The sequence below is a fragment of the Temnothorax nylanderi genome, unplaced genomic scaffold (assembly GCF_030848795.1).
Source record: "Temnothorax nylanderi isolate EJ_2023f unplaced genomic scaffold, tnyl_v1.0 TNYL_tig0005_pilon, whole genome shotgun sequence".
NCBI classification, from domain to species: Eukaryota; Metazoa; Arthropoda; class Insecta; order Hymenoptera; family Formicidae; genus Temnothorax; species Temnothorax nylanderi.
In genome coordinates, this window is record NW_027249067.1 from 115,624 (window position 1) to 177,279 (window position 61,656).

The following is a 61,656-nucleotide window of genomic DNA, read 5'->3' on the forward strand; positions in this document are numbered from 1 at the left end:
ACTATGACAATTATTATAATATTTACTATAGTTTCCTGTACTTTTCTCTACTACAGTATAGTCTTTCTGTAATATTTTTCCGTAAGGGTTGGATCGTCGTGAACGAACGAAATAAAACATTTTGGACATTCTTTGAAGATAGAATTTTTGCGGCAGCAACTGCGCAGCAGAAATAACAATAATATTCGAAGACACGGGATCTTAGTCGATCGCCTCGTAGAATCGCGTCCATTAATTCGCGAACGCGCATCGAGGCGCCCCGGGCAATTTTAATAATTCACCACGGCCATCGTATAACGCGGTCGGCCGTTTTACGCCGGTCGTAAAGCACTTTACAACTCGGTTCAATAAAAAAAAAAAACAATTCAACAATTCCACCGTCGGGATCAATAACGGATAGAAGCCGATTGGATCGGGCTTCGCCAATCGGGATTAGCCGCGGTAACCGGGGGATGGATTTCGCGGATTCTGCGCCATCGCCACGGCGATCCCATTGGTCCCGTTGCGACCGAGGGGGTTGTAACGTTTTATCGGGATGAAACTTTACAGATATGGACGCTCTCCGAGTAGCGGGGACGACATTGCGCCAAACGAAGAAAAAAGAAAGACGCGGACTTCGTGTCGCGTTCTTTTTGCCAATGTATATTGCCGTGACGTACACACAATGGAGCTTTCCCGAACATCGAGAAAATTCTGGTCACGTACTTTTTTAAAAAATTGATATATAGGTTACGAAAAAGTCACTCCAAGTCGACAGCAGAAGCGATACCGTGAACATTTATTCAATGGCGCGTTTCGAATGCGTCTCTATTCGTCGAGTAATGCAAGAAGCAGAAAATGGGAACATTTGCGTAAGCGGTAAGAGTATAAAGCGCGAATTAGGGTCAAGTGGAAAAGCGAAATAAAAGAGAGATAAACGTGTCGTTTTTCTTTTGTTAAGTAAAACCTAGAATTATTTGCTAGAGAAATATTATCTTAATTGCATATCATCTTTATTAATAACGTATCACTTAATTTTAATTTAATTTTTTTTTATTTAATCTAATTCGATTAAATGCTTGTGTACTCATCGCTTTTAGGCATGCGTAATTTTGGTCGATAAATTAATGATACGCAAAAAAGCTAAAAATTATTTTATAAATCATAATTTAGCATAATTATTATTTAATATATATATAATTTGTGTAATAAGATAACACAATATTTATTAGCCGATAATTATATAATCACTAGCGGACACCGCTAATGAAGAGGGTTTTGGAAAAATTATTTGGTTTGATATTTCTTTTACGATTAATATCAAGCTTAGCTTTCACCAGAATCAGCGACGAGGACGTGGTGAAACATCTGATTAATGTTCTATGTATTTTTTTTTTAGATTTGAAACAGATCTAGCAAAGTTGATTATTTTTTATTTGAAGGGAAGTTGATTCCAAAAGGATTCGCTAGTGCATACAATTATTTTTAATAGGCAAACATATATCTATGAATTTATCTATCACTATACATTTTGTATACTAATGTGTGACGCGTTTTGTAATTTACAAAAATATAATAAAACACACACATACTTCGATGAAACAAAATATTTTTCTTTTATATATATATAAATATTCTTTCACATTTATCCCTACATTTATTGAACAAAAATTCCAGGAATTGCAATTTCTAGAATTTCAAACTTTATTTGAAAATGTCGAGAAGAAATCTAAATTTTCGAAAATTGATAAAATATTAGGAAAATATAATCGATAAGGAAGTTATACTATCTAAAATTCTAAGAATTTTCTTAAATTTCCAAGAATTTTTTGCATTTCCGAGAATTGTTCTCGAAAATCGATAAAGTATCAGAAGAATATAATATGCAAGAAGGTTGCACTATCTAAAATTACAAGAATTTTTCAAATTTCTAAAAATTGCAAGAGTTCAGGACTTAAAATCACGAAAATCGATAAAGTATTAGAATATAATCAAAGAGGTACTATCTAAAATTCTAAGAATTTTTCAAATTTCCGAGAACTACGATTCTGAGAATTCGGGACTTAAAATCGCGAAGAAATCTCGAAAATTAACAAGATACTCACTCGCAAATCTTTATTTATTAATTCCTCATTAGTTACTGCAAATATTGTAAAACAGTACTTTTCTATCCAATTTAAGGTGCTCTACCTTCAAGAAGTGCGATATTTAATACCAGACACCCCATAGACATATATTTAATTGTAAAACAAGAAATAGAGGATAATAAATAAAGGTAGATTTATAGTTTTATATTTATTTCTTTGAAAATTTCGAATCATAAGCACGACAAAGAATTAAAATTTCATTCTGTGTGGATACTGACTGCTTCGTAGTCCAAACATTGCCGACAGATACGTGAACAGCAGCTTTTTATCTTTATGCTTCTTAATAGCGTCGATCACCATTTTATCAATTAATTTCTGATCAGTCTTCCTCTGATCGCTCGGTTTATATTCTTCCTTCTTTTTGCTGAAGATATCACCTTCCTCCTTCTTGGCACGCTTATCGCGTTTTCTCTTGAAGTAGTCATCATTGATGTGTGCAGGCAATTTGATACCCGAGACACTCAATTTCGTGGAGGTGGCAATTATGTAATTTTGACTGACTCTCCGCAAAGGACATCCATTGATCAGGAATGGCCCTACAATAATTCGTTAACAATTATAAATTATAATCAAGTCTGGTGTTAATACGTTAATGGAGTATCTATTACAAGACGTAAAGTTCAGCAAGAAACATACCAGTAATCAAAAGCAAACCGCTCTTCAGTTGTTTCAGAAGGACTACTCTCTTTCCCTTGTGAGGACCAGCTAACAGGATGCAGATTGTTCCCGGTCTTAGAGAAGGTCTCAGGTAACGACGATGTTCGTGGAAACACTTCTTAGAATGATGCACAGTTACGCGATCAGCAGTAGGATAGTTGGCGCGTCTCTTCTTCAAAAGAACGATACGTTTCTCTCCGTTCTTGTCACCGCCGATCTGCTTCTCGATGGTCAATGGCTTCTTCGGTTTAACCTACAATCACACATCTATCAATCCAAGTCCAATTTATATTTGACTACTTGTGATAGAATATCCTTGATCAATTTTTCATGATTACTTCATAATTAATTGACTACAGTGCTCTATATTAAACAATTTTGAAAAAATTATCTAACATACTTTATGTATACCTTTAAATTGATAAGTGCTTACTTTTTTAGGGGTTTTCTTCTCAAGAAATTTATAGATGGCCTTTTTGTGGTACATGCGAGTACGACTGAACCTGTAGACACCATTGCCTAAGTCGTAATTCCTTGGCTTGCCCCTGGCAGGCTTTCCCTTGGCCTTTGCACCTTCCTTGCCTGCAGCTGGTGCAGCTACAGCTGGTGCAGCTGCAGCTGGTGCAGCTGCAGCCTTTTTCTCTGGAGTCTGAGCCTTTGTGTCCACCATCTACGAAGACAAAGATCTCCTTAGGTTTTATTACTGAAGAAACAAACTCTACATACAATTTATTAAAATATGTGCGGAAACTAAATACAATCATTTCACACTTGTACACACACTTGTAGTGACGCTTGTGACTTAGAGGTTATATCAGGTTATGATTTTCACGTTTCACGTGCAGAACGAAAATGTGCATAAAAAAAAAACAACGGGCAAAATTTATCAAGTAGTAGAAATTACGATTGATCTCTACAAATCCAAGAAAAGTAACATTGCTATTTATTTATAATCTAAAAATATCACACACGAACGGTGCGTACGTACACTCGGCGGAAAAGTAAAATTAACTCTCGATACCGTGAAAATATAGCGTCGCCCGAACAGATCAGCCACAAATCATATAATATTCGTCCGTAAAATTCGATATATCTTTGTTATAATAGTCGGATTTCTCCGATTACATTAAATTATTTGTCATACCGCAATCTTACCGTAAAGCGAACGGCCGAAAGAACACGCGTCGCCACTCGCCACTACATCTATCGGAAAAGACGTGAGTTATGGTCGACATAAATATCGATGTATTTCGAGACATATCAATAGTAAAATCGCATTTCAAATCGACGACAGAACCACGTGTCGCCTAGTTTCCCGCAAAATATGATCTCCGTAGTTATTTAATTATTACGCACCGTAATATTACAATAAATTAAATAAATGAATTAATTAGATTATGACCAGTTCGAAATTCCTAAATGCTAATACAATGTAACATTTAATTGATGAATTATTAATTATGGCAAAAGGTGTCAGGTTGAGAACGTATATAGGAGAATAAAAATTCACATAACATTAACATTAATTAATCCGTTTCTCTTTCCCTCTTTAATTTTTTTTGTCAGATATATATGTCTTCGTACGGTTACAATACCGAATAAATTTTTACAAATGCGATGATGCGGGAATCAACGAACTTCGAAATCTTTCCATCTCGCTCCCGTACGCTATCGCAACTCTACTCATGCACCTTACACACGTACATACATTTTAACTCGGAGGTGTTTTATCGTGGCTTCAAAGAACGCAATCTCACTGCACACAATCATGTTTACACAAGATAGACTGTAATGCACACAAACGTACGTTATTCGATTATACAATAGTCTCTGATGGAATGCAGGGTGACATTCAAAATCGTCATTATTACATAACGGTTATAAGACGCATCATGTGATAATTATCTCTTCCCGAGAAATAGATCAGTTCACAGTGGAACGCCGACCTCGACGAAAGAGTGACATTTCTTACGAATAAAGTAATTGTATATTCATGTACTAAATGCGTGATACAAAATATCGTACAAAGATTTACATGGAAAGCCGCGTTACCGTTGCAACGAGATATTTGATAATACAGCGATTGTAAATGAAAAAAATTCACAAAAACGATATGTGCGTAACGATAAATATGCTTGCGACGATTGACAAGTAAAAAAACTATATATTATATATGTAACGGTACAAGAAAATAATCGTGAGACATCTTTAATAACTCTCAATAGGTCAACTAATCTGTAAGTAAACTTCAACTTAAATCATTCCTCCAAACTTCACGCGTGCGTCTTGTCGGTATACGACAATTGTAATATAGGATTGCACAGCGTAACATACAATGCACCGTGATGGAGATGGCTGCCGATTTGGATATTTAAAAGGAGATTATTTAAAATGGGATCGAGTCACAACGCCGAGAGATGTCCTTGTGTCCTCGTGGGGACGATATCCGGATGCTGTACAATTTCACATCTAGCGGACGAAGGATTTATTATACAAATGACGAGAGACACGCATACCTCGCGGATACGAATAACGAGTAATAAAAATATCGAATCGTAATGCAGACGAGAATGCATTGTATAAATTTCGCCGATGTGGACGATGCGTACATTAGTAGAGCTTCTTCATCTGTGCCTCCTTATTGTCTCTGTAGAATATAAAAAGAAGTGGCATTACGTATCTTTCTTTTTGTACGCGAACGATTGCTCTATTACGTATAATTACCGATAAAGACTGTACACCAATAGTATTATCATCTGTACCGCGACGAACAGTAAGAATATGCTAGTTGTTAAACAATTAGGACAATCTACGTTTCCCATGGTTTTAACATCCTTCTTTAACGTGTTAAGTCCGTCCCGCATCTCCGTCATAAATGACTGATAATCGTATCCCATTGGCTGCACCTGCGAAATTTTATTTATCGATGTCAGAAAAGTTTTGTGGAAACTGACTATCGCTTTTAGATTACACACGAAATAATACAGACCTGTGCTGTCGGAGCGCGCGCTTGATTGCTAAGAATAGATTCAGTCTTGGAATGAACCTCTCCCACGAAGGTTTTAATTTCCCTAGCTGTGTTCAATATGACATTTTGATTATTCAACACAGCGTCGACTTCCTGCCGACGTATAGTGTCGATCAGTACAGGTTGTTGTCCTGGTTGACCCGCAACTTGTACACCTGATTATGCATTCAGATCAAATTAATCGATATACAATATTGCTTCGATATAAATTACAATTCAAACGTAACGAGCGATTTACCTCCTTGCCCGACTTGGGATATTAAACTCAACGTTCTCTCTTGTCTTCCAACGATCTCGTCTAATTTCCTGTGAAGTTCGCGCAAAGCGTCAAACATTTGGCTCTGCCCGTTGAATATCTGTCGTAATTCCCTTTGACTCTCTGTTTCATAGAATGTTTCATCGAATTCGTTCTTCTGAATTTCTGGATGCTCCCTGTCAGAATAACATATCGATATTGAGGCTCGTATGTTGAAAAAGTACTGCGATATCGCATTGTATTTTCCTACCTGCGATATTCCTCTTTTTGTTCATCGAGCTTCTTTTGGTAGTCTAAGTATTCCTGTTGGAGTTTGGCCTGTTCCTCTACAGAAACTTTATTCCCATCTATCGGTAGCTGTCCGGGAGGGTACAGAGAGGTAGTGAGGAAATATAAGACGTCATGGTCATCAGCCAGGCCACCTGGGAATCAGAAATACATAAAAACGCATGAATTATACAAATTGTATAATTAAATTATTATGTCGAATTACACGTTGGAAAAAAGCAAGGTTATATACATAGTAGAACTTGACTTATTCATGAGATTTTAGTTTGTATACCGCATCAATATTTTTTATATGCATACCAGTAGCAGCAGATATCCCAAAGTATCCGTTTTTCGGTAACACAACATTGTCAACTCGGAAGCAGATATCATAATCTTGCTCATTGTTCGTCATGCCATTGTGAAATAACAGCTTGAATGAAAAAGGTCAATCAAACGAGATGTCGAGATAAAAACTATTAGATAATTCTCTGGTATACTCACAGTTAACGAATTCATGTAATACTCTATCCGCGCTCGTGTGGCAAAAGGTTTATTGCGGAAATCTCGCAAACAGCCCGCCAATTGCTGCGAAGAGCCGTCACTATTTCAGAATGGGATAAAACAACGAATTACATACTGGTTCGAATGTGCAAGTCACAGACAAGTTGTTAAATAATGTAAATTACCTTGTATGATCGAATTCCTTTGTGCCGTCATTGACAATGGCCATGATGTACGGATTATTGTGCTTATTGTCGTTATCAAACGAATCGAAGAAGACTCCCAGACCCGTCCAAAGATCTGAACTACCGAAAACGGAGCCGTTGTAGGATCCCTTGCTGCTGGTGTACCAGAATGCCAAACCATCCGCCCCTATTCTTCCACGTCCGCTTATCCGGAATACTAATTCTACCTCCCACCAGTCGAAAGACGTCGGCTGTTTCACCCATATTGCACCTAAACGATATTGTAAAATCGTTATAAATCATTAACTTAATAATAATGCACATGACTCTTCTTGTAAAAATTACTTTCAAATTTCTTTCTAAGCATTTTTATACATTCTAAGTATTTTTATACATACACATGTGATATCTATGTACAAACCTTTTTGACTTCTAAGTGATGGCGCTAGCCTGACATTTTCTGCACTAGCAATGGCATCTGCAATTTAAAACACAAGTGTACGTTTTTAAAAGAAAATGAATAGATTACATTTATGTCATATGTATAATATTCATATCAGATATATTGTATTTTTGAAACCATATGGGAAATAATATTAAGACTGCGACAGGAGATAAGGGGTTTGTTTTCTATTGCTATACTAGTTTGAGAAGTGTATGTATACGCTAGGCCTGTTTGTTTTAGCTGAACTTCTTGCACATTCTCTTCAACATGAAAAGGAAAAGAGGAAAAATGAACCGTGCAAGAAGTTCAGCTAAAACAAGCAGGCCTTAAGACTTTGACAGGAGACAAGTAAAACATATGTTTAATTAAAGTCAATGTAATGCAGCAATGTTAAGCATCGCTATTAAGTATTTCTTTAGGACATTATCATCCGATATTTCTTCATACAAGAGAATCTTTTTTCGTGCTTTAATAATACTTTTTTACCATTTTCGTTAAGTATAGCTTACTCTCCAATTCTCATTATCAAGTCCAACTGAACTGTTATCAAGAAAATAATCACTGTCGCATTAATGGCGATTCTCGGAAGTCTAATTATAACGTATCGGTCGCAGGATCGTCGCAATTCCACGTCTGGGAAATCGACATTTGTTACTTCGTCTCCGCGGCGTGCGGCGAGAAACGTGTACACACGTCATCAGTGTTTTGATCGCTCTCGAGATAGCGCGGTGCAGCGGGAAATTATGTAGCCGCGTCGGCGGGGTGAAGAACGAGACGGGGCACGCCGGGGGACGCGTAAGAACCGCGGGCCCTCTCCAGATTAGCGTCGCCGGGGTAACATACGGAAGGCGGCCGCGGAGGAGCGACGTCGTCGGCGCGACAGGTGTCGCGGTTTAGGTTATACGGCCCCCCACCCCCCCTCTGCACCCGTATATACTCACTTCCGCCGTATTCCCAGAACGGTACGCTGCCGTCCTTCTGCGCGAGGTACGGTGGCTTGAACGAGTACTTGTACTCGAATTTCCGATGCGGCGCCTCGCCGTGGCACGACGACACGCCGCACGACACGAGAAATACGAGCAGCCACCTCACCTCGGCGGCCATCTTCATTTCGACTGACTGAACTGAAGTGACTGACGGAGACCGTCGGCCGCGGTCAGGCCGGTCAGCAGTGTCAGCACGCCGCGAAGTTGCCCGCGCGTCATAGGCGACCGGCCATTGGCCGGTGGCGCGTAATTTCGGCCGCGCAATTGGCCCGCGGTCAGTGACGTGTCGCCTTCGTGGCCAGGATTTCGGAATTCTCGGAGCGACCTCGAACTTCAAAGTGGCATTTAATTCCCTTGTGCGTTCCCAAGGTCTTGATTTTTTAATTCAATCCGTACATTTCCGTAAATTTTTTAACGAAAAATCTAGTTGATTGACTAATGTCCATTTCTACTAATGTAGATTAACTTTAATCTCGGTTTAACTTACTTTCTATCTTTTTTTCTAAAGGTGCGATTTCACGATGACGCTCGACGCTGGATTCGAGCGTCAAATCTGGTCACGTGATAGATTCAGAGGGACGCGAAATATAACCTAACCACTGGATTGGCTGAAATCTATCACGTGACCAGATTTGACGCTCGAATCCAGCGTCGAGCGTCATCGTGAAATCGCACCTAAGTCCCCGTCTACAATAGATGTTTTAAGCCCTAAGCCCTAAGAAATTGACCAATCACAATCAATTATTCTCCTCAAATTCAACTGTGATTGAACAATTTCTTAAGGCTTAGGGCTTAAAACACCTATTGTAGACGGGCACTAACTCTTAAAATTAGAGAAAAATGAAGGGTAAATTAAACCGTGATTAAAGTTAACCTGCGTTGCTAGAAATGGACATAAAAGCTATGCGATAGCCAATCAATTTACAACTTTTTTGCAAGAATAGAATTTGCACACACGTTTATCTTACGAATGAATTCAAGAATTCAAGCACCTGAAAATCTATCACGCATACGCTGTAGATTTTCAGCGCATTTCAGGATGCACCTTAAAAGCCCTAGCTGGGTCTGTTCCTTTTAACGTCGCTCCGCGAATCGCGCACAATCGCGCATCTCTGAAAAAGCTATGATGAACTAAAACTATAAGATTAATATATGCGAAGAAACTTTTGAAGAAACAAATATCCGCGTCGCGCGCGCTTGACTTGCAAATTATTTTCTGGGAGGAGGCGGAGGAATTAATACTAGCTGCCGGCTATGCACCTATAAATAACTAACTATGACTTCCGGCCGATTCATTTTTTGTTAGTTTTCAGAGCAATTTGCACGAGCGACCTGCTTGCGCAATCTCTGAAAAAAAGGAGCATATCGGAGCAAGTTAATGAGTTCCATGACGATCTCGCGCAGAAAAACGATCGAGTGGGGGAGGGAGAGAGCGTTTAATAATTTGTTTTCCCTCTCGGTTGCGATACCGCCTTGTCTTCTCCGGTCTCCTCGCGGATTTCAGTCGGGATCGCCATCTGGCTCGCGGCGGTGGTCGATGGCACACGCGAGGTGCCCAAGATGGCGTCGCTCGTTGACAGCTACGAGCAGCAGTACGCCGTTCTGACAGCTGACATCACCGCGAAAATCGCCCGGATAAGGCTCCAAAGCGGCGGTAAGAAAACGTCGACGGGATGGCAAAATCATAGAGGCGTCGCGCGGCCCGCGTGCGACAACCGGCGTCGCGACGCGCCACGTAAAGTCGGCGTCGAGACGCGATAATCGATATAAAGTGACGTAATTTGCAGGTGAGAAAAGGGCCTTCGTCCAGGATGTCGACCGGCAGATCGAGGAGGCGCAGGAGCTGGTAATTGAATTCGCTTCCTTCTCAGTCCGCGGCGGGTTGAAGGTCAATAAGATCTCGATACGCCGAACCCGGTCGAATGGTCGATCGTGCGACGCACGGTCAAGAAAAATTACTCCGCATTTTGCGAACTGCGCGACAGTTCTCTTCTCGTGAAGAAAATCGAGATGCGACACGTTGCGGAATGTGAAGCGTTGCTCGATATCTGATGTAACTGCATCCAATTGATTGCCAAGAGACCGGTTTGCTTATCAGGAGTGTAAAGTTGTTGTGAATAATTAAGCCTGAGATCAAATGCTTGGCATACGCAGCATAGAATATTTAAACAGATTTTTTTAATAGTTTGTAAAAACTTAGTATTCTAGGCTCTTCGCATTTAGTCTTATTACGTGAATCTGATCAATTTGTAGTGTATTTTCCAATTTCAAAAAAATATATGGACATTTAATTTTTTATTTAATTTTAAATGAATCTCTGGGAGATTTTAATTTATTTAAATTTTACCAAACATTCACAGTTAAGTGCTAAAAAGTTATGAAAAAATCAAATTGATTTCAATTAAAGCAATGAAATTAAGATAACATTTGAAGTTTATAAATTTTGAAGCAAGAGATTGATAGAACCGGGAGCAATCGTGCCTGAAAATATGTTTTCATCTGTGTCTTCATTCGGGCTGTTCCTTTATAAAATATTTTAATCGGAGGTTGTCTGTAACTTGCAGTTGGAGCAAATGGAGCTGGAGGTTCGTGGGATGAACGGGGCGGCACGCGATCGCCTACGCGGTCGCGTAGAGAGTCACAGAGCGGAATTGAAGCGCTTGACCCAGGAATTTCAAGCTGCGAAGAAACCGAAGGAGGATTTTACGGAGATTATGGTGGAGGAGCCTTGGGAGAATAACGTGACGGAAGATCAGAGGAAAAGACTGTTGGACTCCTCGGAAAAAATAGAACGATCAGGGCGAACTTTACAGAATGGTTATCGTATGGCTTTGGAGACAGAGGAGATCGGTTCTCAGGTGCTGAAAGATCTCCACGAGCAGCGAGAAACGATACAACGAGGCAGAGGGAGAGTAAGTTATACGATCGTACAGATTTACGCGAATTACGTTCGAGATCAAGAGAGAAAGACGGAAATCAATGTCATCCTTTGTTTCAGTTACGTGAAACGGATACGGAATTAGGACGAGGGTCTCGGTTATTATCGGGAATGATCTTTCGGAGCCTCCAACAGAGAATTATTTTGGCAGGAGTAGCGTTAATACTGATAATCGTCGCGTGCTTTGTGATATACTATAGTTTTAAGAGTTAAAGAACAGACATTGTTTTTTTTTTTCTTCGGCCAGATCCACCAGATGTGGTTTGGAAGTCGTATTTATTATCAGAGACTTCAAAATGTTATTTCTATCAAATTGCGAGGTAATTCTGTATTATATCGTCTATCCAATCTTTCGAGCTTGTTTGTCACATTTTGCCTCGGGACACGTTCTTCGATCTATGCTATACGTTTATTCTCCCATCAACTTGATCGGCCATTGGACTGAACCATGATCTCTTATACAAAGCCCATGTCTCAAGCGAGCAAGTAAAACTGGCAGAATGTCATCAAACAAGAACAAAAGGATCCTGTTTAATGTTATTATTATGTAAAGTCTTGTGTAAAAAAATATTGACCCATTCCTCGTAAGGTAAATTTTAAAACGGTTTTACGATCCTTTTCCATTTGCGCATTAGAATTAATCAACTAAAACTGTATTGAAGCAGTGAACGATTATCAGATGCATTATTTTCAAGTACATCGGGTAGGATCGTAAAACCGTTTGAATATTGTTATCCGAGCGGCATCCCGGAATCTTGACCAGCGGTTAACACATTGCCCTGCGTTCAAGCTTCTAAAGATGTTTCGAACCACAAAATATATTCAACAAGAAATGTATTTATTAAGTAATATTCAAGGTTTTTGACGTTGCGCGCGCCGATAATCGGCGCGCATCGAAATATATTACCTCCTCAGGGTAATATTCGAGGAAATATTACCTGCTCGAGTTAACAACTACTTGCAATTATAGTTTTAATTTTGACCTGAGCCATAATCGGGTGAGTTCACTGCGCTGGACTTTACCGGTTAAAAATGCATTCTATAATTCGTCTCTTACATGAGAACAACAACAGTCACTGTGTACATTATTGAAGTATGCGTGGGTAAGGATCGAACTGTAAATACATCCGTCACCGAAAAAATATCAAAGGATGCATGTAATTGAGAGAAAGAGAGAAACTAGACGCGCCTAATAATAACTCCTTTTATTACTTGTTATGTTATCATTTACCTTTAATTAGCCTAAAACGGTGCTTTTTTTCCGTCTGTGACCCTAATGTACCTGTGAAAATGATAATATAATAAAAGTATCGAGAATTAACGAATATTCGATGGCAATAGTGACTTCGGTGAGAGAACGGCGGCGAGGAAAGGCGCTTTGCTTCCATCTCTACCATCGAACCATTTTCTTTACGTTCAGTGCTGGTGCGGACGAGCGATAGCACAGTCGCTCAGTCTGGTCAGTCCAGTTGTTGATAGAGATCCTCTATCTGTGGTTTGAAGTACGCTTTCAGTTGAGGCCGTTTCGATTTCAGCGTTGGTGTTAAGAGCCCATTTTGTACGGAGAACGGGTCTGGATGGAGATATATATCTTTCGCCTGCGAGGAAAATAATCAAGTTTAAATTCTTAAGTTATCAGACTCTTCCATATTTAAGATTTTTTTGTTTTACTTCTCCCAAGAAGTAGACGAGTTCTTGGGAACGGCAAACCTGAATTTTTCAGGTAAAAGGAAAGAGGATATAGAAAAAAGAAAATAAGGAACGATAATGTACCTGTTCAAAGGATTTCAGACCGGCTTCTTTTCCCCACGCTAACATATCGTCCAAGATCAGTTTTTTGACTTCTGGATTGTTGCACAGAACGCTCAGTGTACCGGGTATGCCATTCTCCACCGCCCAGCACTTGATTACGTCTACGTCTGGTACTACTATTGCTATGATACAAGACTTCAATGATTCTCCATGGACGAATACTTGTTGCACGTATTGGCTGCGTATGTAAATGTTTTCGATCTTCTCCGGCACGATGTACTCTCCTTGTGACAACTTGAAGATATGCTTCTTCCGATCGATTATCTTTAACGTTCCATTCTAAAAAAGTAATTCAGTACATAAATATTTATATTCAAACTTAATTATCTAATTTAATTTAAAAAAATTAAAAAAAAAGTTTAGTTTAGTTTTATCCGATTTCATATTTACCGTAAATGTAAAATGTAAATATATCATTTACAAAGATCTAAAGATATTACATTCCCAATAATATATGATTGTCATAGATATAATCGCGATGAAAATGTAATTTTGAAAATGTACTTACAGGCTGCCACATGCCGATATCTCCTGTGTGATGCCATCCCCGTTCGTCAATGACCTCAGCAGTTTTTTCCGGATCCTTGTAGTATCCCATAAAAACGTTAGTGCCCTTGACGCACACCTCACCCTGGTTGTTCGCCGCGTAGTACTCCATCTCCGGAACGTCGACGAGCTTGACGCAACAGCAAGCTACCGGTGGTCCCACATGGTCCGGCACGTGATCGCCCTGCATTCAGGCCAGAAATTAGAAATCCGAAGAACAAATTAACACGAGAGACATAGTTCCTATAGTTCCTATTTTCAACAGGGACTATATAGATCAGCTAAACACGAATCTATTAATTGCCTTATACATATATTTAAAAAACGCGTTACGCATGAAATATTTAGATTTAATTATAATGGACTGATGGAATACAATTATTTTATATAATATAGTAATTAACGGTCTTGTGAGTCGGCACACCACGTGCCCCTGGCACATGGCTCCAAAGCTTTGATTCGATGAGCTGACAGAAATATCTACGACTGCGGCGGCTTTTGCCGTCTATATATTTATGTCGATACTCGCGCCAAGAATAGAGAGAGCACGCGCATCACTTGATTATTAGTCAGCATTCAATAAAAACATTTTAATTCAATTTATCAGCGGTAAACACCTTCGTCGTTTTGGGACTAAGTATTTTTTTTTTTATTTCATCTATTGATGAGCGAGAGGCAATATTTCTATTAGGTCTAATTAACATAGGCATGTCGAGGCAAAATAATAAATTGTTTAATTTTAGAAAGAGTATTGATTTGTGGAGCATATCGAAATTATATTGTGTAGGAAGTACGGAATACCTTACTATGTAATTCCTTACAGGCTGTTAAGAACTTGCGCGTTTGGTTCACGAGCATAATGAAGGGCAGAGCGATATTAATTACTTGGAGATTTACGCTTGGGTAATTAGGGTGGCTACAGAGCAGCGTTTCTCAAACCGCGCGATGCCTCCAACGCCTTCCAAGCCTCCACGAGTTCGCAATAAAAATAAAATTTTAAAAAAGCCGTGTCGTAAATTTATCTATCGGGTGAAGACAAGCTTCTCACAGCTAACGTCGATTGGCGAAAGCGCGATAAATACAAGATCCCGCGAAATGCGCTCTGAAATCAAAACGTTTGGAAATCGTCAGAATTATTTGATTTCAAACTACCGCAATCGGATTATACATTTAACGCGGTGATATAACGGCCGATTTATGCGATTTACGCGAGAATTACGATTTGTGTATGTTGACGAAAAATCCGATAACGGCGTAAATCGGTTAACGGATAAACGTTCCCGGGGGGCGAGAACGCGTGAGGCATTTGCGAAATTTTAACGGTGATCTATGTACATTATGTTTGCGCCCGACGCTTCTGCATAATGCTGATTTTGTCGCAGTGCCAAACGCCGTTCGATAAAGTATACGGCTCTCGTTTCTCGCGCGATACTCGAACCGTTCCCGGGTTTGTAATTCGTAAAATCAATAAGATTCTCCACAGTAAAGCGTTAAACTTTCCATGTGGCGTTATGTAGCGTTATCCTGTTGTGCAACCGGCGTTATTTTAGCGGCGATAGCGGTACTTTGCAATATATAAATGAGAAAAGCAAATAATGCCTCTACAGTGGCCGCTGCATTATATATAACGGAGAAATCTTCTAGTTATATCGAAGTTTGGACGCGATTTGTATGAGCCGTAGCGCTTTTAGCGCTCGTGCACGGCGGTTTCATAAAAAATGTATTCGTCAGAGGCACCTATTGACCGCGGTTTGTATAACCATCGGTATCTTATGTACGATCGAAAGGTCTTTACAACATATCTACATTTCACGTATCTACATTTACGTATCGTCCTTAAACATCGCTGCGTAGGCTGTTAACGGTCTTATAGACATACATCAATCAAACGCTACTTTTTCTTTTTTCTCTTTGAAGAATATAAAGGAGAAGACTCACAATTGTATCTCTGTTAAAAGGTTTCCTTTCAAATTCAGAGAGGGGAAGATCAGATAAAAAGAACATAGAAGGACATAAAAAGAAACAGTATAAATAAAAATAGATTGGAAAATGTGGAACTGAAATAACGTACATAATTTATATGATAAAAATGAAACACGGAGAGGAGAGCGCGAGGAGTGTAGGATGAAAGGGCAATGCGGTATATATAGAGGTCCAAAGTACACAAAGATTCGATATCGCGACTCCATACTGTCTAATTAATCGACTCGAAAGCTTCGTAGAAACGACCATGGGATATTTACGACCCGGCCGTAAAATCGCGAGCGCACTTCCGGCGATTGAATATATACGAACCTGGATGGTAAGCGTTATCGGCGCGGTGCACTCCGTCTGGCCGTAGCCCTCGACCACGACGCAGCCAAGGGCGCACCTGGTGAACGTGAGGACGTTTCCCGCCAGCGGCGCGGAACCCACGAGCATCAGCCTCAGCTTGCCGCCCATCGACTCCTGGATCTTCTTGAATACGATCTTATCCCACATGCTGTTCATCCTCACGATGCTCTTCTTGATCTCCGTCTCCTTCGCCCGCATGCCCATGTTGAAGAGCATCCTCTTCAGGAACGAGCTCTGCAGCTCGGCCTGTACCTGCGAACGCCGAACGGGTATAAAAATCACCATCGGATAATCCGCGCGACGCTCCGCACTATCCGCCAGATGATAACAAGAGTAAAACGCAACGCAACGTGATATATACTCAAATATGTTCCAAAACATATTAATATAACTTCGAATATGTTAAAGATCATGTTCTGTTGGATATTTAACAGCTTCTATCTTGGGAGCTACTATCATACTGTTACCTTCATTGAAATATGAATTTTTTATCTATGTTAATCAGTCATATTAATATTTCCTGTTGATTATAATATTTCCTCCAGATATTGTTATATTTTATTTCCCGTATATTTTTCCACTTTTGCAAACATATTGCTCTCTTCCGTACTACCATGCAAGTCATGCACCGTTGCATTTCGATATATTTAAACGCGCTATTTATAGAACATTTTTGTTATCATAAGCGGATTATCGTCAAACTGAAGAAAAGTCTGTTTGGACAGTTGCGGCCGAGTTCGATGTCACCTGTCAACAGGCGGCCGGCGAACGACGATAAGTGGATTTACGCCGCGAATTCCCCGGATTCGAAGTCGCGGTGGGAAGAGGAAACAGAGTCAAGTGGCAAATTATCCGCTCTTCCATTGTCTCCTGTCGAAGCGAAGCGACCGCGCTACGTGACGTTGTCTATCAAAACTTTATGCGAACTCAGCATGAGCGACAAGATGCTTCACGCTCCTCCGCCACACCTGTTACGCGCGTCATCGTGCACGTGCGCGCCGAGAACGCGTGACCGCTCCCGTTTGGCTTCGCCAACCGAAATCTCTCGGATGCTTTTTAAAGCTTAGGATATAACGGGGGCGCGTCTCGGCGAGAGATGCGCGAAAATGTAACTCGGCGACACGCGCGCGCGCGTCTACTCGCGATCTCGTGATCGAGCGCGTGTCCCATTCAGATGAACCTCGGGTTCAGGTAGCAGGATGACGTCTAAAGATGTCTTAATAATATATTAAGACGTCTTTAGACGTTATTAAGACAACATTTGACGTCACTCTGCTACTTGGGGAGTTACGTCGTTAGGAGTTACCTACTTATCCCTCCGCTTTCAGTCTCACGGCAAGGATCTCGAATATTTGAGATCTTGAGGGAAAAAAGAAGAATACAAAATCCCCTTATTTTTTTTTACAAAAATTAATATTGCAAATTGAAAATGAGACTAAATGCAGAGGGCAAGGAGGAAATTTCTGCGTTACGTTTGCTCAAGGCTATATGACTACGTTTACACGGTCCGATTTACGCCGAAGTTATAACATCGATGTTATAACTACTGTTGTTAAATGCCGTGGTAAACGCTCTTTTACGACGAAGTTACTACATCGATGTAATCAGTAGTTATAATATCGATGTTATAACTTCGGCGTAAATCGAGCCGTGTAAACGTAGTCTATTTCTCACAGAAAGATCAAGATGAATCAATGAATACGAGAGACGACATCTCGAATAATATTTTTAATTTTCAGTGTACGAAGAAATGCACCAGCATATCGTTTAATTTTATCCTGCGTCGGGATTATAAACAGCTGACGCTGTTGAGTGTTTCGCATGCGGATGTTGTGAAAGGAGCGTTTAGATTTGATGTCGAAGCTGCGAATGCTATCGTCGCGTCGTAAAAATATTGAACGGTGTCCAAGTGCAACTTCCGCTTAATGATGAATCGCGTACAGATAATTCAACAATTACGAGAGCGGAAGAAGCGTATAAGGATTGCAACTCTTGAACTCGTTTAACTCCACAATGTTAACTCCAAAGAGAAACGCTGAAAGAAGAAAACGCCCACGACCTCACTTGTGAAAAGCGCCACTGTTTTCTGCCTACAACGCTATTGACATTTCGCCGGCCGTGTAATACATATAGCAGAACGATTGTAACCGTTTTAGGTCGAGGAAAAAAAAAGAGTGTTGACGTAGTGACACCCTACGCCAACAACTCCCAGGTTTTAAAAATAGGCAGAGTATACGCAGTCATCGGTCGTGAGCGCAATTACCTAATCGGGAAAATCGATATTTTGGATTTAGAATCGTGTGACGACGTTTACTCACGGCATTTACAACCAACGTGAGATTAATTGTAATATTACCGCGCGAATAACAATATGATGGACCCTATTACGCGGTCTAAACAACGACGATTCATTGACCACACTCTTCGGGTATTATTACGGCGGCGAGACAAGCTGTACATGACACATTTATCACGCGATCCAGCAGCCGACCCAAGTGCGAACTAAAAATAAAATATTACAGATCAACGCAAAACGCGCGCGAACAACAGCAATAAACCACTCGAAATAAACCGCGGTGATCAACAGAACGCAATCACACGATTCAAACGTGCGAACGATTTCAAGATTTAATCGTCGGACGGAAGATATTCCGCAGCGTTTCTTCCGTAAAAGGTCATAAAGCATCATTTATATTTCATTCTCTTATCTTTCCCTGATCTTTGCGAAAAAAAAATCGTTTCCCTCGCGCCTTCTTTGCAACTGGACCTCTCGTCTTTTTTTGTTCGAGAGCAATATGCGTTAAAAAAAATTACCACGTGCAAATTAATGAACTTGATTCACGACTCTTCAGAATCCCTTCTTGGATGTCTGAGAATCGCCAAGGAGAATAGATGTTCGATTTGTGGCTCACCTTATCATATATGCGATTTAGCAGCCTAGGCACGGCCGGCATGACGGTAGGCCGGAGAGCTCTCATGTCCTCGGGCAGCTTCTTGATGTCACCGCTGTAGAAGCCGACCGAGCCGCCCACCATGTACATGGTGTTCTCGCAGCAACGTTCCAACATGTGCGCCAACGGGAGGAAGCTGATCATCGTGTCCTTGGACGTGAGCCCGTGATCGCCCAGTTGCATTATCACCGCGCAATTGGACGCTATGACGTTCTGATGCGTCAGCATCACGCCCTTCGGGTTGCCGGTTGTGCCGGAGGTGTAGCATATCGTGCAGAGATCGGACGGCTTCGGCGGCAGCTCCGGATGGTTCCTCTGCGCGCCGAGCCGCTCGATGTCGTCGAACTTGTACAGCTCGATGCCGCGGTTCTTCGCCCGCTGATTCGTCGCCGGCCGCGTCTCCTTCACCACCACCAGCTTCCGTAAACATCTGTCGGGATTGAGAATTCGTTGAGATCGTTGAGGGGATCGCCGTCGTAGTTTCTCAGCCAGGAACGCGACGTTTTGTATCGTCTAGGCTCTTGGCAACGTTACAGATTGACGCTTTCAACATCGCCCGCGCTTTTAAAGCTGTTTTCGGGGGCGGCCTTGAGAGCGTTCTCTTTGAGGAAACCGGCGCATGAAATGTGCGGGCTACATTTGATTTCCGGTCGGCGTGCGCGTCAAAATTTGTTAAAAATAATGTAACGACAGATTCTACATTCGTTCAAAGAACGTTTAAAGTATCATTATCAATCTGGTAACGATGGAGATACCTTGAGATACACACGTGGCTCTTTATAGACATAAGATAAATAGACATTGCGATATGTTTTCTTTTAGCTGAGCATTATTAAACACGAATATTAGATGGTAATGGTTCTTTGTTAACCACTTAAAGAGAGAAGTTACCCCATTAATTTAAGAATACGTTTACACATTAATTATTCGATATCGTGCAATCAATATTCCGACATATTAAATTACGGACTGAATTACAAGCCCTTTCCATCGGTATGCTAAATTAAATGGCGTTTAATTCTTAAACACGTGACTCCGTCAATAATCGATAACGTCGATGTAGGTAGACTCCCGAGTGATATAGTTGTGCAACATAAATTTTCCTAGGCAATGTCAATTATGGTCGGCTAATTTATTATGTTTGCGTGCTGCTCGAGCCTTCAACCGATAACAAAGCCAAACAATCAAAAGCGATGTGTAGAAAATCGTTCATTTAAAGATAAAGCAAATGCCGAGATTATGATCATTATCTCATAGAGATAAGCGCATACCCGAAAATTAACGATTATTAATGATATCGCTACTTGAAAAGCCGTGAATTTGTTACTGAAATTGAGACTAAGACATTTTCCTCGCGCGCGTTTCAAAGGTAATTAATGTCACTACATACCTCGGCGCTTTGTCGAGGAGCAAATTACACTTTTCGTCGTCTTCGCACACCACCAGATTAATGTCAGCCTGATTTATAATGTACGCGCAGGCGTCCGGGCCCAAGGTGTCGTACAATGGCACCACCACGAGCGAGTACGAGTAGCATGCCTGCTCGGTGAGAATCCATTCGGGACAGTTCTGACTGTACAGACCTACTAAGGTTTGTTGACCAGGGGCTAGCCCCAGGGACACTAGGCCGGAACCAAAATTCTTCGCCCTTAGCAGCGTCTCGTTGTAATGAAGCCATTGGTATGGTTTGTTGGGCCCGTCTCTCCACCCGAGGCAGGGGCCATTATCTGCGGATTAAAAGAACGCTCATGTTAATCAAGAACAGCAATTATTTCAGCACATAGCTAAATATATTCGTACAATCTATTTTCTTGTTAGTACAGTGATCAATTAAAATATCTGCGTGTTTGTTAGAATAGAGTATACGCAAAAAAAAGTGTCAAATCAAAACTTATATACTCATATGTACACAACCTATAATCTTCTTATAAGAATTTCAACTCTTTACTTCAACTTTTTTTTTCTTGGTTGAACTATATAAATGACTTCATTCAAGCAAGTTTTCTTCGTTTAACACAATATATATCTTATTTCAAGATTATAAATTGTTGCATATACACGAGTATATAAGTCTTAATTTATTGACCCTTCTTTTTTTCTGTGTAGGTTTTTCATTTATCAATTTATTATGCAAAAATGCAGCAGGAAATCTTAAGAGGTAGAAGTATAAGAATCTATTTTAATACAATTTTTGTGAATTTTGTACATTCTGCTTTTATGCTATTTACATCACATAAAATTCATAAAAATTATTATTAAATGTCAACATTTATTAATCACGAGGATCTATTCCGTAACTTAGATAGCTGTAATTTGGTACCCTTAGTGAATTAATTACGTCTGTACAATGCATAGGGGCTTTAAACTTTTAAAACAAATAACTCTACTCTGCTCACACGTGCTCTTTCCTGGAACGTTCAGCGGTCTAACTTGACCTAGAACGATAAAGGATTGACAATAGCGCGTGCCGGACAGCCGTTCGTGAGATTTTCTCATATGATCGCCGGACGAGCGGACCATCCCCAGCATCTATTATCGATCTTCGAACACGTCTGTCGTCATTGTCGCCATCGCCGTCATCGTTATAGGTCGCGTATAGAGCAGCGACAGGTGTCGGTCGCGCGGGCGTGTTACGCAGCGCGCGGCAAAAATAAGAGATATACACGCGACCGAAATAACTGTCAACCTTCGTTGGAAAGGTCGTCGAATCGACGACGCGGATCGAGGAGGCGAATCGCCCGTCGCCGTTGTAATTCGCGGTCGTTAAGCACCGCCGTTGACTCTCGCGCTCGTTAGGAAGCTAGAAGCTACTCGCGCGCGCTTGTTTATTCGCTTTATAGCGCGACCGTGTGGCGTTGCCTGCCAAACGAGCCGCTAAATCGACACACACGCAATTGCGTACGGACGCGGGTGTACGGACGCGTGAAACGCCAAGGTCGCTTCCGCCGGGACCTGACTGGCAGATTCGCCGATCCCGCGAGATACTTCCTTGAGCCCTGTCCAATATTAACTTTGTTTTTTATCGACGCTGAACGCATTGCGTTAACACATCGGTTAATCGAGGCGATTGAATTCCAATTTGAATTAATGTTGGTGAACGGTTCTACTTCCACCCTCCCCCGAGGATCAGGGGGAGCCTCGCCGCCGAAGATGAAGGACTTACTGGACTCCTTGGCGCCGCGGCGAAAGCCCTCGTACAGGGTGCGCGTGTCCTCGTAAAGGAAGGTGACGAACTTGCCATCCTTGCCCTCCTTGTAGAACTTGGACACCCGGATGTGCTCGTTGCCCTGCAAAGAAGAGGCGAAAAACTGAGGTGAAAAGATTTTTTCACTGAAAAAACACATCCGGCACAACGCTACGTTATTACGTAATCCCGAATGTGCGGCAAGTGCGACACTAAATTTAGCCGGGGCGCGCACCCACACGAGGATTTACGCGTGTATCGACGTGTTTCGGGGAAGCAGCTGATTGCGCGGGACGAAAGGGTGCAAGGTGAAGGGACGGCCTGCGTATATCGCGCGCGGCGAATAGGTATACACACATCCGCGGCGTTTTCCTATATATCGATCTCCCACCGACGCGGACGTGGGCCTCACTCGGGCTTCATCGACGTGCTTGTGCAACGACGACGTCGAAACCACCCACATTCCCGACGCACATACCGTCGGCGAAACGTGTGCGAGAGGTGTCATTGAAATAGCGCACGTATCCTTGCGGCAATTCGCCGCTACTTCGGGTCGACATATCCATCTCCTCGATCACGACGAAAGGCAATTCGCTTCCTTGAAACCGAGCTCGAGGAATGCGAATGTTTGCAAGAGAACAACCTGTCGTCGAGAAAATATTTCTGACGAATCGATATATTTAAAGAATTACATTTACACAAGTGAAAGATAAAAAAAAATAACATCTCAGTTTCGATTTAACGAATAACGATAATATCTTGCTTGTTATTCAAGTGCAGGATTTAAAATTTAAATTAAGATTTTTCGATAAAAACGGGTTGTGTTTGTGGTATAAATATTTAACGTCGAAAAAATGAGCGAAATAAATTATATGTATATGAATGTTATGTGCAGTGTGATGAGATATGTCTGTACGCTGGGACCTACTGTCGTAATTACATCATGCACTTTCATTACGAGGTGCTTTAAATGACTTGCATTTTTGCGTCAACGTCCAGTAATCATAGGATAACTAGGAGAAGACTTAATGCCGTTAGCGTCATGTAAATTCATCATTGTAAATGAAGGATAAGCCGCAGCCATTTGTTACTTAAATAGCAGTTAGTATTAAGTACGGCATAAAGTATAATGTAACGTTTTTTATTGTGTTTTATAGTGTGTAATTTAATATTGTAACTTGTCTCTTTTAAAGGGTATACGTCAAAATATTTAAATTAAAGTAAAATACGCATAATTTACATTTATTTAATTGTATCTAATTTTTATGTTTAATGTTGTATACACGATCAATCGCGTTTAATTACGTCTAATTAATTATATTTAACTGTGAATAACTTTCTCCGAGTGCAAAAATTATTTTTCACGAGGATATATATCGGAGTTTAAGCCAATAACGTCGAAATGCCGGCCGATCATAGCTTATTCCTAATGTCGCGTCGTTTTCACGATTCTTGTCACGCAACGCATTTTGGCGACCCACTTAAGAGTTTCACGAAGAGGAACGCTGTTACCGAATATCAAAGTACAATGTCCGCGAACTTCGCGGAGAGCTTCGGATCAACGAAAACTCGTGGAGGATCTATTTTACGATGAACCTCGCGATCCTTGAAAAACACGGGGGTATACGATCGCCGGCTCGCGCCAGATAAGGGGACGAACGCGCTGCGCGCGCGCGCGCGCGCCCGAATCGCGACCCCGAGAAAGACCCTCTTCCCGAAGAGGCCACTCCACCTTGAACGTGTCGGACTGATCGCCGAGATCTATCGGCGGGTGGATCGGTTCGTGAAAGAAGCAGCTCGACGTCATCCTGCACGTGCAGCACGTAACACGCACTCTTAACGGGCGGCGCACATACGCCGCCGGGTCTCTCGCGAGCACCTCTCGAAGATCGACCCCTCTTCTTACGCGGGATGCAAGAGATAGATCGGACCAGCCGGACCAACGCGCCCGCGGCCACTGAATTCAAGTCGAGCTTGCGGCCAAGCTTTTCGGCCCGAGCTTTTGGCTCGCGGCGCGGATGTCATGCGGATGATGATGCTGGCTCGTCGCGCGGAAGAGGTGCGTGCTGTAACACTGTCAATATCGATCATCTTGAGCACACTAGCCGCGGATAATTTGGATAAACAGATACATCTTGACGGAGGCAATAATTAAACCGGAAATTACTGAGAACGTGGGTGTAAATGAGTAATTACTGGGAATTTCTGACGCTCAAGTTCGAATCCAAATAGTCCAACTAAAGTAAGAAGTTTCCTTCATTTCTGGATAGGTTGAGTGAATATTTTTCTCTAACACTGCTTTTATAATAGAAACTAGGAAATTGCTTAGATGGACGTTACACATTTTTTACAAGGAGACCTGAAATATCAACGTTTTGCATGTACTAAGATTCTTAATCTACTGTTTCGTTTTATTATATTCTTGTAATAAAATAGTAATAAAATTCAAGAAACTCTTTTCGTACGGAGTACTTGATTATTGTCTTTAATTATTGGCTTTAACGGGACGTGTCTTTTCTTCCGCAGAAAGATTAGGAATATTAACTTATTTTGAAAAGCAGGACTGATTAGCGTAATCCGGAAAATCCTCTATCCTAAACGTTTTGACCCAAAAGATTCGCTATTAAAGTAGAACTGTTCAATCACGGGTGTCTAGTTTGTGATATTGACAGCATTAGCAGGGGATCGGCGGCCAACCGGCCTTCGCAAGGCCCATCCTCTCCGCGCGAAGATCCTCGACTTAAATATAGTGCGCCGGCCGAGCGTGCGTCGTCCTCGGCTCTCTCGTTTCCGAAAAGTTTTGGACGGTCGCCAGCGCGAGTATGGCCGGTCGACGCCACGGATCAACACTCGGTCGCGTAGTGTTGTAGCGCTTCCTTCTCTCTTCACATTACCGTTTTTCATCGTGTACGGATCGGGATATCCCCTAGAAAGTCCGGGATCGTCTACCATTACGGCGTGATTTAGGAAACAACGAAAATGTGGGCCAAATCGAACCCCGAAAACCCGAGATTCTCATCAGCCGTTTTATGGGTCACTGCAATTGGTGTCGACGTGACGTGAAACAAAATTCTGGCTGGAGGAGTATAAGGGTAACACGCAGAATATTACGTTGCTTTGAAAAGCGTAAATTACTTTACATGGCATACTTTCTGTTAAAAAGTAATTCCAGGTATATTTGAAAACAACTTGGTTGTCGATTAAATTGCTGATTCGATATCATAGACTGTGGAAATAATGTGTTTATTAAGAAGCGAGAAGCATTTTTAAAATAACAACAAGTCGGTCAGATTTCAGCTCGATTGTCGATAAATTTAGATGAGGAATAATTATTGAAATCATGTTATATGTTCTTATTAGAATGTTTTTGAAAAACGATGATTATCGGTAGTTATGCATTTTCAAAATCAGCAAGCGTGGTATACAGGTTGCTTTAAGACTTAACGAATCATTTCCGATCTTTTTTTCTTTGAATTCTCTGATCACATATCGTTCCTTTAATTTCTTTAATCAATTCTAAATTGAGTTTTTTCATTAATGTTTTATTCTTCATTGAGGAATCTGTAAAAACATTTCGCTAGATAATAATTTCGAGAGTTCATAGAAAATAAAGTCAAATGTCGACCATTTGGGAACCGATCGTTTAGAAAGAGGATTAATTTTATATTCTAAAAAGATAACAGAGCCATCATTAAATAGATAATAGAGCCATCATTAAAATGAAATTACTACGATTACCGTAACGTTAAACTTTACAACTTCACGTATTTCGTAATACTAATGAAAAAGAGTCCGTTGTATTGTTTAAAAGGCTCATAAGTATTAACATGATTGGGAAAAAAAGTCGTATTGAGTTCACCGGAATCGATATCCCTCAGCGAATATCTAGAGGGAAGCTTATGTAAACTGATAGTCGAGAGGGTTGCGAGCCGATTGGTAACGTTAATCTGAAAAGCTCATTACATCCGTAGTCAGGCTTCGAAAATAATTTCGGCAAAGGCACTTTTGACGTCCGATATTTTTTCGAGAGGTCTCATTATGCCGTATGGTGCTGGTGTAGCACGCTCGTGTACCCATTCTTTCGATGTGTTCCGATGAATGAATCACGGACGCAACACATGAACGGCATACGTCGTGGGCTGATTCAATGAGCAACGCGAAAGGAAAACACGGGAAACGTCTGACAGCTATCGCTTTACCTGGCAAATTGTACGGCTTCGGGATACGTGTGCATTTTTACATCTTGTCCGTGCGCGTGTGACTCTGCCAATCGAACAGTTTGGTGCAAAAGGTCTTTGTCGCTTTCAAATAAAAATCCGGAGGGGCTTTTTTTAAACGGGCATCCGAAAATTTCTGTCAAAAAGAGAAAGTGGGTCAACAATGGATATTCCCCGATTAAAAATAACTTCAAAGCTATATGGTATTTCGTTTTCAATTTCACAAATACGATAAATTTCTGGTCTCAACTTAATTATTGCACAAAATATTCCAGAAATAGATAAAATAATTACTGCATGTAATCTTTGGATAACTAGAAAATATATTGCGTAATAAATAAGAAAATTAAAAGTGGCAGTTTCTAAACGGTAATAAGTGATATCGTATGTAAAATATTTTAGAAATATGTAATGCATGCTAGTGAATTAATCTTTGCATAAACAGAAAAACATCGACGGAACAGATAAGAAATTAATAGAAAATATGCTGCTGAGATGAATAAAGCGGATTTCAATACCGATCCTTTTTTCGATATGTACTGAAAAATCACATGTTTTTATTTTTAAGATCTTAATTAGTCTACGATGGGTCTTATCTAATCTCATTATCTCCGTCATGTACGTCGCGTCGAATGCGTGTAGCACAGTGTCAACCGCTGTAAATATTTAATCGATAGGAATTGTTCAGAGGGTATCGAGTTAAGTGCCCTCAACTAGCGGCAGCGCGTATAACGCAAGTATCAGTTACTCGTCGCTTGTTTTCTTACAATATTTGTGATAATATTCTTTTATTGTGTGATAATGACAGAAACCTTTGTACCATCGCATACAACGCACAATAATAAATTTGTATTAATGTTTAACGATGACGGTAAAAGATAAGAACGCCTAATGTATGGCTAAACAGATAACGAAAAGTAAAAATATTTTCTTACTATTAGTCACAGTCGTACGTCTACGCTCTACGAGACATGAAGTGATTTATAATTATTATGTTATCGTCGGTAATAATACAATAGAATCTTTACCCAAAGCAGTCGATAGAGAAGCTAATCGGTTAATCGGTATTTCCAGATGATCAAATGATAACGCTTTAAGGAAAAGCAAGTTCGTTCGTTGCGTAATCTTTTATCAATTTGAAGCAAGAGAATCTATGCTAGTAACTTAATGGCATTTCCCACCCTCTATTTTGTATTACTAATTTTTTTGAACTATTAATTTATATATTTCTGAAAAACCAGAACGAAAAGATGGTCAATGTATTAAAAAGTCGGATGAGAGTTCGAGTGTATATGCCATAAGCAAACGCAAAAATATAATATAAAAATATATGTCGAGCGCGTTACATATGCATACAATAATTAGACGTTTAATGTCCGTATCGTTAAATTATCTACTTGTTGTTCGATTTAAAGACACTATCAATGTAATGTCGGGTCTGTTTTCTATTGCTGGACTGACTGGCTGCACTAATCCAGAGTTTATCTTTTTCCTTCCAATATGGAGTAAAAAAGATAAACTCTGAATTAGTGCAGCTAGTTCAGCAATAGCAAAACAAACCCAATGTGTCTCGTAATTTTCCATCGGCTAGCGGTCAATATAAAACAATAACGCACAGTGATATAAAATCGAAGAATAAAATTCATCAAGTTGTTTTTCAACATTTTTCCATTACGTAAGTTGCATACATAGTAGTGCCGTTTTTCATATGTGTAAGGTTTTGTAATTGCACTTTGTAACCACGTCAAAGTTCACTTCATATTCAGACAGTCTATAATTCACGTTAGAATTTATCACAGACTTCTATTTATAATCTTATGCGCCGCGTAATATGAAAAACATGTTAAGAATCTGAATTTACACGTATGAAAGTATACATATATAAAGAAAACAATATAGTCATGTAAAATTTTAAATAAAATTCTGTCTCGGAAAATCTAATGTGACTCACAGATCGTCTAAAGCAGATTTGATAGCAAACCGATGCGTATCTATCACGTGATGTCGTTACTGTTCTGTTGTTGTTTTGATTGTGAATGATATACCTCGCTAAATACATAGCATAGAAATCGATGACGGTGCGTTAAATGAAGGCCATCGCTCGAATTAATATATTCTTATTCTTTCAGCATAAATTTATCTCTAGATAGCGAACTTTCCAAAAATCCAGCTGGTGCTCCCATCGAAAGTAAACATTCAACGCGGTTTTAAATTACGAAAGGGAAAACGAAACTAAATCTATTCTTTCCAGCTTCGTCGCATCAAGATTTAGGGCCATGGCACATAGAAAAGCAGTCGGCAAAGTGACCAATAGCTATTCTTGAGTTTTCGAGAATACCTGACTGTTAATTTGATTGATTGGTCAATTTGCTTACTGCTCAAGTTTTCTACGTGTCATGGTCCTTATGAGCTGAAAACAATAGGTCTGTTCTTTTTAACTATAAGGAGTTCACTTTTTCTCTTTTTCTCTCGTGAGCGTGAAAAGAAAAAGAGAAAATATGAACCGTGCGAGAAGTTGAGCTAAAAAGAACAGGCATATTGTCCGTCGTGGGTGGAAAATGCGTAGAAAGAAAAATCGGGAAAAGCAAGAAGGATACCTGAAGGGGGGGGGGGATCTGGTCCTCTCTCGTTCGTGGGGCACCGATGTTTTCTAATCGTCGATTTCACAATCAGGGGAATTCAGTGGTGCGGCAAAATCGCAACTGCGGGACGGAACACGTGACGGATGCTTGTCTGTTTCCTTACCGGTAGCAGCGATGCCTGAGCGTCGAGCGGAAAGAGCGGTTTCTCGGCCGTCGGTCTGGAAGCCCAGTAAGCCACCCCGGTGACGAAGAGCGCGCCGGCCGCGCCACCCAGATACGGCAGGTAGTCCTCGAGATGAGACTGTAACACTTGATGTTGAAAATCGTTTGAACCGCTCGGGAGAGACTGCCAAGGGCTTACGTAATATCGGGGCAGAAATGCGAAACGGATACTACCTGCATCACGACTGTGGTCTCTCTCTACGCAGGTACGAGATGCGCTACTGCCGCGAACCGCCAGACGACTTTGTCCCCGAGCGTTCGGCGAGATCGCCCACCACGAGCGCGAGCGGCTCGCGCGCGATCCCCTAACGAATTGACTCGACTGTATCCGTACCGGAGTTCGAATCCCATCGTCCTGATTATCCGCGGGCCTCTCTTCTCTCGTGCGTGTGCCGCTATCTACGGGGAGGGGGCGCGTTATCGCGCGAGGCTGCGCTGCGACGAAGCCGCGGAATTCGCTCCCGGGTGGAATTTGCTCCGCGCGGCGCACGGCGGACTCGCGACGGAGTTGCTTCCAGTATCTTTCGCAGTAACGACGAAATATAATAATCTCCAACGATAGTGCGTAAGAAAGAGCGAGAGAGAGAGAGAGAGAGAGAGAGAGAGAACGAGTGAGAAAGAAAAGGAGAGGCAGAGCGAGAGGCAGAGACTACTGGCAGAGCGCAGAGCGATAAATAAAAGAGCGGACGAGAGACGAGAGATACCGGCGCGCGTGGCCGCGTGCTCTCTCTCCGCTCGCTCGAGGTTTAAAGTCGATAAGCGATATAGCGTGGCGTACTCACTGGCGTGGGGGGAGAAGCAGAACCAGGCCCGCGGCGACTTTCTCCGCGCGAGCGAGGGTGGATGCGCGGGAACCTCGCGGAACGAGCGTGCGTCCACTGCGTCCCGTTCGGGATTCGTGCGGATTCGAGGAAAACGAGAGCGAGGGACGGCGCACCAGGATGGTCGGCTTGGATCGCCGGAAGTGAGGCTTAGGTCAGGGCCACGGCATGACTGATGACACACTGCCTTTTTCTTCGCCAACGACCGCGCAGATCGCTCGCTCGCTCGCTCGCTCGCTCGCTCGCTCGGTCGCTCGTTCGCCACGCACGGACACACACACACGGACGCGATGCGGACCGTCCCTCAGGGCTCGGTCTCAGTCACTGCCGTAACACCGCGGCGCCATGACGTCACCCCCGCGCACCGCGGCGCGCGGCGCGGCGGCCACGAATCGATGCCGGGGCGCTGCGACGACCACCCTTTCCTCGTCACCGATCGCGACGGCAGCCACCCCGAACGGAAGGCCGAAGGCCGAAGGCGATTATAATCCACCTGACTGTATGCGCGGCGCGGCGCATGCGCGACCCGCTGGCCGCGCGCCACGCCGGCCGGTGAAATTTTATGAGATTCCCTTTCTGTATTACCATACATATTGTCCGATTATCGCGCGTTAGCTTTGTTCGTTTTACCTTGAAAATTGAGGGCAGCTTGCCAATAGAATGTATGACGTGTGTGTTTAGATTGGAATGTATGTGATGTTTCTCTGACAGGTATACCGTGTCAATCGATGCGACTTTAAAATAAGATTGCCGTTTGTTGGACATGCTGAATATTATCAGGCGTGATAACTTGCGACGATTAAAATGTAACAGGAGATGAAAATAAAGGGAAGAATAATGCGAGTAGAAACATGACAGTAATGGTCGATGCTTTTTAGATAATTTTAAATAATTCAACTATAATATTATAATTGTACTATTGTTAACATATAACGGTCACGTGACTCATTTAACATTAAATTGGACAATTTTAGTAATATAATCTGCATGTCTTGAATATTTCACTAATTACATTTTTAATATAATCTAGTTATTTATTATCTAGTTATATTTTTAGTAATGTAATTAGATAACTTTAATAATATAATCTGCTTTGAAAATTTCACCAATTAAATTTTCAGACGTATTGAAGCGTTTTTGAATTATTATACTATATCAAGCCTTAATAAAGTAATAATTTTATTAGCAATCTGTGATACTTATACGAAAAATAATAAAAGAATGTAACTGTGAAAAATTATTTACATTATCCTTAGTGAAAAAATTTCTCATATTCTCAATTGGATGAGGATTTTCGAAATATTTCAGTATTATGTTCGTAAGAAAATTCCTGATAAATTGCATAGATTTTCTCATATTTATTCAGATTTTTACAAAGATGTGTTGGCGGAAGAAATTTTATTAACTGAAATACTTCATTATTAATTTGTCCGAGTTTTTCTGAAAAATATTCCAATTCGTGTAAAAAAAATCTGAAAAATTCTGAGACATTTCTCCACTGGGGATATCACGATCTTCTTTTCAACAATTGTGACGCATGCAAAGCGGCGCAAAGCCCTGGGAAAATCTTTAGAAAAAATGCTATCGATTTTCATTGTCTAAAGTCGCATTCTTCGGCTAAAGATACCGACGAGCCCGGAGCGACTGGCGGGGTAAGTGTACGTAGGGTCGCTCGGTCGAGTGGTGGTCTGCGGTTGATAAGGGCATTCCAGGCGGTAACTTCGAACGCCTCGATTGGCGGCTATTTTGGAGAAAACGGATCCTCTTCAACCGGAGCTCTCGTCTTCGAGGGATACGACGTCCGCAGTCCGAGATAGAACAGCATCGACTTCGTTCCTCCTTCAGGAGTTTTAAAAAAAATTTACCGAAGTGAAAAACTTGTACGCCTCTTATTTTACCTAAAGGAAAGAAATGAGAGGTCAAAATTTGTGGGAGGTGAACGTTTTGAACAAGCATATCGAAATAGACTCTCATCTTTATGAGAGCCGCGAGTTTTAGAGATTTTTTTATTCAAGTCTGATGAAGAAGATACCGAGATCGACTATTCAAGGTGCAATACTGGAAATATTTTAATATTGTACTACAGTTTCCCTAATAAAATCCAAGGCTTTTCCTGTTTTCGTCTAAAACACATAAAGGCTCTGCAATGCGACCCCCAGAATACTGCTCCAAGGTGCTGTTGTTAGTCGCGGGTGCTTTCTTCGCCTGCTGTTTGTGGAAGACCGGGTCGATCAGTCAGTGGAGCTCCAACATGAGCGCGAAGGCGTTGATCCGATTCGACCTGTTGATCCCGTCGTCGTCGTCATCACCGTCGACGTCGCGCCGATCTCCCTTCAACAGGACCAACATGAGAATTTCGCGCGACGTCGCGCATCGCCGGAAGAATAAGAGCACCCTGTTCATGTACATGCTGCAGCTGTACCACCGGCGCCCGAACGCCGTCGTCCGCGCGATCAAGCCGGTCCACACTTCCGGCCCGATCAGCGACGGCGGCAGGATCCTGGAGTTCGCGATCCCGTCTGTCGGCGTCGACGAGACGCTAGAGACCGCGGAATTGCTCGGGATAGCCGGTGCGATAATCAGAGTGCGATTTGTCGACGGTCCGTCGACGACGAAGAACAGAAACGAGGAGATCCGGAGGGCCAGGAAGGACGGCGCCTGGCGGGCTTTCGACGTCACGTCCGCCGTCGCCGGCAGGAACGATACCGTCCAGCTCTGGGTACACGGCACGTTGACGTATCGTCCTAACGACGACGGTCCAATCCTCCTGCTGAATTACAGCAAGGTCCGGCGTTATCGACGATCCGCGAAGGAGCCGGAGGATCCGGATCGTTGGGAGGACGGGCGACGACGACGTCGAAACAACTGTCACCGGCGTTTCATGTACGTGAACTTCTCCATGATCTCGTACGACAAGTGGGTGCTCGCACCGGACGGTTACGAGGCCTATCAGTGCTCCGGCAGGTGTTCCTTCCCGATGGGCGATCACCTCAGTCCGACCAATCACGCGATCGTGCAGGCGTTGATGCACGGCGCTCTCCAGATCAGCGAGAGTGGCAACAAGCTGGGTAAACCCTGCTGCGCGCCCACCAAACTGGAATCGATGAGTCTGCTCTACGTGAACGACAAACGTACCGTGACCTACGAGTACGACTACGAAGACATGGTCGTCGTCGAGTGCGGTTGCCGCTGATCAGTGTAATTGGACCACACGTGGACAGTGGACGAACAATATGTGTCTTTCGCTTTTTTATTAACAGAATTAACGTAGAAACGACCGTACAAAAATGCAGAAAAGAAATACAGTTGAACCCAGATAAGTTAAACGATCTTTTCAAAGAAGAGAAGAAGAATACATTGTATCTTTGTCGTGTGTAATGTTAAAATTGAAGTACAATGACAAATCAAAGATAAATTATGTTTTAGAGTATGCAGAAAAAAGGAGTGTTATGTACAAAATAATCTCATTAAAAATGCGATTAATTTTTGGGATTAATTAAATGAGAATAAAGAGAAAATTTTCTAGATTTTAAACCTCATTTTCATTGTCGAAAATTTAAAACAATATTAATCCCGATATGGTAACTAAAATAAAATTGAATAATTAATGTATTATTCATAGGAGACTTCAGTTAACTTCGAACGTCATATCGAACGTTCACTGTCCATCGATTTGAACACAGACGCTGCCGTACTCTGATTCCACCTCACAATAATGATAATAATAATAATAATAAAAACAGTTTCGTGGTACTTTACCGATTATGCATCATCAAAAAAGTCACTGAGCAGTCTTCGGTATGCGTTAACTTAAATTCGAAAACTTCGCGCACATCTCGTTGTTCTTTTGATTGAGTCTGTAGGATCTGCCGGACGAGTGGATCTTCGAACGGCGCGTTTTCCTCAGCTTGTGCCGGCTACCGGGTATTCTCTCGATTTTGTAGACCTGATGCCTCACCGTGGTGGCCGGCTGGCTCAATCTCATGCACAACGCCACAGGCCCGCTAAAGTCCACGTTCGTGGACAGCTGGAGCTTCGGCTCCATCGCCATCGTGAATTCCGCCTTGCTCTGTACGAAACTCGTGTGCACCCTGGTGCCGCCGTGGACCATCACGCCGGCATCCATCTCAACGAGAGAGCGCGCGTTTCTCGACCACAGGCTCAGCTGGATTTCACCGGCCAGCTCGAAGCTCACGGCGCCCTGAATATCGATCTCGGCGACAAAACCGGATCCCAATGGCACGTATTCGTTATGACTGTACAAGGAAGCGAGGGCTTGGAAGGCAGGGGTCCTCTGGTCCGCCGTGCCGGACCAGACGTGGCCCATCAGCTCGCCCTGTCCGGAGAAGAAGACGAACGGTCGTATCCCGACGTCGAGGAAGTCGATCTCCATTCCAGCGGTGGCCACCTCGTCGTCGGCTTGCGCTTCATCCTGGCTCGAGACGAAGCTGCCGAGACCGCCGGCGAACAATCCCAGCGAGAACATCGCTTGCCGTTCTTTGTTACTCTCCAGCACGACGTCCACGATGCCACGCTTCAGGAGGCCGGAATTCACTTCCTGAACGGTAACCAGAGAACCGTTGCTGTCGGGCGATCGCAGGAAGCTCCTGTCGAAGGCAGTGCTGAGGCCTCGCTGCGCTTTCACATGATAATTGTTGAGCGTCACGTTGCCGCTTGCGTATATACTCCTCAGGTACTCGGCAAATCGCGCGTCTCTCTCGGCAATTTGCGTCAAACGTTGACTTAGGTACTTACGGACTTCGTAGGCCGAGTCGTTGCTACTCAAATATCTCACGAAGTCGTGTAGGGTCTCTTTGGAAGGCTCGCTCTCGAGGATAATGTCCAGCGCGATCGTCCGCGCGCTGCTGTCCCTTCGCGGCCTTCCGATCTGATAGAAGACCCTAATGGCCGCGCTCTTCACTTCATCAGTCACAGCTTCGCGCGGCAGAGCCTTTAAAGCGCGCCAGGCGGCGATGCTGATGGCTTTGCTGTCGCTTAACGCGTGCACCAGCAACGTGGGTATCGCCGCCGCGCTCCTCAAGTTTCGCAGAGCTCGCAGGAACTTGAGCTTGCACTCCTCCCCGGTGCAGGTCTCCAGGCCCAGTTCTAGGCTAACTCGGGCTTTCTCTATTACCTCGGCGGACCCGTAATGCCGCGCCATCGCGCCCGCCGCGAGCGCGTAGGTCTCGGACACCTTGTCACTCTGCATCGTCTCTTCGGAGCGTCTGAGGATATCCTTGGCAACGTCGACGTGCGGCGTCGGCGAGAGGGACAGTGCCCACAGATACCTCTCAGTCTCGTCGCCGGTCTCGTCCTGTCGAAGTATTTTCATGGCAGTTTGATGAGCGGGCAGTGTAGACGCGGCACCAAACACGTCCAGCAGCTGCATCTTTATCTGTTGATTACGCGGAGTCTTCAGGACCTTGTGCAACTCCTCGGGCGAGGCGTTCCTGACTAGAGGTAGAAGTTTGAGAAAGGCCGACGCGGATTTCGCCGTGCCCAGCGCGGAAGCGGTGAGCGTTTTGTGATATTCTTCGATCGCCCGGTCGATCTGTAATGAGATGTATATTTAAGCCTTAATAAGTCAATGCAAAATATAGATATTATTAAGGTACTTATTAAAAAGATTGAATGTACTTATTAAAAAGATTGAATTGCGATTTTTATCGCATTAAATTTTTGTCAATAGTCATTAATGTAATATTCGATGTCTCATAAGAATCATTGTAAACTAATGTATTAAATGCGAATGTTATATAGCTTGTAAGTTACTTTGTATTTATGTTAAAACTTTAGATGTCAACAAAAGAATGTTGATAAAAAAGAACGTTTAATTTTTTAAATAATTTTTTTTAAAAGCGCATTTATATATGTGTAATTTTTTTTCCTCAACAGCGATAATACTCGATGCCCTTGGAGGCGTACGACATAATGCATGCATTTTTTTTTACTATTTATCTATTTTTTCTAACTATATGCGTCAGAACGTTTTTTATCAATGCATCAGAGTTATCTGTTTCTATCGTCCGGGAACAATAGAACAGACCTTGGACCAGGCGAAGGGATTTACCGTGGGACATCCGGCGTCAGGACATGTGGCGGGCATCGGTTGGAGCTCGATGCCGGTCTTTTTGTATTCAGGCTTGAGGAGCATCACCGCGTGCTTCGCGGAATTCGCCTGAACCGCAGTTGCGCTCGGGATCGCAGCTGCCTGTTTCAGCGTTCTCTCCGACACGACGCTCGTCCCGACGTCGGACTTGGCCACCAAGGTCATCCTGTGCGTCTCGTAATCGAAGACGTGCTCCGGCAGCAACGACTGTGTCAGCACGTACGTGGAATTGCGATAGCTCTCGAGTCTGACGGCGAACACCGGGTTCGGATGTTTCCTCGGCGGCGGCAATGTGCCGTGCGCGCAGGCAGTCTTTCGTTTCTCGATAACGTTATCTCCGGACGTCACGTAGGCCACGTTGCAGAGGCCGGAGGCGTCCCGTTGGCGCACCTCGTCGTCGAGCGTTCGGTACTGGAAGAGACTAGCTAGACCGCGCTTCAGGTTCGCGGACGACGCGCTCTCGGCCGGGTCCATGTACACGGCCTCGACGTCGCCGTGCCGCCAGAGAATGAAGAAGGGCTTCTCGGCGACCTGTTCTACCTTGGACGAGTGCTCCACGAAGCCCTCCGGTTCCGGGGCTCGTCGAGACTTGATCCATAACTGCGGTAAAAGTAACTGAAAGAGAATATCAGAATATTTATTAAAAGAAAAAAATATCGAGATTTGTTATATATTCGAGAATCGTGACTCAAATCCAAAATTTCCTGGAATATGTACTTACAAATTGTATATATTAAAATCTATTTCATTAAAAAAGTTTTTAAGTCGCTCTATGAATTAAACTAATATCATGTATAAAATATCTTACTTATTTTATTGATAATAATTACCTTGCATATTATTTCAACTGTAATATATTTTGCTAATAAGTATGTTTTGCATCAATCAATAATACATTTAAAATTTTTTTCGATAAATCGATAAATAGACTTTAATAGTTTAATCTTTCGACGTATAGAAATATTATAACGTCAAAAGTTTGCTAATAACTGACTTATCAATAAATTATTTTCAAGGCTTTTTTCTTTATGATTTTGTAACTCGAGAAACATTTTATCGCTCTCGGATAGAGGGTTATCAATATCCGGCACGTCCTCTCTCAATATCAACGAGCGTGTTTTTCATCGCATTGAAATCTTCTCGGAAGTTAGATGATAGGTGTTTTTTATCTTTTGCATGAAATTTCTTTAAAGGTGGCTCACACAGACATGAGAGAATGAATATGCATATATGTCAAAACAACTTATCTGGTTTTGAATTCCATTATTAACTGATTGTGACATTTCGCGATTACAGCACGTGCGGAACAAAAATATGTTCATGGAATGTAATAATTAATTTTATTTTAATAATTCTTCTTTTCTGTGCTAAGATACAAGTAATTTTTCGAAAGAAATAAATATAATAATTTATTACGTAAAAATGTCTTATTTATTTAATACATTAGCTGCAATGAAATAAGCGTGATATAAAATATATTTTGATATATCAAGAGTCTGAATAGATTTTTACAATTAATATAAATGTTGAAAGCGAATTTGTATATGCGATTAAATAATTAAATTTGCATTTTAATACAAAATATATAACTAGTTTCTTCTTCATTTTACATTTACATTTTTTTTTATTTCATAAGTTTTGAAGTGGACGTGCACGTGTGTGAATAATGTTAAGCAAAATTTGCATAACGCAAACTCACTAGACTTAGAGTATGTATCTTCTTAACAACAAACACTTGACGCATTAATATAATTAAGACACTTTCACGATTTAATTATTACATTTATTTCTTTTAGAAATTTAATACTTGTTTTTCGAAAGTTATTTATATAATTAATATAGATGTTGCATAGAAAACAGAAACTAATTCTCTCTCTCTTTATCTGTCTCTAAAATAAAAACTAAAATAAAACAGAGGATGACTTAAACCATTAAAATTATTCGATATTTTCGATATCGTGACAAAGAACCTTATCGAAGACGTTTCAGCTCGCGATGCTTGGTTTGAAAATAACGGACAGAGTGCCATACCTCGAATTTCAGTAAAAAGATATTGGGATCGTTGGAATCCTGCCATAGGGCGGTGATGTCCAGCTCGCCGGTGAGTCGGTAGCCGACGTCACCCCCGGATTTCGGCGGTTCGGCCTCTCTGAAGATAAGCGTGTTCGTCAGCGTGTATTTGTGGCCGCTTCCTAACTCCCAGCCCCTGGTGCCACCAGCTACGGCTGCAAGTATTACGCATAATTTCCAGTAGTTACTCGTTATCGCGCGACAAATCATCGTGGGTCTTTGAGGTAGATGTGTTGTGTGTGTGTGTGTGTGCGTGCACGTGTGTGGATGTATGCGTATGGACCGTACGCTCGACAACGTCACCGATCGCGAGTCGCGCGTCGACTGACAATGACGACGCCAGGCACTCCAGGCAGGCGACGAGGATCGCTCCTCTCTCTCGAGACAGTTTGAGAAGAGACGCACGATACGCACTACGTGTGTGTGTGTGTGTGTGTGTGTGTGTGTGTGTGTGTGTGTGTGCACGTCTGTGTACGTGAGCGAGTGCCTCTGTGCGTGCATGCGTGTATGTAAACGGAATACCGTTAATTCGCGCGGAGTCCCTGTTACACGACGGGCGAGAATGGGCGTCGCGTGTGATCTTTTTTTATTTTTTTCCCCTTTCTTTCTTTAACGCCTTGAAAGATTGTTGCGTGAAACGATTCGACGAATTTTTTTAAAAAATCGCTTGAAACGTTTCCTTTTTTAATTACGTTTCGACGATGAGAATAATTACCTGGTGCCATTCGACAGTACGAACCTGTAAAAAAAAAGAATTCTTTTGTACTTTTCATCGAGAAATAAAGATTATTGTACGGGGTGTGCAATAAAACATGATATTAGATATTATTCATTTGCCTATCAAGACACGTGTCAGTCTTAGCATTTTTCTACGTACGTTTATGCAGTGCAATGATTACTGAGGTTGTTATCAGTTTCACTTATCGTGTCTCTATAGATGCGGTAGCATAGTTCATCATTAATATATCTTTTTATGTTACAAGGTCCGTTTAATTTTTTAAAAATTCTGTCCAACAGATTCAACGTACAGAACAAATAGAGATTTTTTTTAAATTATACAAGCGATAAAAAATTATTCTATATTTCTTGCGTGTCTCTTCGCGAGGGAAGGTGCCGGTTAGCCGGTTGTACTAGAATTTATACTGAAGCAGCAGCATCGTACTTCAATGGACCGCCATGTTCCGGCCGGCTCGTACGGCGCATTTTTCAATGAACGACTTTGGGGAGACGGGGGGAGACCAGGGGAGACGAGGGGCCACCGTGGGGAATGACCAGGCCCGGGAATGCGGTGCGAGGGGGGTAGGCTCGCGCGGACAGGGTGGGAGTGGAAGCAGAAAAGGCAGGGGGAACGACGGTAGGAACCGCCGGTAACTCACCGAGGAGCGTCAAAAGGTAGACCAGGCAGACGGCGAGCATCCTGGCCGTGCCCCGAAGACAACCGGCCATCCTATCCTCGCTCCCGCTGTCGTCCTGCGCTGCGCGCCGTGCCGTGCCGCGACGTCCGCTCCGTTCCGCTCCGCTCCGCTTCTGACCGCGCTTCTTCGCAACCTCTGCGGGTAAACACGAATAATTAGACGGGGCAGGCCTGCGTTATCGTGGTCCCCCCCCGGTTCAGAAACCCCTGGGGCCCCCCCTGCCCCCCGCCGCCGTCGCCGTCGCCCCGCGAGTCCACTCCGGGGGACTTGACAGGGTCCTTTGCCTGCGGTCCCCTCCTCGCCACGCGGGCCGCACACATGTACGCACGCATCCGTAACGGACGCTGGAGGAGAACGAGTATCGGTGCCCCCCCTGATACTCCGGACCTCGGACTCCTCCGCGCCTGCTGCGGGCTGTAAATCACATATACGCGCCGCGCGCGGAACGTGTAATATCGCGAGATCGCTTGATGACACATCGTGGAATCAATGACCGTCGCGTAAAAACGCGAGATGTGCGTGGAGAAAAGAGCCCATTACGAGTGCGGAAGCCGCGGCCAATTTGTCCGATCCGGACTGACGAGTGCGCGCTATACCGAGTGTCCCGGCTACTCGGCGCTTCCCGTGGTCGACGTACCGGAAACTAATTGTTTTTTCTTTCGACGAAAATTTCCTTCGATCCTAGTTTTTGTCCAGATTATTTCCACCTTTCCTTTTAAATCTATTCCGCGGATACGTCGCGGATGCACCGATTAAAGCGCTCGGCTTAGCGCCGTCTCTTTTTCTAGACACTATGGTCTTACCTACGATATGAAAGAATAAAAACAGAAAAGGAAAATTTACTTACTCTCTTAGCAATATTTTAATACGTTCTATCACCAAGACCGGTTAGTTTGACGAAAAAAAAAACCCCTTTTGATAACAAGCTTATTTCGGGTCGACGAGCGTAGAGATCGACGTTATCAAGCTCACAGAGCGGATTAGAATGACAATCCGATGACACTCGCAACCGAGCGTTCGCGTGCCTGTACTCGGCGGCTAAGCAGAGCGAGCGGATTCCAAAGTGCAACTGGCGCGTGGAAATAACTAAATAACATTTCGATAAGGCGCAGTCCAATCGGAACGGCGAGGACGACGGAACGCGGACCGACCGGAGCGGACTCGAGGCTCGCGCGACCGCCGGACGAAGTGGAGAACGCGCGAGAGCGAGATAATACGCGTCATGGATCTACGAGGCAACTGTCTGCGAAGGTCGTGAGCGACCACGTCGAACGAGATGTCGCCGTTCCGTCCGAGGCGAATAGTAACGAACGTTCCTGGTAGCGTTCTTATCAATTAACCGTGGCCTTTGAACTCGACGATTTCGATGACCTCACCGACGTCGTCGTTCATCGATACCCGGTCGCTCGTCGACTCGTTCGCGACGTTAGACAGTCGCGCGCCTAATGTGCCGATTAACTTCCGTTTATGCGTAATAAATGGCCTTTGAATCGACGGAGGCGAACAACGTATAATAAATTGAGCTAATAAATGCAGACTTTAATGTAAAGTTTAATCGCAGGCTGTAACGTGAAATCGTGTTCTCTAACAATTTGTTATTGATTTCTCGCACAAATGGTATAAAAAACAGGAAAAAGATTGATATAGAGTGATTTAAAAACGACTTGAATTTCTTATTTTTAATATTAAATCTATGTATCTCAAGCATATTTATTAATTAGATATTAATACTTGTTTTTTTCTTTCTCTATTTTCCTTTATATATATATGCATACGTTAGATTTTCTACGAATATCTTTAATTCATGCGATCGATTTGAAAATTAAAGAACTTGATATGTCGATATATAGGGTGTCCAGTTTGGAGCATATTCCTTAAGATGGCACAGCAATCCATTTCCCGAAGAAACGCAATATCTTATTTTGATAAAAATATAACGTTTCTTAAAAATACTTTTTTATAATCGAGTCTAAAAATTAATCTAATTAACCGCTTGAAAATTTAATGAAAGTAAGATATTATTTTAAGGGAAATATAACTTTAGAACAGGCTGGAAAAAGACGCTAACTAGCGTCAAAGCTGCGAGCCACTTCTTCGAATCGATAAAATAACATTTGTCGGCAACTAGAATTAACCATTGCATTTATGATAATTTATGTTTTAAAAAGAATTTAAATAAGTAGTCACATGCTTAGTATTAATTAAAATTTAAAGAGAAAGTAATTATTGCTTGAAATCTCTTTGCCAACAATCGATTTAGTAAATATTTTTCTGATGGTTAATTATATAAATAATTATATACCATGTATATAAATTCCAATTATTGCGAATTTTAATAAAATTATAAATTAATAGATAACTCGCGTAGTCTTATTTAAATTGCCGATTAAAACAAAAAATTTGTAGAAATGGTTGCTAACATAAAAATTTAATGTTGAACACATTGATAACTTTTAAAACTACATAATTATGTAGATTTTACTAAAATTCGGTAGCATAAAATCATGCTTTTCCAGCCGCATCTATTTGTAATAATCGTTTTACATGATTCCATCGGAAATATACGAAGCTTTACATGTCGGTTATACATTGCAATTTTGTCATAAGTAATTTTGCGAATCCAATGTATGCCATTATTCCATTTGTTATTGCATGTTATAATACGCATATGAATAAATAAATGTATTAATTAGCTGCTCAAATATACATAAACGAGCGGAAAGAGCGGAAATATCGATAGCGTCGGATAATCGGCTCTTTTCGTGCATTATTTCTTCGGATTAGCGAACGACAAGTATTCTTGCAAGAAAATGACAAGTGCGAGAAGAAAAGTGAAATCTTGCGTGACGTTTGCGCGTTTATACAAGCTGCTTCAGAAGCGATGGCCGATAATTTAGGCGAATAATATTATTTAAAAAATATTTATTGTAAGAAATGTTTATGTCAGCTGTCAAAAACAGCAGGAGCCAAAAGCAAAATGGCTTTATTAATTGCTGATTGCAAAGATTGAAAAACTGGTTGCAAAACGTATCATTTAAATAAACGTACCAACGTAATTATTTCTTTCTTTAAACATATATTATGTTGTACTTGACAAGTTCTTTCATTCTATAAATCGTATTAAAATTAAAATTATTCCCGAAACTTTGTCGTATAGCATTAACAGACTTAAGTTACAGTATTATACGATCATTGAAATCAAATGAAATCTTCTCAAGAGTGTAAAAATCATATTCAATAAATATAAGAAACTTGTTTTCTATTAAACACATGCGTGGAAGTATTTTTGCGATTTTGTTTCGACGTCAATTGTGCGGCATGAATAATACGGTGGTAATTTCGCAATTTGAGGTATTAACGATACTGTAATTTTTCGAGCGAGCGTCGCGAGCTTTCCTCCTGAAACATCCTGTACAAACCTGCGGAAGTAACCGTTCGGAAGCCGCAACGAACGAACGAACGAACCAACGAACGGGCGAATGAGCGAGCGCGAGCGCGCTAAATAATCATAACTCAGAGAGACATTTGTAACGCCAGCCTCTCGCTCGTATTTATCGCTGTTGTTGGACGGTTTGTTGCAGCAATAACGGTAATGGGCCTCCCCCGCCTCCGGCCTCTCGCACTCCCCTCCCTGCGCCTCCACCTCCGCCCCGACCCGGTCTCGCGCGCTCTCTCGCTCTCTCGCTCTCTCGCCTCGCCGGCCACCCCTTGCCGAGCGATTTATCCTTGGGTAATTAGCACGGGTAATAATTAATGCGGCTGCGCATTGTGCTAATTATCAGCGAGAGAACCTTTTAAGAAATGAAAGAACATTCGAAATAAAACAGGGCGAGGACGGTAAGGGGGAAGGCGAGGGGGTAGATACGTCGGTAGCGGCGAAGAAGACCAGAAGGAGAGTGTGAGGGTGGAAGAAAACGGACCGAAAAGAGAGGAGGAGGAGGAGGAATGAGGAGAGAGCTCTCCGCGACAACTACGCGTGTTTGTACAGAGTGACATGGTACCGTCGAGAGAGAGAGAGAGAGAGAGAGAGAGAGAGAGAGAGAGAGAGAGAGAGAGAGAAGAGAGAGAGAGAGAGAGAGAGAGAGAGAGAGAGAGAGAGAGAGAGAAACATTTTAATCATAAATTCTGTTAAAAATCTGGAATATAATAGAAGAAATGTTTGTCATTCAATATTTCAATTCATCTCAATAAGAATTTCTGCCGACATAGATTCTACTCGTAAAATTTATTTAAAAGTAAGATTTTATTGTTCGTTTATGCCTCGTAAAATTAATTCTTAATACTCCTATCTACGATATATCGAAAAACCTATATAGAAAATTAGATTTTCATTTTCAACCGCGAATTGTAATAATAATCGTTACAAAATCTCTTTCACTGTAGAAAGGTGAACTAAGCCGTTTGTTATTCCAAGAATTACAAAGGGAGGAAGGAAGATCTCTCGCGCGGAGATAAAACTCCAGTGTACAGTTCCCTGAGTTCCCTCTGGAATTAACTTGCAATATTAAATGACTGTCGAGTTCTTTCTAATGTTCAAAAAATAATCCGCATGTTTCTAAATCGCAATATTTGCACGGTCGAGAGGATACGGGGATGGGTCACGCAATCCTAGGGCATCCACACGCTATCTGCGAGAAGAGAGAGAGAGAGAGAGGAAAGTTCGTGCGGACTCGCGACAGCCAGCGTAGCCGAGCAGCTATCCATCAGGCTGCTTTTGTCGCCCTAATGAGAGCTTGAATTATTCAACTTGGAGACTCTCGTCTCCCGTCCTGCCCCGGTTACCCCTAACGTCGATTCCCTTCTTCCGCGCCGAGACGGCCGCTCGTCCGCGACGCTCGCATAAGGCCCGCTCGCGCTAGCTCGCTGCTCGCGACGCTTAAAAGTCCTTCATTCCTTTACGTGCATATAGGTACGCGACCGTTAATGCGCCTCTTCTTCCGGTTAGCGACAAACTTAGCGAGAACGGTCGCTGCGCCCGAGGGAAAATCAGTTCGAGCCTAAGCGATGTCTAAACAGCACGTATCGTTATGTAAATACGATAATTATAATTATAATGCGCGGTAACGTATAAAGATAATAACTGTAACGTTAAACGAGATCGCAAGATCGAAAATGATATTTTTATAACACTATCGATAATCTGCGTCTCTTTAAAATTATTCTGCCTGTCTCGTTGTCATAATATTGAATTTTTCATGGAAGGCAGCGCTTTAATTACAATTAACATATACATGAATTCGCGCGCGCGCGAAATCTATCAGAATATTTTTAACTCTCAAACGCGGGGTAGTGTTACCGATCTGGTGGCATAATATTCATATGCATAACTTTTACGCGGCTCTCACTCTCCTTCATTCCATTTGAATTTACCCGTTATACGCTGAAATGTACAAATATCGTTTTTAATGGCGAATATTTCGTACGTTTGTACCGGCGCGGTTCGGTGGCAAAACATTAAACGCAATCAAATGAAAATGTGATATCAAAATAACGTGATGGAATTTCTCTGTGAAGTGCATTAATAAGCGTTAATAATCACATAAATGCCGCCAAGGTATTATATTTCGGTCTAATTGTAAGCAACTAAAACAGCTTGATGGACGTTGAACGAAATCATGCGCGTGTCTTCTTGCAGTGAACCGCCATTTTCAGAGTTCCTTTTTATTGTAATTTCATGAGACTCTCAAATATAATTTTTTTATAATTAACGAGAGGGAGAGATCACTTTTCGAGACACGAGTGAATTTTAAAACGATATATGCTTTCGCGTTATCTCGCAACTCCAGTATCGTCCAATCTCAAAGTTCCCTTTTCGCAATAACGGTATTAATAACTGACGCGCGATCGTGCGAATCAGGACGCGGCCGGGGCCGGAATTCCGGCGGCAACCACCCATTTAGGGCCACTTCCGAGTAACGGCTGCCGGCGAAGAGCGCGCTGTCGACCAATTTCTTAAGAATTTTACAGCCCCAGCTAAACTTTCGTGATTAACTACTTCCGTAGTTGTTTTCAAAAGTGGAGCGTATATTACACCCGCTTGAACACGCCCGGGACGTCGTTTTGGTCCTCGGTGGGAACGTCTAAATACGAGCTTTTACCGGCCGACCTCCTTCGCGCGACGACGCCCGGCGGCGTCGCGCACGCCCCGACGCCCCCCCCGCATTCACGGCGCTTCTATTTCGCAAAGCTCATTTCCCCACCGAGATAATTGCACTGTGATATCGCGCGGCTCATCCTTCCTTCTTTTTTCTTTTTTTTTTTACGTCCTTGCGGAAGCAGCTCGTCGTTCCCAGGACGACGGCGGCGGCTTTTATTGCGCTTCTTTACACGCTGATGGCTCACCCTTACCTTTATGTTTACCGCCGCGACGTCCCTCGGAAACTTTCTAAGTCGATAAAGCTTCCGCCAACTCACCTTCGAGATTTTCGCATGCGCCTCTTACGCCGCGCACAACCGGATGAAAAGGTAGGGGAGACCGGGGCTAAGCCGACAACGGGGCAAACTTGACACTAGGCTTTTTGCCAATTTAAATCTATCGTAGAAACTTGCCTTTCCTACTGTAAATGCGTCTTTATGTGCCAGTATTATCAACGGAATTTGGTAACATTCTGAGTTATAGTGTAATTTTTAACGCGACATAAGCATTTTTGATAGTGAAAAGTAATTTTTCTGATCTCTCGAAAATGTCTACTCTTTCATCGAGCTTTACTCTTGCGAATCTACCGGTAAGTGATTTTGATGGGAAATTTGATGCTCTATATGAATCCGATAATCGTTTTTGGATATTTTCAAAATTTTCATGTTTTTGAAGTGACAAAAGTGAAAAACAACGTCCGGGGCAAAGTCAACACCACGCCGTTTCGTCGGCTCCCAGTAACAAACGATGCTTGTCATGCAGCCGTATGGCTCATGACAAATGTATGCGCACGTCCGATCGCGAGTTTACCTGCATTAATTGTTTTTCAGACATGAGTTTAGATGAAGATAATTGAAAGTTCAACAATTTTTGTTCTCATTATTTCAAATGATTGTTCTAGCTACTTTATTCCGAATTTTTGTACTTTTTAAATACACAATAAACAATGTATTTTCATTTTCAGACAGTAAAAAATAAGTTCCAGATCAAATTGTGTCGATCAGACAAAGTGTTGAGTTTGCCCCGGCGGGGTGTCGAGTTTGCCCCGGCATTTTTCAATTCGAAAATTTGTCTTCGCGTCACTTTTTCTTTCCTGGCGGCAAAACAAAGCGACGTACAGCAAAACTTCCTGAATCAATTTTGTACCTGAAGAAACACTCTTTAAATATGTACCATTGAATTTGCCTAAAAATTTTAATTAAATATTAAAAATTGCCTTTGAAAAAATAGTGTCGGCTTAGCCCCGGTCTCCCCTACATCGACATCCTTGATCGACCGGGAAACAGGGGGGAAAGAAATCGTTTTTACGTGTCGTTTTACCGTTTAAGAGAAGATCGCGTTATTTAACTTAAATTAAAAGAAGTTATTTTATTGGAGCACAGGTCAATTATCCTTGGAACAAATTCAAATCGACTTAATAAGAATTTATATTTTTAAAATATTATAACGTCTCTTGAACATAAATGATGCTCTTAATTTTATTTCTATTTTTATCTCACTATCACTATATAAATTCTTCCAAAGAGCTTTAAAACTGTTATAGATAATACATATTGTTATAGATAGGTCGGACGTGCACGTATAAAAATATTAAACAATTTTGAAAGATAAAGAAATCTGAAATTTAACTCCAAATTCTTCGAAAAACCCATTGCTAAAGTTACAATCGCACGTACGTTATCATAAAACCTGTTATTTTCTTTAATTATTATAATTATGCAATATTATACACGTAATTTCCAGTCCAAAGAGTAACATGGGATTGCCCCGTTTCAGGATACGACAGGAAACCTTGACATCCCTCTTTCCCTCGAAACGGAAAGTGCGTAATCGAAGAGGGAGCAGACCGCGCGTAACCAATGGAGGAACGCCACGGCTAAGGAAGCACAATCGGCGAGAGACGCTGGGCGCTTGAGGAAAAGAGCCAGGACGACGGGGACCCGGCGGGGGACACCTCGTAGGGATAGGGAACGGGGCGACGGAGGGAGAACGAAAGAGGCGGCCGGGCCGCTACATCCGCGAAGCTATTATAACCGCTCGAGCGAATCTCTATTAAAACGTGTTTACACTGGCTTAGGGGTTGACTCAGGCCGCGCGCACCCCCTCAACCCCCCCCCCCCGCGCTCGGCGCGCGCGCCCCCCATCCACCCGCGGTCCTTGGTTTCAGCCAACTCGAGGCTTCGTGGTTACCACCCTACACACATACACACACACGTACATACACGCGTACGCGCGCGCCGGGGAGCTGTGTATACGGAGTAATGCCTATCTAATTGTCGCGTGTATGAATAGTGAATCCCGGAGCACTCGAGGCTATGAGCCAGATCCGAGCTAACACAAGGGAGGAGCCATATGAGCTAATCTATATTATGATAGCCCGACCTCCGGGGTTGCGCTAGTTCGCCCCCCCTCGTCTCTCTCTCTCTCACTCTCTCGTTACCCTCGTTGCTGGCGCTACTGCTGTTACTCTACACGACACGCGGCCGTACACCGCTGATCGTTGATGGTGGTCGCTGGTGGTAGATACTCTTACAGAAGAAGCGCAGTACAGTCGTTTATTCCCCTTCCTTCTCCTTTCCTCTCTTTTAGCCGCGCGGAGGAGCTTTTTGAAACGGATTATTATATATGCGTGAGTAAACATAGATATACCATTAAGATACGGGAAAATAAAGACGCGGTATATAGGAAGATATTGTTTGTTTTAGGGAAAGTAATTCTTCTTATATAGAATTAATATTTGCACAATGGAAAAATCATTTTATCGTATTTTTCATTTTTTTCTTAGTTACAGTTAGTGGAATTAATCTTTATAATAGATATCGTATAAAAGATAACGAAACATTTAATTGTCTTTAGTTGCGAGGAATGTTTCAGATGTAACTCGAAGAACGAATTTGGCGCTGAAATGTTAACCGGTTAACGTATTAATTGGCGCCAACTGACGCGATGTTATTATTGACAATTTCCGTTTCCGTGGGACACCATAAAACCTAATCGCTCCCTGTAAGAAATTCGACGTCGTTGATAGTGGCTGGAATTAGAATCTTGTTAATGAGGAGGTGGAAGGAAGGGGGGAACTATGTGCACGTACGCTCGAGCACGTATATTCAGGCTGGGTCCCTCGTTCCCCTAACCCCGTTTATTATTAACGCCCGTTTATTATTATCTATTCGCGCGGCTGGCTCGCCCCCGTTACATTTTCTGATGAGGTTATATTACCGCGAATTCTCACGTGTGGTTTATTGAAATTTCGTATCGCACGCGGGCGCCGCGCGTACGGGCCTCCCCGCGCCGCGCGTCTTACCCCTCGTTAAATAAGTAATCGCTTGTTACATACTGAAGCTATCACGCCGCTTACTTACGCTACTCGCTGCGGGACTCGGCTCACTGTGTTTTTCCGCATCCCTCGGGTGAAATCTCGTTTACTTTGCGCCGCTTCCGCGCGGTCAGACCAGAGACTAATCCCTTCAGCTGAAAAAGAAAGAGAGTCGTTATAGAAAATATTTTTGTACCATTCTTTCCAAGTGTACTTTTATAGCTACGTGTAAAAATGGCATTACTACCCTTCTCTCTAAGTTTTCTCTTACTTTCAAAATTTATTCACGTACTTCTCGCACAGTCTACACACATCTCGAGTATCGCATTTTTTGATATGTAAAATAGAATATGGTAAATTAAGGCTAAACTGGAGAAAAAAGAAAAGAAAACCGGGGTTAATTGGGAAATATTTATTGGGAAATACGATTAATTACTACGAACTCGCTAAAGAAGATCCGCGATACTTGGAAACAAGAACAATAGCTGATTGTTATCAGTGCCGATTGAGCGTCTTCGCGACGCCTCGCTCTTCGACAAAGAGACAAGAGAGGAAAAGAGAAGGGGAGGGAGAAAGAGAGAAGAGCGTCGTAAGCTCCTGTTAATTTATCACGACGGAAGTCTGGGGTTGGAACTACTCGTCGTAATATCTGCCGAGCCATCCTTCTCTCGTCCCCCTGAACGAGTTCCGTCCTTCCTCCTCCGTGCCCCTCCTCGCTCTTCCGCCGTGGATGGGAGAACGTCTTATTTTATACACAAAGGCCCCCGCGATGGCGCGGGGCGTCGCAGGGTTTTCGACATAATGTCCCGACAGCTATTAAATGTGTATACGCACGCGAAGCAGACGGCACGTGACCATACGCGTGACGGGTGAAAGACGCTGCCGAGCGGTCACCCGGTAGCTTTTACCGAGTGTATCTAACGCGCCAAATTTACCGTGTTAAGCTTACGGGTCGTAAGATCGTGGAGAACATCGAGAAGAGCGATCAATTGATTATCGCTTGCGAAGGAAACGTCGCAAAGTCATATTTCGCTAAAAAAACAACGCATATATAAATTATACATAAATATATATTGCGTTTAACTTTATTCTATGATATGGGTAAAGTTTTTTTTTAATTTACTGTGTTAATTATTTACTGGCGAAGTAAAAGTTTCCGATTTGGTTTTTTTTTTAATATTAGTCCGAGGTAATTGAATGGAGCTACTAAAATAGTGACAAATTTCTCTGTTTTTATTGTCAAATTGCGATAATTTTATTAATAATTTAAAATTTGAGAAGATCGCACGCGGACTATGTCGTATGTTTTCGCGGAATTGTATACGACGCAGACAAACGCACGAAATCCATTTCGCCAGTAGATACGGTTAAGTCAAACGTATTTGGGATACGCGTAATCGACTGGGCGTCGCGGACGAGAGAAGCGGAAGAGAGTGGTGGCATTTCGGGGCGTCGGGACGCCGGACGTCGCAATCTCGTCGTCCCGCCCACCCTTCTTTTCCGTGCCACTCGACGTGCGCCATTGTGATGGTAATACGTCTGGTCGGGAATCAGGGTCGGGAGCTATGTCATTCGAGAATTAATCGCTTCTTCCACGGTCTATTAAATTGCGACCGCAAGCGCCGGTCGCTTCTTCAGCGAAACTTACGTTAAAAATACTCTTTGCAGCAATGAACGTCGCTGATATGTGACCAAAATTAATGATTTACGATTTAACCTGAGAACGGGCACCTAGGGTAATTTTTACACCCCAGTATCGAAAAAATAAAGCTCAGTAATTTTAATGTGCTTGTTTCGTTTTTAAATACTTTTTGGTTTTTCCTTACTTTTTCGAGAAAATATTGAGTAAATCTATATATACATACTGCCCTCAGAACAATGACTTAAATGTAAAAATCAGGCACTCGATCCTAGGTTCAGATAAAAACACTTTTAATCGCCACAAGTGGATAATGTCAGACTTAGTCAGATCGAATTACCCGGAGGAGGTATATTTCGCTATATCAGATATTAGATATTTAGCAAGAGATTCCAAACTTACGGCAAATCTTTTTTAATTCTACAATTTCGTTCACGTCGAAGTCCGACGCTTCACTTCCGGTGAAACTCCCGGCCGAGACATCGCCAATTTGATAACGGCCGAACACTCGCCAATAGATAGGCGGACAGAGACACGCGGGTGCTTCTCAGATCAAGAGATAAAAAGGGGGAAAGTAGGAAGATGGGGAGCGAGGTGGACCGGGAGAGCGGGATGAAGAAGCACGATAGACACGCTACGGATACCGGAAGGCAAGAGCCGAGGTTGGGTTGAGGGGCGCCATTACGTCCGGCCACCCTTCGGTCCTCCACTTACCCCTAACGACGTTCCGGGCAAATAAAAGTTGATTTCTCTCTCTCTCTCTCTCTCTCTCTTTCTCTCTTTCTCTCTCCCCGTACCCGCTCGCCGTTCCTCTCCCATTCCGCGTTTCTTACCATCCTCCCGCTCGCCTTCCTCCTCCCATCACAGGCATCCCTCTGTGTCTCGTCCCTCCGTTTCGCCGCTTTATCTCTTTACGTGCCTTCCGCCTCATCAGCTGGCACAGGCCATTCGTCGGCACGGCATACGTGGACTCGCGCCAGTCGATAGAGGAAATTTTGGGTTGCTCTCGTGCCGAGTCTCGGACAGATCTGTCTAAAATCAAAATCACTTAGCCGACCGAACGGGAAATGTAATTGTAATTATTTAAATTTATACTCAATGAGAATAATTAATTAACTTTTTCTTTACAAAAAGATTTATTAAATTTCATAATTATTTTGAAGAATAATTCATATCTATATTTTGAGCCCCAAAAAATTATATTTTAGGAATTATATAATATATTTTGTTATTATATATTCTTAAATTTTAATATTTTGTTTTAATAGTTTATAGAAATGATTATCGCGCGTCCGTAAATTCACGGAGCGATATACACATCACGACTTACCCGCTCGAGCTTCGGCGTACGAATGCTAGCGCGGCGACCTTGCGTAAACAAACACTACACACAATACGTCACGAGAAACAGGCGACGTGTATCGATACCGTTACAAAACATTTAAAACGTTATAAAATATATGTATCTTCTATAGTTTGCGTCTTAAACTAATTACAAATGAACGATGCGCTACAAACGGATCTCCGTTACTCGAGTCGCTCGATCCGACGATTTGCACATAAAGAGATTAAGAATGAGAATAAACTTCTGCCACACTTTAGAATAGAAATTAATGTTATTTTCACGATTTCTGAATATTACTTCGATTTCGACTTATTTAGGCTACGGAATTTCATAGCTTTGTAACGGAAATTGTAATGCGATATAAAAATTTAATGTTGCTCATTGTAATTTTATGATAAATGTCATAATAGTACAGTTGCTTGAAGTCTCGAGAACGCGATTTCGAAAAAGAAAATTTTGGAACTCGATATGTTGAGGATCGTATAGACACACAATTGTCTTTCGCAGTTACTTACGGGAGAGACGAGTGCGGAAATGCGCCGCGATACAAACATGAGCATGTGCTGGCTCTTAACGACCGGGGCGTAATGATCATTTGGCACGTGCCGGATCGCTTTCGATAAATCCGGCAAAGCGGCCGATAATGATAGGGCGGCGTCCGTGCTCCGAAGGGTGTCCCGTAAATATTTCCGGTTGCCGTTGACGATCCGTTGCGCCCGGGTAATACAATACTCGGCGTAGAATCCATCCTATTCATTTGCATACGAGAGCCGTGTACCGTGTACGCCATTATAACGCTATAAAACAGATAAAGCAGATAATCTATTCATCATGAATCACTATATCGCAATGTTACAAACAATAATAAATAATAGATTATACATATATCTACTGTTTATTAATTAATATGAGTTTTAATGTAGTTTCAATAGATTTCAACCGCTCGGAAATTGCTGACGATTGCACTAAGCGCTCGATTTGTCATTAATTCGCGTCAATCGTCATTAATTCCGAGTCTCCGGAATCGAATAACACACGTCGTAGGTCTCGAGAAACTAAAAGGGTTGAAAAGAGTCACGGATTCCAAGCGGCGTTCAGGCTCGCTGTCCTGGAATCTGGAGCGGCCTTCGGCCGCTGTACGCGGCTCGCATTTTTTTTCCATCGAAAGCGAAACGATGCACGATCGGAGTGTCACCGACGCCGCGCCCGCAGCCGCCACGGTTCCGCTACTTCCTGCTGGCGAGAGGCGAGGGCGAGAGAGGGCGGAGGGCGAGAGCCCGCCGAAAATCGCGTTAGCGCGCGTGTTTTCGCGCGATCCAATCCGCGGCGGATTAACCAACCGAGGGAAACCTCGTTACTCTTCGAGCCGACGATACCGCTGTTCATGCTCTCTTTATTCGATTCCGTTCCCACTTTCTCGAGATAACGCGCGCAACCGGCCAACCGCGCCGTTTGCGAAGAGCTACCGTTCAGGCGGCTACTGTCGGAGTGTCGAAAATACATTTGCGGAGAAGTATAAAACACAGAATCGGTATATATTTGCAAATATATATTTAGTGAGCCTTCACTTAATAGAGATAACAATTAACTGATTAACAAGTTAATTAATAATGCTGATTAATAAGTTTTACTAACACGTGAATTATTTAAATTTATATTAAAATTAATTTAATAAGAATAATTAATTAATTTTCTCTTTACAAAAAGATTTATTGAATTTTATAATTATTTGGAGAGTAATTCATATCTGTATTTTGAATCCTGGAAATTATATTTTAGGAATTATATAATACACTTTTCTATTATTATTCTTACATTTCTTTTCAATATTTTATTCTAAAGGAGTGAAATTGCGTAGCCTTAATAAGTCGAAATAATCAAAGTAATATTAAGAAATTGGGAAAATAAAGTTGAATCGATTCAAAAGTGTGACAGGAGTTAATCTCATTCTTAATCGATATGTTCGAATCATCGAATCGAACGAGTAACGGAGAGCCGTTGTAGCGCATCGTTCATTAGCAATTAGTACAAGACTCGAGCTATAGAATAGAAGATACATATATTTTATATTTTATTACGTTTTATAAATGTTTTGTAACGGTATCGATACACGTCACCTGTTTCTCGCGACGCGCCGCGAGGTTTTGTTTACGCAAGGTCGTCCGGGTCGCCGCGCTAGCATTCGTACGTCGGAGCTCGAGCGGACAAGTCGCGATGCGCGAATCGTTCCGTACGTCGTCGAATCCCATGTCGAGCCCGTATTGGGAATCGGAGCCATCTAAAAGAAGAAGAAGAAGTACATCGTCGGATCGACCGTGTATATTACGCTTCGAGACACGAATGCGATCGCGCAATTGATTCTTACAACAAGCGATTAACTGCGTAGGACTGATCATTCTCTCATGGCTCGTCTACAATAGCCGTAAAAGTATGCAATAAGACATGAGCAGTAAACTATTGACCAACCACAATCGATTATTCTTGAATTGTAAAGATCCCATTAGTCAACAGCTTACTGCTTACGTCTTACTGCATACTTTTGCGGCTATTGTAGACGAGCAATCTCAGAATTGGAAATTCCGGTAAGCGTATTAAAACGATGGCTATTTATTGGAGCAAATATCTCGCGCAGTTTATCAATTCGAAGGAGAAAATTTACGGATTATTATTGTGTTTTATCGTGATTTTTACGGACGCGCGATAACCATTTCCCTACCTTAGACTAATGTCCATTTCCATCAACGCAGGTTAATTTTGATCTTGGTTTAACTTACCTGTCATCTTTTCCTAGTTCTAAAAGTTAGAAAAAGATAGAAAGTAAGTTAAACCGAGATTAGAAGTTAATCTACATTGGTAGAAATGGGCATTAGACGGTTGGCTCGAGATATCCCTCGCGCTTTGAAGTTCGCGCTGACGCTGAGACGCAACTCGCCCCTCATTTCAGATCATATAAGCGTGAAGTGATACGCGAATCGCCGTATCGAACGCGAGTAGGAGAACCGTTGTGCCCGTCGTAGCGCATCGTTCATTAGCAATCAGTTCGAGACGCAAGGTATAGAAGGTACTTATACGCGACAAATATTTCGTAACGGTTTTGATACCCGTCGCCCGTTTCTCGCGACGCGGACGCACCGCGCGGTTTACTTCACAGTAAGGTCGCCGTGTGCAAATCATTCGCGTGACGAGACTCGAGTCGACGGACGGCACGCGACGCGCGACGTTCCGCCATTATTCTTGGAGACGTGAGCACCTTTCAAGACGGTATTAATGTAAAATAAAGATGCATTGAAAGACTAAATGGTACATGTACAAACCAATTTCAACGGCGAACAAAACTTCAGTCCTGAATCTAAACTCGACGGTACATATGTGTACTGGAAGTCCCGAGAGGGTTACGCGGAGCGAGCCAAACGCGACCGTTTCTTGCTTCTCTTCTTCTCAAGATGGCACCGATCCCCTCTCGGGTTCGTATTGGCCACGAATCAAGTACCGTTCCTTGCGATTAGCGATTAACCTGCACTCTCGTGTGTCCAATCGAGAGATCGGAGTAGCCTGCAGGCTATCTATCGCGCACAAAACTGCATAGACCGCATATATGCATAGCATAATACCGCTGAACCAATGAGCATCCAGCATAAAATCGCCATATTAATTTACAGTAAGATGCTCATTGGTCCAGACGGTCTCATGATATGCATACGCAGCCTATGCCTTTTTATACGCGATGGCCTTGAAGTGCCGTGCAAAGTGTCCCGCGCAAATGTCGCGACTCGCGCCATATTTCTTTCCGCGTTCGACAATCATTTCGCGGCTTCGCGTGCGATCGTAATCGAGCGTAATCGAGCGTGTTTTCTCGCGAGTGCCGTGCTGTGCCGTGCTGTGCCGTGCTGTGCCGTGCTGTGCCGTGCTGACTGCTGTGCTGCGTAATCGTGCAACCTGAGGGATCTCCTGAGAGGAGGAGGAGGAGGCCTGGGAGGCGTCGGGCGACGGCGGAGCAACCTCGGGGTAAGTCATTCAATCATTTATCACATTATTTATTATTAGTCTCTTCCGATTTATACACGAACTGTTAATTCGGCATGAATGAGAGTTAAAGAGAAGAGGAATTTTGTGTACGAGAAATCTTACGAAAGCTCGAAAGAAAGAGATTTCTAGAATTTATTACTCCGGCTTACAATTGCCAGGAAGGGACTTGGTTTACAAAATAAATATCCTTACCCATACACGTCCATCCACACCTTTTTAATCTACTATCTGCTTACATTTACAAAACTTATACTTAAAACATAACCTATCACAGCTTTATCTTTGGCATTAATTTAATTCCTTCCTCTTTTTCAATTTTTTGTTCCTCTTTTTTTCGTAATTTCCTCAGCATCTTACCCTTAACTAAATCTAATTTATCAAAGAAAGAGATTTGTAAAAAAAATTATATATAATCTCGTCGCGAGCACCTGTTTGAAAGATGAATGTGGAATTCGATATGCATCAATAATGTTTAAATATTCTGGACGCCGTTATAATTTGAATTCCTATGTTTATGCGTTACAGATCGACGTTGTTACGACTAGTTACAACTCCGCTGCTGCACATCGTTTCGGTGAGTGAATAATTTTTTATTTTATACTGAGGTAACTCAGGTAACGGATCTTTCGTTTTTGAAATTGATTTGAATTGATTGTGTTAAATACATGTAATATATTAAATTAACAACGACAGAAAGGTATTACAGATGAATGGTGATATGGATCCGTTACCTTGAAATGGATAGGCTGGAGCAGATGGAATTAAATATTTAACCCTGGATGAAATCTATGATTATTGATCGATTTATTGCGCGCTCGCGAGGATGCATATTTCATGTGAACAATAAAGATTAGAACGAAATATTTAGGTGCATACATATAATTGTGTGCAATATTGATAAGCATATTATCTGGATAGGGAAAATAAGTTATTAAATTAGCTTGGTACGTTTTGTCTTTTCTCCTATTTTCTCTCAAATGTATTGCCAGGGTTAAATATTTTATAAATTAGGGCAAGAAAGCGATACTCAAATATTCTTTCGAGAGATATGCATGTATTAGATATATAAATAATACATATATTAAATAAATGAAAAAGGAAAGGGAATATAATGAAAATGATTATTGTATAATTTATTGCATTTACTCTTATACATATTTAATTCGTCCATTTTATCTTAATCTTGCCTATTCATCCATATTTATCAATAATTTAACGTTGCAATACTCGAAACAAAGTAGAAGATTTGAGATCGAATAAACATTTTATCACGGGACACAGAATTTTGTTATTATACATTTTATAATTACTAAATTATATTAAAATACGTAATATATCGAAATACAATTTCTAACATGCATTGTATATTAAATTACATATACGAGTAACAATAATTCTGGTAGAGCGTGCAAAACGCCAGCAAGATATTTACAGGCATTAATATAAAAATGTATTACGTAGAGAAAAAAATCATATTGACAGAAAATCTTGATAGAAAAGTTTATTATCCGTTTTCAATCTCGCGTCATCTCTCTTGTCGAGCGTTATCAACTGTGTTATAATTATATAAAACTTTAGACGCGTTACGAGAAGTAACGGAGTAAAGTTTTTCTCTCGCGGGCCTGCTTGTCGAGCATAATTCGACACTTTTGTCATTATCATTCGCCGCATTCATTATTTCTGGTAAACGATCTCGCGTCAATTGGCCGCGAATCAATATTATAGCTGCATATAATACATTTTAGCGTTGATTATTAACCTGAATCAGAAATTCCCGAATTTATCTTGCGGCATAAAAAATATCATTTAATCGTGCGCACACAAACCGTCCAATTTTGATTAAAAAGCTTTCGGTTGATACAGCATGTGCAGTATTTATAATTGGTTACATCGGGTATTTTATTATATTTTAATTATGCAACACTGCGATACTACAGTATACTATATATAATTCAATTATAATTTAATTATACATAATTGAATTTAATTATATGATACTGTAGTGTTGCGCACACACTGCACTTAAAACATTATATTTACTAAAATTTAACGGACATTCTGAAATAGCATAACGTTTACTTTCTTATAAATAATTTTATAATAATCAGTTAATATTTAATATTCGAAGACAATTTCGTATCAACGCGATAGTACAAAAATGTATGTTTAGAAAGAGGTATCTTGCTCGGGAGGTATATCAATGAAATATAAACGGCGATAGACGTGACAGAAGTGATCGAAGAAATGATCAAAGTTGAGCAAAGTATAATTTCTGCATTCGTGCATGTAAGTAAAGGACACGATATTCTTTTTGACTATAATAAGAAGTAATAAAAGCGCAGATACAGTTTTCATATGCGTATAAATTATATTACGTATAAATCATATCAAAAATCCGATAAGTAAAGAAACGGAAACAATTACGCGATACGTCTAGGTCGAACTTTATTTTTAAAAAATATGGAAAGAACAGGGGGAAAAGTTTCTCCGCAATATCCAAGTAAGATTAAAATTGCGCACTGAGATTGCGTCGTGCGAATTAATAGGATCGCGTGTCACGTGTAGGAATAGATAATTAAACAATTAAACGCTACTGGTCCTTCCGACACGATTCGTTCGGTCCATCCGGCGGTTCTTTAGAAATATCGGAGGTCGCTAAATATGAATAATGGCTCGAGATATCTTTTGATAATCAAGATCGAATCTTCGATCAGAATTCTCGATCGAGCAAGCAATGACAATCCCCTCGATAAATTTCGCGCGCCACTCCGCATTTGGTGAACCGGTCAGGCGAGACCGCGAGAGTCGATCGAGAGAGCGAGTTAATTAATACCTCGATCACGTCGACAACGGGCGTTTTTCCGCGGATAACCCGGAAATGCGCGTAACGATATACTCATTATAACACTTTCGTCGCAACTTTCGGCATTTTATATCGTGCGGCCGAGCGACAAATGAAGCGAGCGATCTGCCCGATTACTTTCCGCCGGAAAACGTTTCGAGAGGAGGGGGGGGGGGGGCAGAGGGGAAATTGGGGAGGGAAAACGGGAAGGGTTATCGGGAGCGTTAATGCGCTCCCGACATAGTAACGGGCTGGGAAAAACGCGGCCGGCGGTAATATCGTATACGCAAAAATTTTTTATAAGTTTTGATTTATAAACCGTTTGATGTGTGTATCGCGCGTTGCGCGAACGAGCGGGCATTTTATATACCGGGATGCATTACTAACGTTTTATGTGCACCCTCTCACGTCTCCCCACGCGTCCCTATCCCGCGCGCGCGCGCGCGCTCTTTGATCGACGGGAGAGAGGCAGAGCTGATGGAAAAATGCGGCGTGCATAACTCGATTATAGACTGCACACACACGTCGGCGTGTACGCGAGCAGCGTTTTTACGCATCCCCGACGACGGTGTCGGTGTGGCGGCCGGCGCGGTGGTGGCGATGCCGGGGGTTGGGCGTGGGAGAGGGAGAGAGAGGGAACACAGATATTATACCGGTACCGGTATCTGACGTCACGATGAAAACACTCGTTTCATTTGCTCGCCGTAAATACCGGACGGATTAAATCAATTAGCATCAATTTCGCATGAGGATCTTAATCGCCGGCGCCGACGCCCTTTGACGCTTTGAGGCCGGATTTGTTACACAGCGATCCGATCTTCTCTTTTTACTCGCTTTTTTTTAAATATATTTATACAGCTCCGCGTCAAATTTATCCGCGCGCTGTCAATGCGAAATCCGTGGAAACGCGGATGCCAGCGGGGGGGAGGGGCGAGGGGGAACGAAAAAAGCGTGCGGAAGTTCGAGTCTCGAGCGATGTAAATGTTTGAAGAGTTAATTGATATAATTGAAAAATTGCGTTACTAGTGGAGCGTATATGTTTTAAAACACGCGTAATATTTTCAGAGTCAGCGGGAAATTGAACGATACGCGCGTTCTATAAAAGTATTTATTATAGAATCCCGTCGTGTATAAAAAATATATTTTTAATTTAATATTGCAGAAAATATGGCAGGAATACCGTAGTTTCAACATAGATTTTTTAAGTCTTGATTTTAAAAATTTTTTATTTTTTTTAATGAAACGTGATATCGGCCATCACTTTTCGTTTATCTTTGCCCTCTCTATGCTTTATCGGCAACATTTTACGGACACCTTGTGGAGCAAGTTACTCGCAATTCGGAAAAATTGTTACGGTAATTTTTGTCATTGCTGCAGCATCCTTTCTCTTTTTCTCGTCGCCTCTCTGTTTTATCTTTATAATATCTTCTTGTTCTACCTCACAACACATTACTCGCACTTTTTCCACCGTGCCGCTATATTATTCTTCATAAATTATCTTAACTGCATTGTGTCGCGATATTGATCTCGTCTCGAAATTTCCCTGCTCTAGTTTAAGTTTCGTCGCTCTTGTTCTCTTTTCTTTTCTGCTCATCTCTCGCCGACACTCTTTCGAAAAAACGAACGAAGATACCAATAAATTAAATATTATTTTTACTTTTCCATCGTGTCGACAAGTACAAGAAAAGAGCGAGAGAAAAAGAGAGAGAGAGAGAGACGAGAAAAACTAGCCGTCATTGACGGCGCTCGTGAACGTCACTGCAAAATAACGGACTAGCCTTTTAGAGTTTACCACTACCATCGCCGCCGCCACCATCACCACCACTACCACCACCACCACCACCACTTCCGCAAAATTTATTAAATGATTTATTTGATGTTTGCCATGCCGCGCGCGTGTACGCACATACGTGTGCGCGCGTATATGTGTGTGTGTGTGTGTGTGTGTGTGTGTGTGTGTGTGTGTGTGTGTGTGTGCGTGCGTGTGTGCGCGCGTATCGAGCGGGTGCCACACAACCACCCACACACCCCGACCGTCCTCCCTCACCCCCGCTGTCCCTTTCAGCCACCTCTGCGTATATACCCTGTGTGCCGGCCTGCACCATCGGCAGGCGCAGCCGAGCGTCCGCCAATTATTCAGCAAATGTTATAATTGGCGCATTCCATTACGCGTAATGGATCGCACTTAGCGGCTGCCGGTGTGATTGGGGCTACAGAACCGTAGAGAGGGAGAGAGAGAGAGAAAGAGAGAGAGAGAGAGAGAGAGAGAGAGGTAGAGGGTGAGAGAGGGTGATGGCCGGTTGGCAAGGAGGGTGAGCGGGGGGGAGGTGGCAGAAGGAGGTGAGCCCAATCTCGATAATACGACCGTAGTGAAGGATACGACCTGACGCGTGCGAGATACCTGAGGATAGGGATGTACCGCTCGGGATTGATTTGCGAGCAACAAGATAGCGATTATCAATTTTCAAGTAAGCCGATGTACTCGAATGCTTCAATTCGGCTTGGTGAATATGTTAAAACGATCAGGACAAAGAATACGTTGAATGCAATAGTGTTGGACTAATTCCATCGTTTGCATGACGTTCTGACTAAAAGGGAGAAGACAGATTTTGCAAGACTTTACATTTTTAAAAGAGATCCCTTATTCGTTGGTGAGATTTGCAAAATTGATCGTGTACATAGAAGCCCGCGTGATTT

At 42.2% G+C, this 61,656-nt stretch overlaps 6 protein-coding genes across 8 annotated transcripts; 2 read left to right on the forward strand and 4 right to left on the reverse strand.

Moving 5' to 3' along the window:
* Positions 1-2,259: 2,259 nt before the first annotated feature.
* Rpl6 (ribosomal protein L6) lies at positions 2,260-4,072 on the reverse strand. The gene is made up of 4 exons (XM_071711526.1): positions 3,939-4,072; positions 3,217-3,453; positions 2,763-3,036; positions 2,260-2,662 (listed from the first exon to the last, which is right to left on the reverse strand). The coding sequence occupies exons 2-4, from the start codon at positions 3,451-3,453 to the stop codon at positions 2,316-2,318; spliced, it is 858 nt and encodes a 285-aa protein (XP_071567627.1). The 5' UTR covers positions 3,939-4,072; the 3' UTR covers positions 2,260-2,315.
* A 201-nt stretch (positions 4,073-4,273) lies between these two features.
* Vti1a (Vesicle transport through interaction with t-SNAREs 1a) lies at positions 4,274-12,719 on the forward strand. Its single transcript, XM_071711537.1, has 5 exons — positions 4,274-5,020; positions 9,761-10,108; positions 10,242-10,300; positions 11,019-11,366; positions 11,453-12,719. The coding sequence occupies exons 2-5, from the start codon at positions 10,015-10,017 to the stop codon at positions 11,603-11,605; spliced, it is 654 nt and encodes a 217-aa protein (XP_071567638.1). The 5' UTR covers positions 4,274-5,020; positions 9,761-10,014; the 3' UTR covers positions 11,606-12,719.
* Positions 4,300-8,787, reverse strand: Ergic53 (protein ERGIC-53). Its single transcript, XM_071711507.1, has 10 exons — positions 8,410-8,787; positions 7,445-7,501; positions 7,024-7,294; positions 6,839-6,938; positions 6,656-6,767; positions 6,318-6,489; positions 6,050-6,243; positions 5,773-5,966; positions 5,508-5,689; positions 4,300-5,430 (listed from the first exon to the last, which is right to left on the reverse strand). The coding sequence occupies exons 1-10, from the start codon at positions 8,576-8,578 to the stop codon at positions 5,394-5,396; spliced, it is 1,488 nt and encodes a 495-aa protein (XP_071567608.1). The 5' UTR covers positions 8,579-8,787; the 3' UTR covers positions 4,300-5,393.
* LOC139775462 (long-chain-fatty-acid--CoA ligase 1) lies at positions 12,583-30,156 on the reverse strand. 3 transcript variants are annotated; one of them, XM_071711479.1, is made up of 9 exons: positions 30,023-30,156; positions 29,182-29,327; positions 22,199-22,322; positions 20,426-20,762; positions 18,997-19,465; positions 16,046-16,336; positions 13,713-13,934; positions 13,166-13,483; positions 12,583-12,990 (listed from the first exon to the last, which is right to left on the reverse strand). In XM_071711479.1, coding segments are annotated over exons 1-9 (2,046 nt in total). In that variant the 5' UTR covers positions 30,024-30,156; the 3' UTR covers positions 12,583-12,852. The 3 variants fall into 3 exon arrangements, with proteins under 3 accessions (XP_071567580.1, XP_071567589.1, XP_071567600.1); XM_071711488.1 differs by lacking the exon at positions 30,023-30,156 and adding an exon at positions 29,415-29,555 and having other exon boundaries at positions 29,182-29,319; XM_071711499.1 differs by lacking the exons at positions 29,182-29,327; positions 30,023-30,156 and adding an exon at positions 23,952-24,129.
* A 1,243-nt stretch (positions 30,157-31,399) lies between these two features.
* Mtp (microsomal triacylglycerol transfer protein) lies at positions 31,400-41,111 on the reverse strand. The gene is made up of 6 exons (XM_071711467.1): positions 40,503-41,111; positions 39,617-39,790; positions 38,956-38,979; positions 38,202-38,395; positions 36,132-36,785; positions 31,400-35,612 (listed from the first exon to the last, which is right to left on the reverse strand). Exons 2-6 carry the CDS (start codon positions 39,684-39,686, stop codon positions 33,867-33,869), a joined length of 2,688 nt encoding a protein of 895 aa, XP_071567568.1. The 5' UTR covers positions 39,687-39,790; positions 40,503-41,111; the 3' UTR covers positions 31,400-33,866.
* Positions 32,208-33,254, forward strand: LOC139775487 (protein DVR-1 homolog). The gene has a single exon (XM_071711518.1). The coding sequence runs from the start codon at positions 32,208-32,210 to the stop codon at positions 33,252-33,254; it is 1,047 nt and encodes a 348-aa protein (XP_071567619.1).
* Positions 41,112-61,656: the final 20,545 nt, after the last annotated feature.

Coding starts and splice junctions, on each gene's coding strand:
- Rpl6 (XM_071711526.1), bottom strand. CDS start 3,453: ATGGTGGACACAAAGGCTCAGACTCCAGAGAAAAAGGCTGCAGCTGCA. Junction 3,037..3,216: donor AGAAGAAAACCCCTAAAAAA/GTAAGCACTTAT, acceptor GTGTGATTGTAG/GTTAAACCGAAGAAGCCATT. Junction 2,663..2,762: donor CGGTTTGCTTTTGATTACTG/GTATGTTTCTTG, acceptor GAATTATTGTAG/GGCCATTCCTGATCAATGGA.
- LOC139775487 (XM_071711518.1), top strand. CDS start 32,208: ATGCGACCCCCAGAATACTGCTCCAAGGTGCTGTTGTTAGTCGCGGGT.
- LOC139775462 (XM_071711479.1), bottom strand. Junction 19,466..20,425: donor CTCCTCGACAAAGCGCCGAG/GTATGTAGTGAC, acceptor CAATCCCGACAG/ATGTTTACGGAAGCTGGTGG. Junction 13,935..16,045: donor CGATAACGCTTACCATCCAG/GTTCGTATATAT, acceptor GCCTGAATGCAG/GGCGATCACGTGCCGGACCA.
- Ergic53 (XM_071711507.1), bottom strand. CDS start 8,578: ATGAAGATGGCCGCCGAGGTGAGGTGGCTGCTCGTATTTCTCGTGTCG. Junction 7,502..8,409: donor GTTCTGGGAATACGGCGGAA/GTGAGTATATAC, acceptor TTTAAATTGCAG/ATGCCATTGCTAGTGCAGAA. Junction 7,295..7,444: donor ATCACTTAGAAGTCAAAAAG/GTTTGTACATAG, acceptor AATATCGTTTAG/GTGCAATATGGGTGAAACAG.
- Mtp (XM_071711467.1), bottom strand. CDS start 39,686: ATGGCCGGTTGTCTTCGGGGCACGGCCAGGATGCTCGCCGTCTGCCTG. Junction 38,396..38,955: donor GTACTGTCGAATGGCACCAG/GTAATTATTCTC, acceptor TAATACTTGCAG/CCGTAGCTGGTGGCACCAGG. Junction 35,613..36,131: donor CTGACGCCGGATGTCCCACG/GTAAATCCCTTC, acceptor ATCTCATTACAG/ATCGACCGGGCGATCGAAGA.
- Vti1a (XM_071711537.1), top strand. CDS start 10,015: ATGGCGTCGCTCGTTGACAGCTACGAGCAGCAGTACGCCGTTCTGACA. Junction 10,301..11,018: donor TCGAGGAGGCGCAGGAGCTG/GTAATTGAATTC, acceptor TGTAACTTGCAG/TTGGAGCAAATGGAGCTGGA. Junction 11,367..11,452: donor TACAACGAGGCAGAGGGAGA/GTAAGTTATACG, acceptor CCTTTGTTTCAG/TTACGTGAAACGGATACGGA.